Source organism: Mytilus trossulus, unplaced genomic scaffold (genome assembly GCF_036588685.1).
Source record: "Mytilus trossulus isolate FHL-02 unplaced genomic scaffold, PNRI_Mtr1.1.1.hap1 h1tg000158l__unscaffolded, whole genome shotgun sequence".
In the NCBI taxonomy this organism is placed as follows: domain Eukaryota; kingdom Metazoa; phylum Mollusca; class Bivalvia; order Mytilida; family Mytilidae; genus Mytilus; species Mytilus trossulus.
In genome coordinates, this window is record NW_026963304.1 from 1133425 (window position 1) to 1205513 (window position 72089).

The 72089-nt window shown below is 32.3% G+C and overlaps 2 protein-coding genes across 5 annotated transcripts; both read right to left on the reverse strand.

Moving 5' to 3' along the window:
• Positions 1-8013: 8013 nt before the first annotated feature.
• Positions 8014-29666, reverse strand: LOC134700494 (uncharacterized). Of its 4 annotated transcripts, XM_063561881.1 has the most exons (10): positions 29549-29666; positions 27512-27653; positions 21315-21393; positions 18867-18927; positions 14730-14892; positions 12904-13191; positions 12123-12189; positions 11768-11838; positions 9586-9663; positions 8014-8875 (listed from the first exon to the last, which is right to left on the reverse strand). In XM_063561881.1, the coding sequence occupies exons 4-10, from the start codon at positions 18900-18902 to the stop codon at positions 8553-8555; spliced, it is 1026 nt and encodes a 341-aa protein (XP_063417951.1). In that variant the 5' UTR covers positions 18903-18927; positions 21315-21393; positions 27512-27653; positions 29549-29666; the 3' UTR covers positions 8014-8552. The 4 variants fall into 4 exon arrangements, with proteins under 4 accessions (XP_063417951.1, XP_063417954.1, XP_063417953.1 ...); XM_063561884.1 differs by lacking the exon at positions 21315-21393; XM_063561883.1 differs by lacking the exons at positions 27512-27653; positions 29549-29666 and adding an exon at positions 23497-23592.
• A 19685-nt stretch (positions 29667-49351) lies between these two features.
• On the reverse strand, positions 49352-50683 carry LOC134700554 (uncharacterized). The gene has a single exon (XM_063561934.1). It carries the CDS (start codon positions 50681-50683, stop codon positions 49352-49354), a length of 1332 nt encoding a protein of 443 aa, XP_063418004.1.
• Positions 50684-72089: the final 21406 nt, after the last annotated feature.

Genomic DNA, 72089 nt, shown 5'->3' on the forward strand with positions numbered 1-72089 from the left:
CTTATTTTAATAAATTCATTGTTTTTAGCGGTTTTATTGAATATTTTATACTTGATTTGCATAATCGCATATTCAATTGTTATAAAGATAATTACAAGCCAAACCAATAGTGGGTTCTCTACAAGGCTTCATACAAATGTGTATTACCGTATAAATATCATTCAGAGCAAGAATATAACGATTACCGTATAAATATCTAAATAGCAAAGAACATAGCTACAACCGACCGTACAAGGTCTGTATATATGTATAGCCAGTCAAGGTCGTTAAACACATCATCATAACTGTAACCGTATAAAATTAAGATCTATCGAAACTAACGAACTCATATGAACATAACAAAATCAGAGTCCTATCTTTTGATAAGTTGGTATAATAGTCTATTACATTTATTCTAGATGTTCTTTTACACACATCTGTTAATATTAAAGTCAATAGACAACTTTCGAGTGCGTTAATTCCGTCAAAATTTTCGGTTTCAGAGAACATCATTCGTGTGTTTATGGACGTCGTTCAATTTAGAATAATGAACCACAATCTAGTGTATCCTGCAGATCGAGTGACGAACACGAAGACTCTTGATGACCTTTAATAGAAACAACTCGAAAGAGAACTGTTAATTATATGGCTATTTTGTTCTGTCGATTTTATAAATAATTATCTCTGGCAGACTTCATGTAGTGGGATATATTATGGACATAATCGTGCAAATCATGATACAAGCATGAAATTTGGTATAAAGGTGGACCAAAAGAAGAAATATCAGCTGCTGGCCATCAAGATGGCCACCTCGTATTTTACAAATGGCGTCATATCTAATTGGCTACATTTCGTAAATCCTTTGAAAGCTGTGTTATTGGTAAAAGCCAATGTAAATTTTGATACAACGTAAATAACATTTCCTAAAGTACGAGGAAACAATATATAAATGACGAAAAAGTGACTTCCGGTTCCAAAATGGCGGCAAAAATGTGGACAATTTTCATTTATTTTTATTTTTCTTCTAATTAACAAGATATATCACTTACTTTGTTAAGTTTAAATACCTAGTTTGGTTAAAAAGAAACGTTGCTTATCTTGAATTATCTGACAGTTGCCAACACAAAAACATGTACAAGGAAGGCCAGATCGGTACAATGTAGCATTCACAGTTACCAACACAGCTGGATCTCTTGCATCCTTATTTCAAAAGAGTGTGCAACGGCAGCCAAAGAAGTTCGTTTTGGTTTCCAACTGAATTTTTTTTTTATCCATACCCAGTGTTCATTATTTTGTACGTGTACCTGTCGAATGCATAAATCTCATAATTCCTGTTGACCCCACCTTGATATGCTTGTCTTTTTATGTGCTTCGGAAGAGAACCTTTGGTAGGCATAACAGCAGCATACTGCATCCTCGCAAAAAATGCTGACACATGTTCACATCCACATAATGCATGGAAGGAAGGAATAGCAGCTACACGAGGACCAAACGCATTTGATATTTCATGTAAAGGAAGCCATCATAAGTCGTTATTCCATCAAACACCTATCCGCAATGTGTTCACACCTTATAATCCTGTGAGTGTTATAATTCCCTACTACTACATCTGTGTCAGTACTACTTGATATTAATGTTATCAACCGTTTATTATGGACACACATTCGTGTATCTGCTTCTTCATGGTTACAAGGGGAAAGCTGGGAACTATTCGTATTGAAATTGCAAAAAATATTTTCACCTTGGGAAACATATTATATAATAAGCATTTATATTCGTTTCTAAAAAAACAACGCTGTTGGCAAAATATTTTAACAATTCTGTGTTGTTGTCATCGTCACAGAGAAAACTATTCCAAACCTTTGACGTTCTACCAGAACCAAACTATTCCCGTCTAGCACCAGCACCTTGCCTTTTCTCGTCCCAGCTTTTAAATTATTCATTTTAACATCAAATACAATGTCTTCTGTTCGATATTTTTTCGTGCAAGTTTTTTTTTAAATAAGGCAGTGTGATATCATTTGCATAATCATCAAATATTTTTGCAAGTGGTGGCCCTGGAATAACTATTTCTGCACATCAACGATAACTGTGTCAGTGTTTGGATTAGTTGATGGCAAATCGCAAAATGTTTCAAGTATACATGATTCCTGAGATTTAATACCATTGTTTAAGTAACATCCTTAGACAAAGACAGAGGAACAATTGGTTGCCATGGATAAAGAAATCTTCCAAGTCAAACAGTCTGCTTTGATAAGAAATAAAAAGTCTAGATAAGAGATTGCAATTCTTTTTACAAAGCAGATTCTCCTTCGTTTTGCATTTGCTTCAAAAGATCTTCGTATTGTTTGGACCCACTATCTTGGAGTTTATATACATATCTTACCTGCTTCCGAGTTATCAATTTCATTAAAAGAGTCAATTTAGAAAAAAAATTTTGACTGTCATAGAAATGGATTTCCTAACAAATCCATCACTTTAGAAAGCCTTTGACGTTTTTCTAAGAAATCCTTTGTGTTTTCGTAGAGTCTTCATGATGTCGTTCATCTGTTCTAGAATGACTTAAACAAATAGATCTTTCAAGTTCATCAACCAGTCTACTGACTCCTGGTCCAGCTACCATCCATCGTTTCAAATGGATCTTCTGTTTAACCTATGGCAACAACATCGCCCTTCACAATTGCATTATTCTGTTTGTGTGCCTGATCAATTGGGATATTAGAAAACAACTTGTTGGTCATACGTACAGTGAAACCTCTATTTGTAAATTACATCGCCACATGTGAATGATGTTCGTCAAGAAAAGCCATAAAATTCTCTCGGAGATAGTTCGGTTATTATCGAACATAATTAACGATGAGTTTATTTACTAGATGAAGACTAAAATAATACGATATCATGCTTTAATAAATAATATGGACTATTTTAGAGTACGATATCAGATTCATAAAATGAGCGTACTTCCGAAAGCATAAAAAGTTCTTAATTCATAATCGAACCCTAGAAATTAAACTGTTGTCGAGATGTCTCTCTTTCCTTACACCAGCTGTCTATCAAATTATCGAACATCACAGAATCATGAGATATATTTTCTGCTGTTAGGCTTTCAAAAGCCGGCATAAATGATTAATACAATAGTTATCAAAAGTACCAGGATTATAATATTATACGCCAGACCCGCGTTTCGTCTACCTGAGACTCATCAGTGACGCTCAGATCAAAATAGTTAAAAAGCCAAATAAATACAAAGTTAAAGGGCATTGAGGATCCAAAATTCCAAAAAAGTTGTGCCAAATACGGCTAAGGTAATCTACTCCTGATGATATGGATTTTAATGAGGACTTAACCAGCGCATAGGCCAAACGAGAAGAAGGTGAACTGAACATTATTTTCATAATGGTTAAATGCAATCTAAAAAACGTAGAATTGCAAAGTTGAAAAACTGTTGAATAATCGACCGAAGATTGCATTCCAATACAGATAAGGTGTGAATCGTGTGTGATCTTTTCACGATGAATATTTTGTTGTTCCTGTGGAAGAAAGGTCAAACAATATTGTCTGTGTATACAAATTACGAGTGTCTTTTTAAAGAATTATGCATACATGACCAGTCGGGCAATCCCTCACACAAAACATATAATTTTTCTTATTTCCATTAACAATCCATCCTTTTCTGATTGGGTTCCATTTCTATATTCTTCTGACCAAGACATTAAAGAAACAATAGACACGTCTTCTACCGCTTCAATTTAGACTAATACCTCGAATTAGGGGTAAGTAGTTATCAAAGGTACCAGGATTATAATTTAATACGCCAGATGCGCATTTCGTCTACATAAGACTCATCAGTGACGCTCAGATCAAAACAGTTAAAAACCCAAATAAATACAAAGTTAAAGGGCATTGAGGATCCAAAATTCCAAAAAAGTTGTGCCAAATACGGCTAAGGTAATTTACTCCTGGGGTAAGAAAATCCTTAGTTTTTCGAAAAATTCAAAGTTTTGTAAACAGAAAATTTATAAAAATGACCATATAGTTGATATTCATGTCAACACCGTAGTGCTGACTACTGGGCTGGTGATACCCTCGGGGACGAAACGTCCACCAGCAGTGGCATCTACCCAGTGATGTAAATAGTTATCAAAAGTACCCGGATTATAATATTATACGCCAGACGCGTACAAAACACATGCAGTTATCTGATGTACGTGTCTATTTTGTCAAATGTGTTGACGTCTTTTTATTATATTTAGGTGTTACGGATAGAAAAATTAATCACCGCCTTTATTAATTATATTTAATTTTGTACGATTAATTACGTTTGAAGTTGGATTCATAACAAACTTGATATATATATATTACAGTTAATTGCTATTAATAAGTATTGCAATATGCATTTTGGTTTTTTCAGTATTTAGTTCTAATATAATCTTAAAGCAATCCTAGTTCTATCTCACTTTTGAATTATAGTTTACATGTGTGACGTCATGCTGTTTCTAAATTTCATAAATTCAAATGTGGCGTAACGTTTGTCCCTTTTCGCCATCGTATGTGACATCATTTTTTTTAATTGTGTTGACGCCTGGACTGATTCGGGTGTGTCTATGCTGTATTGAACTTAGCATCATGTATTCGGGTTTAGTTTTCTGTAATAAGTTAATACTTCAGTTTCATTATGTATATATCTTTCATATTCATTTGTTAAAATTTACTGTTTGCAATAGCATGAATCGTTCTATATAAAAATGGTGTTCTTATCCCGGGCATAAAAACAATGCCGTATTTGACAAAACCTTTTCAACTTTTGATCTTCAGTGCTGTACAACTTTGTACGTTTTTCACTTTTGATCTTTTATATCTGGGCGGTATGTATTCGGGTTTAGCTTTCTGTATGTAGTTAATACTTCAGTTTCATTATGTATATCTCTTTCATATTCATTTGATAAAATTTACTGTTTGCAATAGCATGAATTGTTCTATATAATAAGAATGTTCTTATCCCGGGCATACAAACAATGCCGTATTTGGCAAAACCGTTTCAACTTTTGATCTTCAGTGCTGTACAAATTTGTACTTTTTTCACTTTCAAACTTTTATATCTGGGCGTCACTGTTGAGTCTTGTGTGGACAAGACGCGTTTTTTGGCGTATTGAATTTTAAACCTGATGCCTTTTGTTATCTATTAATCATGTTTTTCTTTGTCTAATGTGTTCTTTTTATTTGTATTGTAGTCCTGTAATAATTTGTTGTCATTTCAATTTTATATTTAACTTTGCCATTAAAGTGCGAGGTTTGGCATGCCATTAAACCAGGTTCAACCCACCACTTTGATTCCCCTTTAAAAGTGTCCTGTACCAAGTCAGGAAGATGGCCATTGTTAAAATATTGTTCGTTTCTGTGTGTATTGCATTTTAACGTTGAGTCGTTTGTGTTTTCTCTTATTTTTGAGATATTGAGATAAGACGTGGCACGGTACTTGTCTATCCCAAATTCAAGTATTTGGTTTTGATGTTATATTTGTTATTCTCGTGGTGTTTTGTCTGTTGCTTGGTCCGTTTCTGTGTGTGTTGCGTTTCGGTGTTGTGTCGTTGTTCTCCTCTTATAATTAATGCGTTTCCCTCGGATTTAGTTTGTTACCCCGATTTTGTTTTTTGTCCATGAGTTTATGAGTTTTGAACAGCGGTATACTACGGTTCCCTTTATCTAGTCCTAGGTACAAGTGAACGTACATGAACATGAACAGATTGTGCCGTTCTCTATGATGCAATAATGGCTTCAGTGAGGGCACTTGTCCATCCGCTATCACGCAATATATCACCCAGAATTAGAAAATAAGCCATTTCAATGTACAATCCACCCATATATGACTATTAACTTATCTTCGCCGTACAAAGCTGGCTATTTCTTCTGAATTTGAATAGCCAATACTAAAAGTGGTTGATCTGTAGCTATATTTTATGTTTGTCCGTGATTTAGAAAGGTAAACATTTTTCACCTCTTATCCATCGAATGCTTGATCATTGCAACTGAATTAAAGTGTTTATAAACAGTGGCATAATAAAAGTTACACTTACTTGCACAAAAGAGCCTTGACTTTTATAGGAATGAAATGAGAACCAAAATATGTTTACGAAATTAAATACTCGTCTGTGAGATGAACTTCGATTTACACCAGTGTGCGCCCTGGTAGAACGTGGAAGTCGTTCTGAAATATGTTTATAAATAGTTTTCGCATGCACAAAATTGATAAACTCATGTATTTCATAACCTTTAAAAATGTTATCAAATCAATGTATAACATCATTTAAAATCCAAAAGCACTAAATATATAGTAAATTGTTCAAATATTTATGTGTGAATTTTGATATATTTTCGAACATGCGCAAACCCTGAAGAATCAAATATCGTTTTTTGTGTATACAGTCACTTGTTGGGAATGTAGCCATCAAACTTGATAATAAGTTTACCAAAAGAAGGTAACAGAAAAAGTTTTCTTGAAAAATAAGTATTTTCGAACTGGAAAAAACAGCAGTTTTTAAAAAGGCCGTGGCCATCTTGAAATATTTATGTTTTTTTTTTATGGTCAGCAGTTTTTTTCTTAAAAAGTATATCATTTTCTTGCTTCGTGCTAATTTTCATGCCTGTATCATCATTTGCACAATACCCTCGATTTTGCTTGCTAATATTTCCCACTGGTAAAAATAAGACGATTTATATCGTTTGATCTTTGATAAATTTAAGTTTGTAATCGTGTAAAGTATGTTGGCTTTTTTTTAGTGTCCGATTTAAAAAAAATACTTTATTTTTCACTTCCGGAAGTACTGCTACACATTTTAAACTTTTTTTCATGTTTCATTTTTTTTACCGACACGAATGAGCTTATTGTTTGTCATCATCGACGAGAACATAAAATACAATAGAAAGTGACAAATTAACTTTATATTATATAACTACAAGGTGTTATTGACTTTCGGTCAATTATTAAGACCAAACAGGGATTATCTCAAGTTTTCATGTAGTTTAGAGCAAAAATTATGGCCTGCGTTACGTAATAATTAACCCTGATTTAAATGCAATCTACAGAGTTTACACTTCTTTAATTCGTGTTTTAATGACAATACAAGTGTTACTGTACAATTTTCTATCTTTCTTTATTTTAAAAATTTAGGCAGTAACAACTCTCCGTTTATTAGGCTGAAATAAAAACCGTTTACTCATTTACTCATTTCGATGACAAAAACGAGATTTCTTTGACATAACCCTGGTTCTTCAATTTGTCGCTTATACACTTAGTAGTGACGTTAAAGTCTTGAGTAGCAGCGGAAAGCTCTCGAATATCGAATGAGTTTGGAAATGTGTATGTATATATGTATCCTAGCCTGTTGAAACTGGTATATTGATACTGCCGGGGGAAAGGGGGGGGGGGGTATTCGTCTCGTTTGTCATAGAATTTTGTACAAAGTTGACGGCTGATGTCTAATTCGAGGTATCAGTCTAAAACAAAGCGGAAGAAGCCGTGTCTATTGTGTCTTTAAAGTCTTGATCATGATAATATAAAAAATGGAACCCAATCAGAAAGGAATGGATTGTTAACGGAAAGAGCATAATCAATATATTTGAATGTGAAATTAAATGATCTAACTTGATTGAACGTCTTGTTTTGGTAAGTGTCTGTAAGATTTGACCTAAAGGAAAATAAGAAGAGGTCGGCAAGGAGAGACGCACAGTTGGTTCCGCTGTGTAGCATGCTTCACCTGTTTGTACACTATACAGATACAATGCCATATGATATATCAAAGTACCGTTGTTGCGTATGCTTCCATTTTATATTTGAAAGAATTGTGGATTATTGTTTTAGATTAATTTCTAGTTTTGCATAATATAGTGTTGTGTATTGCGTTGAAATAGATAAAAAAAAAAGAAAAAAAATTATTTCAGAGATATAAAAATATCCAGGAGTTCAAAAGAGTTTTTTGGACAAATGACTGACCACTTCATTGATGAGTTTATCCCGACACACATGTCGATAGATGGACTGGTATTAAATAATGGAACCGGTTAAACACCGCCCAGTCAAGTTATACCGAAAATTCCTCACATATCAGGAGAAACTGGAACTTTTCCCGTAGTCGTTTTATGTCTATGGTACACAAGAGTAAGCGGTAAAACAATTTTGTTTTTTTGCACCTCAACATCAGTATTTATTTTGGTTAATTAAGAGAAACAATATGAAAAAAACAGTTAGTTCATTGTAGAAAACAATTAAGACAGGTTAAAATAGAAAAAAATTATGTAAGCAGATAAACTGCACCTTACAACCAGCATGAATTTATAAGATGACAATACGAAAGCTCGAAATCAAGGCTTCAAATAAGGTAAAGTTACTTTAAGTCAGTCGACGGTTTTGCGGGCGTGTTCTAGTTTTGTGTATAGCAATGAATTACACAAATAATCCTAAGTATCGAAGGAACAACATGTTTATCAGAAATTGAGTTTTGTCTCAATAATTTTTAAAAGTTTCGTTCACACATGGTCATACATGATTTGATCATCGTTCATATTAATGCTCTATGTTAAGTGTTCCTTTGACAATTTTGAAATGCTATCCTATCGTCATCTGTTACAACTGTGTTTTCTATTCCATAAACGAGGTCATCATATTCCGAATATCTTTTTAGAAATGTTAGAAATTTGATATAACCGTTTTCGTCTCCAGATAAAAGTTCTCCCATTAAGATCCTATTCTTTTCTTTTTGTAATCGTTCAATTTCTATCGAATCGCCTTCCGTTTCATTCAACAAATTATCAGATACATCTTGATCTACCAATAATTGTACTGTTGTGTTGTTATCTGTTAAACGATCGCCATATAAAACATCATTCCACTCTAACAATCCTACAAATATTTACAATGTTATTTTATCAAATTCCTTACAAGTTCAGTATCAAATGAAATAAAAGTACTACAAAAAACATGAAATAATATGAATACATGACCCAAATTAATGCAGTTACAAAAAAATGTAAATAAATCGAGAAAAATTGAAAGATCATTTCTCCTCATTTTGTAACACTCGTACAGACTCAAAATACTTAACAAGTTTAAAAGTTTAAAAAAAGATATACAATGCTTAGAGCGATTTAAATAAACTTCATTTATAAAAGTCAATTATATCCGATGTCATTGCAAACGAAGTAATGATCTATGATTTTTGTGTTAGGGTTATAGAGCGTTGACAAGGCAATTGTCTCTTGCAACAGCCAATCAACATATCCTCCTTCTTTTTAAATATATCGAAGCTGTTTAATGGAAGGGTCATTACATAGTGAGAACACGCGTTACGTTTGAGCAGAAATGAAAAAGCCATCCAATGGAGCAGATGGTATGGTATTGCTTACACATAGAAAGATTACAACTGGAAAGTTAAAAACATCAGCTTTGTGATTGATTTTATTTTAAATTACCTGATAACGTAGTGAGAAAGAAATCATATGGATTAAGTATGATCAGGGTAGTTTTTTGCTTGTGATTTTAGATCTGTTCACCTGTTTATCAATAGCATAACATTTTATTGTTATCGAACATTATATTGAAAATATACATACCAATTACCGCTAAAACAGTGATCATAACAATTATTAATGCTTTGCTGAAGTAAACATATGTTAATCTATATGTTCTGCCTGTAACGAGAAAGATTTCTGCTCATATGTTTTCAATACACGATCGCGATACTGTTTTTCTGTACCAGAAATAACCTAATATATATATATATATATATATATATATATATGTGTAGGACTCTAAAGTGCGATGGTACTCTTAAGTGCGATGGTCACGCTAAAGTGCGATGATCTACGCTCAAGTACGATGATGTTTCGCGCTGAAGTGCGATGATTGTTTGTTTTCTTAAGTGCGATTGAACAAAAGAGACAGGTTCAAGGACACTAATGTTCATATTTTGTGTGTTTAATATGTATGTATATATGTTTATTGTGTTTATTGTATTAATATATGTTGGTCACAAACTGTAAAGTTTATATGACAATAAAATATTTGATTTGATTTGATTTGATTTGTTAAAAACAAGTCTTTTTGCAAAATCTAGTTTGCTATGATAAACCATATAATGCGATAGGCTTTTACTTTACCGGTAGTCTTATGTGACTGTTTCTAAATTTAGAAGACTGACCTAGTAATAATTGCTAAAAGTATTGATTAGGTGTCACAAAATACTATATTTCCTTTAAATGATTTTTTTTATAGCTCGGTCGTATTGGATTGATTGTTGGTTGCTGTTCAGTGGCAAATGTTTCATGCATGTTCAGGACGAGGGACGTATTGGATGTAGCTTGCCGTTTACACAGCCTATTAATGTAAAAACATACCCTTAAAGTTGTCAGTTGCAAATACAAAATTCAGTCATTGTCGGGATAAATACAATTTTTTTGAACAAGCTTTAATTTGAATGCGAGATGAAGGGGTTGTAGGTTGAACTTCCCCCTTTTCGTAGCGGGTATTAATACATGTTATATCTTACTTTACAATGTACACATGATGTGTTTATGGACAATTTATGATTTACGCTTGAACACGTGTACCTTTATTTTACTTACGTTTATACTCCTCAATAAAATCGACAATATTTTAACGTAAACGTAAACATTTATATCTGATCTGTTCGCTTCAATTATTTATTTCATCTTACGGCATGTTCATTTTTTGGTTTGTATAAACGACTGTTAACGTCATTATCCAACTACGTTTCGTACGTCTATACTTTCGCGGACCATCGCATTTTAGCGTATGAAGGCATCGGACGTTAGCGTGGACCATCGCACTTTAGCGTGACTATCGTACTTTAGCGTCCCCAACACACTTTAGTGTCCTACATATATAACGATATATGCGCTAACATTTGGTCATATCATCAATGTACATGAACACATATATAATATCATGCTTGTATTAGAGACAAGAATCCAATGTCTGGGAAACTTTTGACAACACAACTGTCAGTTCACTTATAATGTTTCCGTAGCTTTGTAATGAATTTGGCCTTTTAACATTAAAACTTTTGATTCGAGCATCAATGATAGGTCTTGTATGGTTGACGTACCATTCATCCGGTGTTATCAATAATATTTGTATATACCTACTATCTCTGTGTATTTTATATTGAAATGATTACAGGATATATCAGATAATGTATTTCTGGCTTTCATCTGTCATTAGTCAGGAATCTGTCGTTTGTTGATGTGGTTCATAAGTGTTTCTCGTGGCTCGGTTTTTAAATACTAGTATATTAGACCGTTGGTATTTCCGTTTAAATGGTTTCACATTAGTAATTTAATGGGATCTTCATAGCTTGCTGTTCGGTGTAAGCCAATGCTCGTTGTTCTTTGACCTATATAATTTTTTATTTCTATAGATTGTGACTTGGATGGCGAATTGGCACATTGACACTCATACCACATCTTCTATATCTATTAAACTAAGTATGTTGGACACAGGTGAGAACAACTGACCAGCTCTCCTTTTTTTTTAAATTATTGGTCGATCTATGACTGAACATTGGTCTTTCGAATTCTAATCAAAATATTTCCGATTATTAAATTTCCCTACTATCAATGATAACAACATCTATGGATCATGTTAGTTTTGTTTGATACAAAGCATGCAACATTGAGTAGTATAACCCTACTATGAAATTCTTTTTTTTCTTGTTAAATTTTATTAGAATATTTATTGTAATTTGCCAAGGACATACATGAGATACTTACTTACCTTCATAATAACTACTTCTACCGTCGGTAAATCTGTCTACTGATGTTGAGGACTCATTCTTTTGTGTTGACCTGTGGAAAGTTATTTTCGAAAAATTCACCAATCTTAATAGAAAATAAATGTAAAAACTTTAACTGATTATACAGAAAACAACAAACCTAACTTAATAATTGTGGTTTGCATGTCTTGGCCTTTTCATAGCCAACAACACTTTTTTGGTTTTGACTGTTTAAAGGAATTGAAAAACTATTCTTGTGGTGTAAAAAAAAATCCATTCATTAAAAGTAGTAAGCATGCAACTGTAATATTGAATGGTTTTACTGATTTTTTTTTATCATATAATCAATAAACTTACGGTCTGATAACAATTTTTGGACAAGATACATTCCGAACAGCAGAACCAATAAAAGGACATAGTGTATCTGTAAGTGCAAAAAACAATGAAAGAATCTAATAGGATTGAAAAGCATTATGAAAATAACGTAATATATAATACACATTTTGAATATGACATTATCATAAGTCAAATCGAAGTAGAAAAACTTACGTTTATTGCTGATACATGGAATAGAGGGATTGTGTGCCTTGACATTTAGGTTTAAAACCTTCTTTACACTTACATTTCGTAGCAGATACACTAATAATGTGGATAAATTATGTAAGTTGAATTAACTAAGAAATGCGATAAAAGTAAAATAACAAAAAAATGAACCCCGAGGAAAAATTAAGTCCCACAATCAAATGACAAAATCAAAAGCTCAAACACATCAAACAGATACAAATTGACAACTGACATATTTCTGACAGGAATTTTCGTATGTCGAAAATGATTGTTAAACGTAACTAATTTAGATTTTACAACTTAATTGAATTCATAGTTTAAATTCGGATTTTAAGAGGAAAAAGTCCGTTTGATTTGCAATGATAGAATCTGAATCCAAATTGAAGATTCGTGTTATCATCCCTTATTATCAATACAGATGTTTCAGTAGTATAAAGAACTAATGGATCAAACTGACCTCCATAGTTAAAAGATAATTACAGAGGAAGACTGCCACTGCCACAAATTATCTTGTAACTATGGAGGTCAAAGTCTGAGAGTATATATTAACGTGAAGTTGAATATGAACATTTACCTTTATCATTACATGAAAGTTTGTGACAGGAGCAATCTTCTTGTGATGGTATACAATAGCAGTTGTGTTTTGGCGTGGTGACAAATATGTACCCTTGTGAAGAATCGCATCCACAAGTTGCATCATTTCTCATACTTCCTTCACGGTGGACGATTTGACCCTTTTCATTACAAAATGACTTTTGATACACACACTTATTGTTACCATCAGTTGAGAATGGGAAAGGCTGATATCGGTTGTAGCTGCATCCTGCTTTGTTGAAATATGGTTCAAAAATAAGTTTGCTGCCTATATTTGAAATAACAGTAATTTGATATAGATTACTTGCATTATAAAAAAGAATACAGTAACAAATAGAAAAACGTGCTTTGATTGCAAGATGACAAATCAAAAAAAAAGACACAGATATAAACAACAATAGGTCACCGTTCTGTCTTCAGGAATAACCAAAAGAAAAACAGTACATTAAGCAATGTGAAAAACAACAAAACTACGTTCTTTGAATATGAAATGTCACTACGGCCACAAACAACGAACGTGTTGTTAGTATTTATATATATATTCCGTATCAACTTTACAATAATAATACATGATGGTCTTGATGTTTAGATTCTGCGTACTGACGTTGTTTATTATCTTAACAACATGTTATATTGTATTTTCATTTGTCTTTTTTCTATTACTAATATTACTTTTTCTGTTGAATTGTTTTCTATGATATCCATTTAACTTGGCTCGGTACTTGTACATCCCGTCAATGTGTTTGTGTTTTCTTTCAATTTTGCTAGTGTGTTTTGTATATGCGACTTTTTGATTTTTGTTGGTTCTTAAAACATGACTCTGTACTTTTAAAGATCCTGTCACTATCCTATCAGTATGTTATTGTTCTATAATATGTCATTATGTTATAATTCTATTAGAAATTAGAAAATACGTTGAACCACAAACGTCAAAATTCATCTATTTAGTGAAATGAACCATTTGTGGATTCTCAGAAATTCTATAGAACTTTTTGATTAATTGCAATCTCGGTCTATTTCTGAAATTGATTTTACATAATTTGGATTTTTTAACCCTGCAAGCTAATATTGCCCAAGTGACTTTAAAAATTGTTTGTTTAAATATTGAACGACAAAAATATGTGACGTATAAATGTTTTTGATGTCAGACACGCGAAATGGTTTCTTTTAATTGTAAAACGATGCTGGCTGCTGTACCCATATTTTGACTATTTTATTGATCATGTCTGTTTAGTTTACGCATCATTGTGAATATAACGGAATTTTATATACAAAGTGAGAGGTTTAGCGCTATAAAACCAGGTTTAATCCACCATTTCCTACAATTGAAAATGCCTGTACCAAGTCAGAAATATGACAGTTGTTGTCCATTCTTTTTTTAAGTGATTTGTCATTTGATTTTGCCATGTGATTAGGGACTTTCCGATTTGCTTTTCCTCTGAGTGAGTATTTTTGTGATTTTACTTTTTCCATGTGATTAGGGACTTTCCGATTTGATTTTTCTCTGAGTGAGTTATTTTGTGATTTTACTTTTTCCATGTGACTAAGAGGATGAAAGAGCCGGTTGTTAAACAGTAAAACATTGCCAACATTGTAAAACATTGTTGGAGAGAGTCCATTGTTGGAGATGCTAATACACCTTTACGAGGGTAAGTTTCTTTTTCGACATTGAGTTTTAATATCACTTGGTAGATTTCGTCTATCGCTTTCTCATGATTATATAAAAGGCTCGTATTTGACTTTTTTTTCTTAAATAGAGACTATATGAAGAGGTAATAGCTGGTTAATAAATAATAACAGTTTTACCTGAGCTGCTGTAATCGAGTCCATCACAGGTCTCTCGATACGAATTCTCTGGTGAACGTAATAAACATACATAGCTCTGACCACAATAAAATTTTCTTGCTCTCAGACGCCAATGTCCTGGAGCTGGACATTTTAGTTCATATACCAATGTAACAACAACGAGCTTTAAAATATCAAGAGTTATTACGAACATAACTGTTTCATTGTGATCATATCTGTTATCAATATATCAAATTATATGATAAATTAATGTCAACATAATAAGTATTAAAAAATCTCTCCTAACTACCATTGATTATCAAATTGTAATATTAACAAATGTTCTCTTTTCTTTTGTCTCATTAAAGCTATGGGTATGGAACTATTTTTTCTAAAATAATTAGCATAAATGTTCATAGAGACCGTTCATACACACTAAACGTGTTAAATTTAAATGTATAGTATTACAATGTATTGATTTCATTTGACACTTAAGGATGTTCGCTTGTCATGTTTTGGGTTTTTTTGTCAGATTTTCGGAATCTTCTTGTTTTATCCATTTGAATTCCTTAAAAAAAATTGCCCTTGGCCCCCCATTTTTAGCTCACCTGGCCCAAAGGGCAAAGTGATCTTTTCCCATGACCTTGCGTCCGTCGTCCGTCGTCGTTAACTTTTACAAAAATATTATCCGCTGAAACTACTGTGCTAAATTAATCCAAACTTGGCCACAATCATTATTGAAGTTTCTAGTTTAAAAAATGTGTCCGGTGACCCGGCCAACCAACCAAGATGGCCGCCATAGCTGAAAATAGAACAAAGTGGTAAAAAGCAGTTTTTGGCTTATAACTCAAAATTCAATGCCTTAAGAGCAAATCTGACAGTGGTAAAATTGTTTATCAGGTCAAGATCTATCTGCCCTGAAATTTTTCAGATGAATTGGACAACCCCTTGTTAGGTTGCTGCCCCTAAATTTGTAATTTTAAGGAAATTTTGCTGTTTTTGGTTATTATCTTGAATAATATTATAGATAAAGATAAAATGTAAACAGAAATAATGTTCAGCAAAGTGATATTTACAAATAAGTCAACATGACCGAAATGGTGAGTTGACCCCTTTAGGAGTTATTGTCCTTTATAGTCAATGTTAAACCATTTTTCGTAAATCTTAGTAATCTTTTATAAAAATCTTCTTCTCTGAAACTACTGGGCCAAATAATCCAAACTTAGCCACAATCATCTTTAGGGTATGTAGTTTACAAAATGTGTCCGATGACCCTGCCATCCAATCAAGATGGCTGCAATGGCTAAAAATAGAACATAGGTGTAAAATGCATTTTTTGGCTTATAACTCAAAAACCAAAGCCTTTAGAGCAAATCTGATGAGGGGTAACATTGTGAATTAGGTCAAGATATATCTGCCTTGAAATTTTTAGAAGATCGGACTACCAGTTGTTGGGTTGCTGCCCCAGAATTGGTAATTGTAAGGATATTTGGCGGTTTTTGGTTAATATCTTGAATAATTGTAGATAGAGATAAACTGTAAACAGCAATAATGTTCAGCAAAGTAAGATTTACAAATAAGTCAACATGACCGAAATGGTCAATAGACCCATAATGAGTTATTGTCCTTTATAGTCAACTTTTAACAATTTTCATAAAATTTGTAAATTTTTACTAACATTTTCAACTGAAACTACTGGTCCAAGTTTATTCAGATAGAGATAATTGTAAGCAGCAAGAATGTTCAGTAAAGTAAGATGTACAAACACATCATCATCACCAAAACACAATTTTGTCATGAATCCATCTTCTTCCTTTGTTTAATATTCACATAGACCAAGGTGAGCGACACAGGCTCTTTAGAGCCTCTTGTTTCTTTTATAAATCCTTTACATGTATAATTATAAGTCATCTGTAATAGCTTTATAGAATCGTTGTTATTTTCTAATAGTTTTTTGAGAACGTACACTTGTCAATGATTAAGCTATGAAAAATCAAGATGGAATATATTCCCGCCAAAATTGCAATGGCTAATATCTTGAAAACAGGCACATTGACCTAGATAATTATGTTTTTTGCTATTTCCTTTATTAATCACCTATCAGTTTATACTAGTGTAATGAAAAGCCTGTTAATATACATATGTTACGGCTTGAGCTTGTAATATTAGATGTAAAATGTATGACAGTCAATAAAATTTGATATTGCAATGACAAAAACAAAAACTTTATTCCCAAACATTAAATGTTTATACACAAGTAAATCATTTCGTTTAATATCAATCCCGAAAAGCACGAAGGATATTTTAAAACAAAGTAACCGCATTGAATAGTCACCAGTAAAATATAAAATAAAATAGCTAGTCTGCTATGAAATTGGATATAACTAGTTTTATTAATATGATTGGACATTGTTATTTTATTGGTGAATCAAGTTGATCCAATCTTTATTTGTATATCGAAATATGACCGTTAAAACCAAGAATCGTTCATAAAATTCCTTTACTGCAGTCAGATTATGGAAATTTATGACAGCATATCCATATACTTCTTTATTCCCTTTTTTTTTATTTATTGAAAGCATGTTGTCTTGCAATTTGCAGATATGAGCAACAAAATTATACTTAAACAGGTAATATAGACTGATAGACAGTTTTTGTTTATGGTAAAAATGTCAGTATTCACCTCAGAAGCTAACAAAACCTTTAAATAAACTTATTAAGAAGTTAGATAGTTACGATACTGTTGTCAGGTTAGTTAAGATTGCATATTTTGGCTTTAATTTTGATTCACGTATAAGGTCTTTGCATCGGAAATAAACACATTTATTTAAAAACCAGTTGCTAACATGACACGGGTTGTGTTCATCTCATATATGTTGTGATGGTATGAAACTAAACCTCTAACGGGAGGGATTGTGCCTGATATTCATATGATGAGGACATAAGCTTTAAATCAGTGTAATTGAAGTCTTGAGCTGGCATGTCAGTTCACTGCTAGTAGTCTGTTGTTCAGTATTATTGTCATTGTGTTTAGCTTTTTTTTGTGACATCTTCTGACATCAGACTCGGACTTCACTTGAACTGATTTTTAATGTGCTTTTTGTTATGCATTTACTTTTCTACATTGGTTAGAGGTATAGGGGGGAGTTGAGATATCATAAACATGTTCAACCCCGCCGCATTTTTGCGCCTGTCCCAAGTAAGGTGCACCTGGCCTTTGTTAGTTTTGTATTATTTTAATTTGAGTTTCTTGTGTTCAATTTGAAGTTTAGTATTGCATTCATCATCACTAAACTAATATATATATATTTGTTTCGGGGCCAGCTGAAGGACGCCTCCGGGTGCGGGAATTTCTCGATGCATTGAAGACCTGTTGGTGACCTTCGGCTGTTGTCTGTTCTGTGGTCGGGTTGTTGTCTCTTTGACGCATTCCCTCTTTCCATTCTCAATTTAATTTCAATATTAATATAAAAGTTTGTGGTATGATTGTCAATGAGATAACTTTTCAACACAGATAGCTTAGCCCCAGGCCACATAGAACATCCCGAATTCAAGGCCAATACAGAAATAATCTTCAGGGGAGGATACAGCCCTTTTAAAAAGTGGGTTTCCAACCCAGGAGACTTGGGGCACGGTTACAACTATATGTCCCTATTCAAATGCATTGATCGTCCTAAAACAGGGTTCTAATTCCAAGCGGTAAAGGAGGAGGGAAGAGATCTCATAAACATGCTTAACCCCGTTGCATTTTTGCGCCTGTCCTAAGTAGGAGCCTCTGACCTTTGCATGTCTTGTATTATTTTTACTTAAGTTTCGTGTAAATAATTGGAGTTTAGTGTGGCGTTCACTGACCCTCGTCTAGGTTTATTAGTATCTTGAACATTATCAACAATGGCTTCGTCAAACACATTTCTAAGTTGGCATTGTTTTACTGTTAAACAAACGGCTCGATCATCCTCTCAGTCACGTAGAAATACTTACAACACGTTTGGTGACCTTCTACTGTTGTCTGTTACATGGTCGGGTTGTTGTCTCTTTGACACATTCCCCATTTATATTCTCAATTATATTTACACATTTTAATGAAATAATTTGGACGTAGTAAGTGTAGGAATCAGTGTGGTTCTTCACAAAGTAAGGACACAGAAATGTTCTTACCTGACAAAACCAACATAGGAAAAGTGTTTTCATCATAGAGAGTGTAAAGAGTCAAGTCAATCTACAAAAAAAAATCGTATGCATGTTTTACTTTAGGATTCCTTGTCATGATTATATATACACTGCTTTTAACTATCAATCGCATTGGATTTTATTTTATTCCGATAACATAAATTAATATGTTCTTCAGATGTAATGCTCATAGATATAGGAAGAAGTGACATGAGTGTTAATGAGTCAACTCTCTTTCCAAGTCACAATTTATAAAAGTTAACCATTATAGGTCAAAGTACGGTCTTCAACATGGAGATTTGGCTCACACCGTACAGCAAGCTATAAAGGGCCCCATAAACTTAATAGTGAAAAAAACATTTAAAGAGGAAAAACAACGGTTTAGTCTGTATAAAAAGCAAAAAACGAGAAAAACTTATGAACCACATAAACAAAAGATAACTACGGAACATCAGATTGGACAGGTGCAAACGATTGCAGCGGGATTCAACTTTTGGTGGTTCACACTATACAATATAAATTGTAGTGGCTTAACAAAATCGAAAAACGTAGTAGCACAAATTTACACACAATGCACGTATACATTTGATCTAAGCTACAATGTTTTCAAAAAAGGGAGAAGGTGTGGTTTTATTTCAATTGGGCAGTATTTGAAATTTTCGAGAAATGGAATTTTAACGGCGTCCGATTTCGTACGAGATTTGAAGATGCCGAGGACTTTTTACCGTCAGCACCGAAATTGTTAAAAATATCTCTCAATACGGTCTTAAACTATTCTAACAAAATGTATAGTATTGATTTTTTACATTAAATGTCATGAATCAATTTATGAATATGATTTTTTTTCGTTGAAGCGTCGTCTTCGTCATGCAGGAGTTGTCTCTGTTTGCCTACTTCGTCGAAGTGCCTCATTTTTCTTTACCGCTCCTCTCGATGAAATGTAAATCCTGACGGTGAACAACATGGAAAGCATTGCTGGAAGTGAAATGAAGTTGACTGACCAACTGTGAGCAGAAGCAATTTGAAACAGACGAATAAACAGTCAAGATTTGACTCAAAATAGACCGCACGTTTGGTGGTGATAATCGAGATCGACTTGAAATCGGGTGGAACTTTCACTTTCAGACAGAGCCTCCAGTTTACACGCAGGTAATTTTGCTGAAAGGTCAATATCTAATTGATAGGTGACAGTCATACATTTTTTTTCAATTGTTATCAGTGGCGGATTCAGAACTTTTCCTAAAAAAGGGGGTGCGTTCTAGTCATGCTTCAATGATCCAATTTATAATCAACCAAATTTTTCTCACAAAAGGGGGGCCCAGGCCCCTCTTGGATCCGCATATGGTTATGACAACCTGAATAAGGAGGGGCCAACCGTTTGATTCTAGTTGTTTTAAGGAGATGACGGCAATATCAATACTTTTGCGTCCTATCCCCCTCTTCAATGTGTCCAAAGAGAAAAAAATGGTTGATAATATAAACACAACCGACAACCTCAAGAAAGATGAGTGAAGAAATTAGGGAATTTTATCGACTTGTCATATATTTCTGATAGATTACCCGACCTATTCACATATGTTTAAGCCTGAAGAGGTGACATATTCAAGCAGCATGTCCTTTCACATTGTATATATTTGATATTATAGGAAGTGCCCCAGTATACATATCACCGAAATGCCAACATAGTAAGAGACAATTTATATGTTTAGTCTCTTTTGTCGAAATCTAGTTGAAAGGTTTAATCAACAAAAATAAAACAATAACTTGAGAATCGTTTTATCCGAACACAGAAAAAAAATAGTTACTGCAACGACATTACTTAAACCTCAATTTGATTCTAATTAAACCAAACATACATTTACACCGCGAAGAGAAATAATGATTATCGTAAAAATAATGAATAGCCAAGGGCTTTGTGTTTCTCTTTAGTTATTTTCTGTTTTCTGTATTTATCTGTTTTTCTTGTTTTGTTTTAAGGGCGTTTTCACTTTGGTCTCTTCAATTTCTTTCGTCTCTCGTTTATGGAACGTCAATAACCAATTACAAATAATCAAATCTAATTCCAAAGCTCAAATTACTGTTGTACGAGGGAAATCAAAGGCACCTTACATTAGCTCATGTAGTTTTTATTAAACCAAGTGTGTAATGTTCCTTAATTTCATGCTTAGTTATATAGAGACTAGTTTGTTTTGAATTGTATCATATGCAGAATATTAACAAAGAACACATAAGATTGAATTGAAGGGCCAACACAGTGGTATGTGTGTGTATGTAGACAAAATCATTTCTTTAGGTGATTTTTTTTGGCTAAATCATATCATAACAATATATGAACTAAAACATTGAATGAAGAAATTGAGCAATGATTTTCAAGAGTATACAATACTTCACTTATTGATACAAGATGGACATTTCTCGTTCTTTTACAGTACTTACACTAATACATTATGTATATTTGTTCTGTTGGCTCCTTCGTCTGAGTAAATATACTTACAAACAAACGAACAAAAGGTGTCTGAAATTATCAAATGAAACATATGACTTGCTGTTGTTGTCTGCATCTACACTCCATCGTCATGATCATTGTTATAATATATATATTGAACCACAACGACTATCTTTGATAGACACCATTCTAATGTATCAATCAAATTGCAGGATGCATTTAATCATACGCCTTTTAAAATATAATATGATGTCGCAGGTAAATAAAGGTATCACAACAAATTCAATGTCCAAGTGTTTATTTTAATTTTCCCCTTTTGTCTTTCAATTACTGACACAATTGTTCACTACAGTGCATTATCACAAAACTAACCACACAAATGAGTTGTGAAGAGGAGATATGTACATACATTGTATATCGTTTAATATACTTATTATATTTGAACTTCAACTGATTGGTCCAATAATCTATCTATTATCTGCATGTAAACAATACTATGTGTGCTATCAATATCAATATTATTACTTTTAGGAATTAAAACAACAGGTGATACTTTAAAAATACTTAAATGCCACCTTGAACTCTCACGATTGTTTTAAAAAGTACTTTGTAACAATACATACACATATAGGAAGGTACACGTATAGTGTATTGAATTAACAAGAACTGATAAATTACCAACAGTTGAAATATAATGACACCCTCGTACTTGATTTCAAAGTTTGATGCGGACAAATGTGAAACTACAAAACAGCAACTGATTAACATAAACATGATAAAGCAACTGATTCAAATATAAACACTTACGTTTCAATCAACGTGATCTGTCAAGCCTGATGCGCACAATACAGTCGTCGGTATTTCATTTAAGACATTTTTTCGTGTATTCAAATCAATTCACACTAGGTAAAAAAAACTTTAAAAATTGCACACATTCATTGTAAAATTGATTTGATATATCGTACACACGTTGGGTATTGTTGTCCTTATTCTTTTTTCACATTCAGTTCCAAACCTAAGTTTTAGAAAGCTTATGTTGAAATCATGTAAAAATTGGCTTGTTGATAATAAATTGTCTTTACATTTAGGAAAGACGGAAAACATTTTATTTCGTCAAAAGATTTATAATGTTAATGTAGATGATTTGTCTATTGAATGTGATAGTTTTTAAATTGAGGGTTAATCAAATGTGAAATATTTAGGTATCATTTTGGACAATTTGTATCTGGTGAACAAGTTGTTGATAATATTATTAAGAAAGCTAATCAAAGACTAAAATATTTATATAGATTTAAAGAACATTTGTCTCAGCAATCTAGAAAACATTGTGTACTACATCCATACAATGTCATCTTGATTATGCTTATGCTTGTTAATGAATGCTTATCCAAGAAACTTAAAGACAAGTTTCAGGTTATTCAAAATAAAATTATACGGTTTATATTTTATCTTCCTTAAAGTAAACGAATCACTGTAAATGAATTCGAAAAATTGGGATTATTGAATGTGTGTAACATAGTGAAACAACTTCGTCTGAATCATGTATAATACAAAATAATGACAGACATCAAGTATTATGCAAATTGGGTTAAATACCAAAAGGTGCTTCTTAAAAAAAGTTTAAATGTCATCTTGAACTATGACGACTTTTTTCGTAATCAAAACATTCAAACGAAAGTAGGTACATGTAAAATACACTATATAGTGTATTGAATTCAAAAGAACAAATGATTGTAACAAACAAAACCAAGGAGTAAACAAAGACTCACTAAAAACGAAAGGACATTTACATCAACATCTCCGGAAGGGTAAGCATTTCCTGCACCGTATACGGCAGCGGTCGTGTTATTTCTATGTTCAGTCCGGTAATGATGGAAGGTTTTTATGACTGCGGATGAATATTAGATATGATTTCTGACACACTTTTGTCATAATGGCCATTCAGCTCATGATGGCGACCGTAAAATTTCTTAAGTGATGACCTTAATTATAAGATTTGAAGCGATTTTTTTAAATGAATATGCTGTGTTATGGATCAGTAGTTATCTTTTCATACACAATTAAAAGGTGTTTGCACCTATGTTTTGAGTTTAAAGTGTGATGCCAAAAAATAGAAAACTACAAAACAACCGCTGTTTTACTGAAGCAAATGAATCAAATATTAACACTAACTCTTCCAATATAGTTATCTATCAAGCATGAATTAATCTGTTCGTCGGTATGTGTTTTTCAACACTTACTATTCTACCAGAACGATGCTTTTTAATCTTCTAAGCATGAAGAAAACTGGTCATCAGTGTGTATTTAGCAACACTTACTATTCTACAAGGACGGTATTGTAATCTTCCAATCAAGAAGAAATACGATCGTCTGTTTGTATTTGTCGACATTTTGTTCATGTGTATAAACCGTATCACGCCAGGTAAATGATTTGTATAAAACAAAATTTTGAATGAACAATCGGTTTCTTTCATTTCAAGTTCATTCTGAATGTTTAACATGTCACCGTGGAACTCGAAACTTGTTTTAAGTGTAGCTAAAAACTCTAAAGGCAAAAAAACAAATACGCATATCACATAGAAAATATTGAGAAAGTATGCTAATTACGGATTATGCAATGAATGTGTTTGGGCTAGACAACCTTCATTTGAAGGATTCAACATTTTATAACCAGTAAATCAACAGAAAAAGGTATACGATCTAAAAGGTGTGGTAAAGTTCACAATAAGAGAAAAAAAACACCATAGGACACTATAATTTAACAAAAGAAACGAGGAATGTGTCAACATCGTACTTTATTTGGACGTTTTAACTGTTTTGGATTCGAGCGTCACTGATGAGTTTTTTGTAGACGAAACGCGCGTCTGGCGTATATACAATATTTAGTTCTGGTATCTATGATGAGTTTATTCATAATCAAAAAGTCAACTAAAGAGCAAAAACGTGTCCAAGGTCATCAGTGGGTTAATAATTCAGTATGTTTTTTTTTTTTATTTCAACCGGAAGCAGGTTTCAACTCGCTCTTAAAATAATGTATTATAGTTGTAACATGCCACTACTTTAACTCCAAAACGTACAGAGGATGTTGACTATGAGCCACCATTTTCTACATTTGAAAATGTCTGTATTAAGTTAGAAATATGACCGTGCTCCATTCGTTTGATGTGTTTTATCATTTGAATTTGTCATTTGATTAGGGACTTTCCGTTTTTATATTTTTTTAGCTAACACCAGCTAATTTCTAGAAATGAATATCAGTACATATTGTGTACAACTGTCAACCCTGTCATGATCTGTTAAAGTGGCGAAACAAGAAAATACGGTATTGTTGTTTTGAATTATTGAATCGTTCTCGTATCCGTCAATGTCTTGAAATAAGAATCTATACATTTTATTAGATATCTTCACTTTTCTGTGGAAAGACCTATTGGGTTTTTTCTGATTATTATTATTATTATTAGGTCTTTCCACTGTTTTGTGGAAAGACCTATTTGTTTCCACTGTTTTTTTTTTAATTATTAGGTCTTTCCGCTTTTCTGTGGAAATACCTATTGTTTTTCTTCTGATTATTTTTTTTTTCTTCCGCCTAATTTTGTTCTTGCGATAAACATTTGTTTCGCAATATGTCGCTTAGATATTTGGTATATGATATCGAACAGTTTATGCGCTTTTGAAATTTACCCTGCGTAAACGAATACTTTTCTTTGTAAGAGTTATCTCCCCAAACACTGTTTTCCTTGTGAGCGCAACTCCTTCCCAACCGTAAAATATTATGACAAATTTATTTTACAAAATTGCTCGTTATATCCTTCGCATGATTTGTCCTATTTTGACCGAAGTGATATGAACGCTCCATATCAGAGTTATTTCCCCTTATGCATTTGATATAAGTGATATGCATTTCTATCTTGTAAACCATAAGTGCTAGAGACCAAGGATCTTTTGATTTGAGGTCCTTGGTCCAAAGAAATGAAAATAAGGTCAAGGTCAAAGGTCAAGGTCAAATTCTAAATTTTGATTTTGGCTTATTTTCACTCTTTTTCATTAACTTTATAAGATTTCGACAAATTATTTTTACTAAATTGTTAGTTGCGACATGTCGCAACTTATAAATTTTGATTGGAAGGGTGCGTAGACAATAAATGGGAGTTTTTGCCCCTTTTATATTTAGAATTATACGTAAAGGGATATTACTCATGAACCATACATAATACAGACCTAGGGTCTTTTGATTTGGAATCCTTGGTTTATTACCTTAAAATATAGGTCAAGGTCATAGGTTAATTGGACGTTCTAGATTTTGACCTTTGCTTGAAATTCATATTTATACATCATTAAGCCATAGGAACTGACATTTTCAACTGAATTTTAATATTTTCATATCAGAATAGATACTTATTGGTGGAAAGACCTTCAATTGTTCTTTGACCAATTGGTTTTTAATTATTTTTTTTTTTCTTCTTTCTCCACTATTTTTCTGACGGTGCTTTTGTGGTTCGCAAGATGTCGTTTAGATTTTAAAATACGCATATGATGATATAACTCGTTAACCAAATATAATTAAGACCTAGGGTCTTTTGATTTGAGGTCCTTGGTTTATGACATTGTAATTGAGGTCAAGGTCATAGGTTAATTTGACGTTCTAGATTTTGACCTTTGCTTTTACCTCATATGTATACATGATAAAGCCATGGGACTTTTTGCATTAAGTGCCAAGCAATTTGACATCGAAAAGGGAACCGGGAGTGACTCTGTGTAACCTTGAAGTAGCTATTTTTTGTACTTTTTTTTAATATAAAAGTATACAGAACTATATATTTTTTGTAAACAGTGTCAATTGATGTAACCGAAGTTACATTTTTCAAACCAGTAGTAACAAATTATCACCCTAATTAAAAAAAATATTGTACAGAAAGCATAATTTTTTTAAATCAGCATACTATAAGCTATCATTTGACGCTGCTAATGACTTGTGGAAAGACCTTGTTAATTATTATTATTTGTTTCTTCTTTATGTTCTTCTGCAACTTTTTTCTGACGGTGTTTATTAACTGACCCTGTTAGGCGGAACACTTTTTATTGTAAGAGTTTTCTCCCAAAACACTTTTTTCTGGTGTACAAATCTCCTTCGCAACCGTTTAATATTACGTAAAAATTATTTCACCAATTTGCTCGTTCTATCCTTATGATCTTCACAATAATGTTGAGCGAAGTGATCCGGTCACTCCATATGAGAGTTATATCCCCTTCTGGATTTAAAATAAGTAAAATGTAAATGGAATTGGTAGACATAATTGATAGAGACCTATGGTCATTTGCTTTGAGGTCCTTTGACTGTCGTACAAAGTAAGAGGTTTGGCGCTATAAAACCAGGTTTAATCCACCATTTTCTACATTTGAAAATGCCTTTACCAAGTCAGGAATATGACAGTTGTCCATTCGTTTTTTTATATTTTTTGTCATTTGATTTTGCCATGTGATTAGGGAATTTCCGATTTGATTTCTCCCTATGTTTAGTATTTTTGTGATTTTACCTTTGATTTAAATAAATACTTACTGTCTTGTTACAGATGTCACATGTGGTGCAGGGTCTGCTAACCCTTCCGGAGCGCCTAATCTTGATGGGGTTTGTGTTGCTCAGTCTTTAGTTTTCTATATTGTGCGTTTCGTCTACATAAGACTCATCAGTGACGCTCAGATCAAAATAGTTAAAAAGCCAAACAAATACAAAGTTGAAGAGCATTGAGGACCCAAAATTCCAAAAAGTTGTGCCAAATACGGCTAAGGTAATCTACTCCTGGGGTAAGAAAATCCTTAGTTTTTCGAATAATTCAAAGTTTTGTAAACAGAAAATTTGTATAAATGACCATATAATTGATATTCATGTCAACACCGAAGTGCTGACTACTGGGCTGGTGATACCCTCGGGGACGAAACGTCCACCAGCAGTGGCATACCGACAAATAAAAGAGTACTGTAACACGTTATTAAGACGACAAACAACGTCACTACGCAGAATCTATACTGTTTACAATCGTGTATTAATTGTAAGTTGATATGCAGACGGATATTTATCGACAAGGTCTTGGTACCTTCAAATGAACGTTTTTAGAAATTCGTGTTATCAGTGTAACTCAGCAGATTATATAATATTATGAAGCTTTGTTGTTTGTTATTTGATTCTTACAATTTGAGTGTTTAGTCTTTATATAAACAAACCACTGCTTGGTTTTTTGTTTGGTCTTCGTAAATCATTGGAATCCACATCACATCTCCTTCAAGTAAAATCATCAATTGACTAATTGAGGAACATTCTGCACAATCCATTTCTGCAAAGACAAAGCCTAAGCGCTAGACCATAGTCGTATAAACAAACTTAAAAAAAGAACAACAGAAATGTACTTATGCCAAATTATAAAAATATACTTATTTGAAACAAATAAAATTACATACTTTAAAAAACCAGGGTAATACTGCTGTTTTCCTTATACAGAAGTCAGGGAATGACTTCAATCTGCAAACAATTTCAAACAAAAAGTTATGGCACCTTATTAGTTATTACTGCCTGTTCATATTGGCACACTTTTGCTACATACATATTGCACACATATATATATATATATATCACAATAACAAAACACACACGTTGGGTCTTTGAGATTAAACAGCAAATTAAAACAACAACCAATGAAATTTTTCGTACCAGATTAAAAAATGCAAAACAAATTTTATGAGTAAAACGTTTCTTCACGTTATATTCGACGATTATACCTTTTTAACGCGGTTGGAATCACTCCAAAAATGAACATTCAGACAAATGGTCACGTATTCAATTTCCCCAAAGCTGAGAGGCCAGTTTAAAAAAAAACAACATTACAAACTGTTTATCAGCATAAAAACTAAAGAAAAACAAAAATCATAAGTCCTCATTAGTCGTTTTTTTTCACAATTTCTTAGTGATCTTTCAGGCTATTAACATGAAAGCAAAACTTTTCCGATACCGCGAGGTTTAAAATTTTATTTCATAATTGACGATTATCGAACCTGAATTTGAATCAAATGTCAAATAATGATTTTGAATATTTTCAGAATCAAGACAAGGTTCACATATTACCACGATTGGTTTTTTACATTGAAGATGGTCCTTTTTTCTTTTAGACAGCGGAATACCAAATAAACACTGTACCATGTCAGGAATATGACATTTGTTATCCATTCGTTTGATGTGTTCGCCGCTTTTGTTTGTGCCATTTTATTAGGCACAGTTTCCATTTTGAATTTTCCTTGGAGTTCAATTTTTTTATCTTTTTTTTTTATACTACTGTTGCCTTTATTTATGTAGTAGTAGTTAAAATGCTATGTGGTTTATGGACCAAAAGAAAAAGTTGTCAAAGAACAAATATCGAACACACAAAATAATTACTTGATATCAATTGAAAACCTTGAATTAGAGGTATGTTAAGTGCTATATTAACTGTTTTTCTTCTCATATACACATAAATGGTTATGTAAAGCATCAAGCACCAAATCGGCTATGTTCGTGGTCTTTTTACTTTGCAAGTTGTTGTTACAAAAAAATAAGTTACAATCAGACCATTATTATGACTAATGTCTAAAGTTCAGTTTATAATCACCCATGTCTACGTTTATGAACATGCTAAATTAATGTTCTTTTAATATTATGTCAACAGTATAACAATCTAACAACAACACAGCTACTTTTCCAAAAGTACTATTTCAGTACTAAAATTTAGAGTACTTGAAATCTACTTTTCATATTCATTTTGAAAGTTTGTCTATTCTAAATCTCTTAAAGTTACGATTTTCAAATGGAATATTGTGATCACTTTTGGTATTATTTCTGTACCACAATATTTAGTACAAATCAAGTACTGTAAAATACTAGTACTAAAAAAAAATAGTGCTAAATATAAAAAGTTATTTTCCAAAACTACATATTTTTAGTACAGAAATAGTACCTATGAAAAATTAGCTGTGTATAATTGTTTCAAAAACTGTGTTATTGAGTACTGTACACGTAAAATACACATTTTCATTTATTAAATACCCGTTGGAGAGAAGCCTAAATTTAGAAAATAAACACACATTTAAATTGTGTAAGATAACATTCAATCTCAATATGTTTGTATAAATGAATAGTATATTTTGTAACATGGTAAATGAACTTTAATCGAATTTATTATGTAAAGTTATTTCTACTTACATTTTAATTGACTATGACACTTGAATAACCAGTAGATCTTTAATTCCTGAATTTCTACAGCCAACACTTTATAGAGACATCTTCCAAACTTAAATACATCTGTGTATGTAAATCGGTGTATTCCAGGTAAATGAACTTTAAAAAAAACAAATATTGAGTGAATTATCGTTCTTTGTCTTTCAAGTCCATTCGGAATACGAAATATTTATTGTGTAACCAGCACAAAATTATACATGTAAATATAAAAATAAAAAGTCTAGTATTCTCATTAATTTTTTAAATGATAATGGACCCCCTTTTTTATTTTACTTTTTTTGCAGCGAATCTTTTAAACGATTTAATGGATGATTATACAATTATCTTAAATAGTTTCTTTCATGTTAGTAGAGCATTGCAGATAAATTTCAAGTATCCGGTATTTAGAGATAATTAAATTCGCACTTTCAAATTAACAAATATATTCCCAAAACAAAATTGAAAATTGAAACTCATCAAAGATAAAAAGCTTCTAAATTTGTAATTTTGCGCCTCATCAGTTGCTCGAGTCAAAACGGTCATATGGTGTACGCAAATTCGAAATAGAAGCCGATCAACAAAACAAAAATACTTAGAAGTTGTGTGTTTAATACGGCAAATGCACCTCTTGCATTTGGGATAGAATAACCGAGAGTTTAGATTGATTTAACATTTTATAACCAGTAAACTAGAAGAAAATGTAAACATGTACAAATTACGGGATGTAGAATGGATCCCAGTAAGACAGATATTCACCGAAAAAAATAAGGAAAATAGCATGGAAAAGTGGACTTTGTTATAGAAACAGCATTCCGATCAAATAGCAGAAATTAGCCTTATGAGACCGTGTATATTTACGCCAAACATTTTTCATTTCAAAATGAAAAATAAATTTTGCAAAATACTCTATAAATTCAAAAGTTTGTTGGTTTGATAAATGTATCAAAAAACTGTTGAATTCACTTCTGAAAAATCATTTTCGTAATGAGATTTGAAATTTGTACTTTTTCATGAAATTACAATATTTAATTACACAAGAATAATATAAAAAGTAATGATAAGTTTGTCTTTAAAAGATTTCATCTTATCAACAGTTTGAATAAATTAAAACATTTGAATTTGATTGTTTTGGATAAAAAAAAAATTCAATCTCCTTCCTAAAATCAAAATATTGAAATTGCTTACCTTAAGCATTTTTCAATTTGCCTTAACAAATTGAAAAATGAAAAATGCTCCAACGTGGAGCAATTTTCAATTTGCCTTTAAAAATTGAAAAATGAAAAATGCTCCATCGTGGAGCATTTTTCAATTTGTCTTTCATAATTGAAAAATGAAAAATGCTCCAACATGGAGCATTTTTCAATTTGTCTTTCAAAATTGAAAAATGAAAAATGCCCCATATTGATTGAATTTTCACTTTAGAAAATTTTCAAAGATATTGAAAAATAGACAATCAAATTATGTTTTCATTCATTGTTAACACTTTAGAAAATTTGTTTTTATGCTTTTAATATAATACACATGTGTGTATGTGGGAACCCGTAAATACACATTTATTACCTAACCCCGAAAAGATAGGAGAACAGCAACGCACCAACACATTTTTATGCCCCAACTACAGTAATAGAGGGGCATTCTGTTTTATGGTCTGTGTGTCCGTTCCTCCGTCCGTCCGTCTGTTCGTTCGGCCGTCTGTCCCGCTTCAGGTTAAAATTTTTGGAGAAGCTGGAGTCCAGTCAACTTGCAACTTAGTAAACTTGTTTATTTTGATATAATCTTTCTAATTTTAATGCCAAATTAGACTTTTGACCCCAATTTCAAGGTCCGCTGAACATAGAAAATGAAAGTGCATGTTTCAAGTTAAAGTTGGTCTAGGTAGTTTTTGATGAAGCTGAAGTCCAATCCAGTTGAAACTTATTTTACATGTTGCTTATGACATGATCTTTCTAATTTTAATGCCAAATTTACCTAATATCACAGTCCATAGATCATGGAAAATAATAATACGAGTGGGGCATCCGTGTACTTTGGACACATTCTTGTTTTTTATGTGTCGCAGGAATATCATACAGTCTTTATTTCCCTTACTATTTTGTTAATAACATTCCGGTTAACTAAATATTCTCTATATATCTATTAATTCAAATAGATATTGGTATGTTGAATTCATTGATAAAGATATTTTATTTTACTCTCAAGTTTAGTATTTTTTCAAAAGTTAATATAAGATATGAGCCATAATGAGTGTTATGATCAAGGTATAACTATTTGAAAGCATATATAAGTTGAGGTTTTTTAAAGGATTATGCAAATCTGATAACAATAACAAAGTGAACTAAGCCCCAACGACAGTTGAAAGAGTTATTCCTAAATGTAAAGTAAAAAAATGTAACAAATTTCGTACTGTCATGCACTAGTTACAGGTTTGGTGACACCCTCGTTGACAACCTAGAAAAGGTGTAAAAGATAAAAACAACACCTAGGAAAGCTGTTCTTTTCCCAATCTCCATGTATAAAGATGATGAATATGCCATATTCCTTTCTAAATAAGGCTTATTTTGGATGTCATTTTTTTTACTAGATGCAATGATTTTTTTCACTATTTTTGATTACATTTATGTACTAAGCTTTTCAGATACCAACAATGCTTTAACATTTGGCATCCATCGTTTTAGCTGTTCAGAATTATTCATGCTACATTTTGGTCCCGCAAACAGGGTGTTAATTTTTTTACTCTGTTTTTACTGAAATACATTATTTTGGGAAGACTAATCAGGAATGAAGTCGATTAAGATACGACTGTCTTTAGGAGACAAGTTTTGAAAACTTAGGTGTATTATTGTTCCTGTGGTCTTTTTTTCTATAGTATGGTTTATTTGGTAAATTTATATAGTCAAACTATGTATATGTTTGATGTTGTCAAGACTGATATTGCTAATTACTTTGTTCATTTTGAGACAGATTTTCTATTATTTAGAATGAATGTGAGGTGGCATCTCAGTTAAAAATGAACTTCAAATGTGAAGCTAGTTTACGTTTCTGTAGATATAAGAAGATGTGGCATGAATACCAATGAGACAGCTTGTCTTCTAAGTCACAATTCAAAAAAAGATAAAAAGCATTATAGGTCAAGTTACGGTCTCTACACAGAGTCCTGGTCCACACCAAACAGTAAACTATAAAGTGTCCCGAAAATGACTAGTGCAAAAACTTTTCAAACGGGAAAAACAACGGTATAATCCATATACAGAACGAGAAGCACTTACGAATCACATCAACAAATGATATTCATTAACATTAGAAGATAATAAAACCTTTAAACTGACTGGGATATAGTTACGATACTGTTGTCAGGTCATTAAAGGTTGCATATCGATTCACTTATAGGGTCTTTACATCGGAATTAAACAGATTTATATAAAAAAATGTTGTTCGCATGCCACGGGTTATGTTCTTCTCTTAAATACTTGATTGTATAATACTTAACCCCTAACGGGAGTTGACTGAAATTCCTATGATGAAGACGTAATCGTTCAATCAGTTTAATTGAGGCTTGGAGCTGGCATGTCAGTTAAATGCTAGTAGTCTGTTGTTATTTATGTATTATTGTTATTTTATTAATTCTCTTTTTTTTTCTGACATCGGACCCGGAATTATATTGATCTGATATTTACTGTGCCACTTCCACTTGTATTTTTGTCCATCTGATGAGTTATTTTAAAGCCTTTTCCAACTGATTTTTGTTGTTCGTTCTTATGTTGTACTGTTATACCACTCTCCCAGGTTAGAGGGGTTGGACCCCGCTAACATGTTTATCCTGCCACATCATTTATGTATGTGCCTGTCCCAAGTCAGGAGCCTGTTATTCAGTAGTTGTCGTTTCTTTATGTGTTACATACTTGTTTTTCGTTCATTTTTTTACTTAAATAAGGCCGTTAAATTCCTCGTCTGAATTGTTTTACATTGTCTTATCGGGGCCTTTTATAGCTGACTATGCGGTATGGGCTTTGCTCATTGTTTTAGGCTGTACGGTGAGCTGTAGTGTTGATGTCTGTGTCATTTTGGTCTACTGTGGATGTTTGTTTCATTGGCAATAATACCACATCTTCTTTTTGATATTTCCTCATTGTTATGCATATTGTGGCATTTAGGTCCTCCGTAAACCCCCTTCTGGTCATTGCGAATCAAAATATAGCTATAGTGTCACGGTCATTTTTTTATATATTTTTTTCACTATTCACCGCTTCAATTTGAATAATGAAACATAAATCATTTCATTATTCATTACTCATTTTTTAATATTGAATAGTGAATAATGAACTATTTCATTATTCATTATTGAATAATGAATATTGAACTATAAATAATGGACGTACTTTAGCCCGGTCCGTGCGCTCTCCGTGTATTCATTTACTCAATTCGTGAATGGCGTGCTTTGTAACTGAACTGACGAATACTAGACTAAATGTTTGTTTTATTCATAATTTCATAAAAACTAGAGGCTCTAAAGAGCCTGTGTCGCTCACCTTGGTCTATGTGAATATTAAACAATGGACACAGATGGATTCATGACAAAATTGTGTTTTGGTGATGGTGATGTGTTTGTAGACCTTACTTTACTAAACATTCTTGCTGCTTACAATTATCTCTATCTATAACAGTACTTTCTGTGGAAAATGTTATTGAAAATCTTCAAATTTTAAGAAAATTGTTAAAAATTGACTATGAAGGGCAATAACTCCTTAGGGGGTCAATTGACTATTTTGGTCATACTGACTTATTTTTAGTTCTTACTTTGCTGTACATTATTGTTGTTTACAGTTTATCTTTATCTATAATAATATTCAAGATAATAACAAAAAAACAGCAAAATTTCCTCAAAATTACCAATTCAGGGGCAGCAACCTAACAACCGATTATCCGATTCATCTGAAAATTCCAGGGCAGATAGATCGTGACCTGATCAACAATTTTACTTCCTGTCAGATTTGCTCTTAATGCTTTGGTTTTTGAGTTATAAGCCAAAAACTGCATTTTACCCCCATGTTCTATTTTTAGCCATGGCGGCCATCTTGGTTTGTTGGCCAAGTTACCGGACACATTTTTTTTTATCTAGATACCCCAATGATGATTATGGCTAAGTTTGGTTAAATTTGGCCCAGTAGTTTCAGAGGAGAAGATTTTTCTTAAAGATTACTAAGATTTATGAAAAATGGTTAAAAATTGACTATAAAGGGCAATAACTCCTAAAGTGGTCAACTGACCATTTTGGTTATGTTGACTTATTTGTAGATCTTACTTTGCTGAACATTATTGCTGTTTACAGTTTATCTCTATCTATAATAATATTCAAGATAATAACCAAAAACAGCAAAATTTCCTTAAAATTACCATTTCAGGGACATCAACCCAATAACGAAATGTCCGATTCATCTGAAAATTTCAGGGCAGATACATCGTGACCTGATCAACAATTTTACTTCCTGTCAGATTTGCTCTAAATGCTTTGGTTTTTGAGTTATAAGCCAAAAACTGCATTTTAACCCTATGTTCTATTTTTAGCCATGGTGGCCATCTTGGTTGGTTGGCCGGGTCATCGGACACATTTTTTAAACTAGATACCCCAATGATGATTATGGCCAAGTTTGATTAAATTTGGCACAGTAGTTTCAGAGGAGAAGATTTTTCTAAAAGATTACTAAGATTTACGAAAAATGGTTAAAAATTGACTATAAAGGGCAATAACTCCTAAAGTGGTCAACTGACCATTTCAATCATATGACTTATTTGTAGATCTTACTTTGCTGAACATTATTGCTGTTTACAGTTTATCTCTATCTATAATAATATTCAAGATAATAACCAAAAACAGCAAAATTTCCTTAAAATTACTAATTCAGGGGCAGCAACCCAACAACGGGTTATCCGATTCATCTGAAAATTTCAGGGCAGATAGATCTTCACCTGTTTAACAATTCTACCCCTGTTAGATTTGCTCTAAATGCTTTGGTTTTTGAGTTATAAGCCAAAAACTGCATTTTACCTCTATGTTCTATTTTTAGCCATGGCGGCCATCTTGGATGGTTGGCCGGGCCACCGGACAAATTTTTTAAACTAGATACCCCAATGATGATTGTGGCCAAGATTGGTTTAATTTGGCCCAGTAGTTTCAGAGGAGAAGATTTTTGTAAAAGTTAACGACGACGACGGACGACGACGGACGACGACGGACGCCGGACGCCAAGTGATGAGAAAAGCTCACTTGGCCTTTTAGGCCAGGTGAGCTAAAAAAGATGTGGTATGGTTGCCATAGAAACATTTTCCCCACCAGACATTAAATGATGCTGAAGTAAGCAAGTATGATTAAGAGAACAGTCTTCAACATTGAGAAAAGCCAATACCTCACAACAAGCTACTAATGATTCCAAAATGAAAAATTTAAAACATTCAATTCATTCGATAAAAATTAATTTTACGGCTCATATATAGAACTCTTAGTGATTAAACTCGTTTTAGGTGCACAACCATCATCTTAACATTGAACAGTGATAAACAGCATACTATAAAACTTCTTATAAAATCAGTTTAAAAGACTTAACTCATTAATTTAAAAAAAAAAAAAGAGCTGCGCTATAAGCCCATGATACTCCTCTTGTCTTTATGCTTGAAATGATTTTTTTCAACGAATAGATTTCCTTGGCCATTTCCGAAATTATTTCAGAAGAAAAATTTCACAACTGTACAATACCAAAACAGAAATTATATAAAAAAACCAAAAGGGTACTTAGTTTTATAACTGAAAAACATGAAAGGTAGCTTACATGTTAGTCAATACGTAAGATATAAACAATTCACTAAAGTTTCATAAAATTTTGTAAAAGTGGTTAGCCTAAAACTGGACAAAAACCCTTTTTTAAGCTAAAATTCATGACACGGACACGTAAAATCTGAAATTTATAAAAATCGAAAGGGAGCAAAGTTTCATAAAAGTTGGTGGAAGCGGGTTTTTTTTCATTAATGATCTGAAGTGTGGACGACGGACGGACGGACAACGGTTCACAATAATATGGCCCATTTTAGACGGGCGTATAAAAACCAAGAAACAAGTTATGAAAAATGCTAAAGACATAGTACAGATGCAAGCGTGCTGGAAGTTTGTGATAGTTAGTTCATAGCGAATAACAACCGTAAAACCATCAAATGTCCGAGCCTACAAAATCAGTCAGTAGAATTGCAATGGATTTTGACAAAAATAAAATACTATAATTTTATTATCGACACCTGTTAGGATAATAAATCAATTATGTATCAAATATATCGACAGTTAATTTTTTATCATTTTTTTCTGTAAGTTAGTATTCTTAGCAGACTCTCTATTAAAACTATGTCTTTATAATTCTCTTCATACCTTTTTTTCTATATTACATCGAAACACGACGATTTGATATATACTGATATGAACGGAAAAAGATGTCGCTTACAAGGCAGCGAAATAGCAACCAAACTAAACACGTAACCGAAAGTCTCTTTGGAAGCACTTATATTGTATACAACAGGTTGACAGGGGTATATATTCATATATTTTGTCAACTTCCGAATCGTTTGAAAAGTATGATAAGACATATTATACCTTAAGGCTAAGCAACTAATAAGTTATTTTTGAAAGTCACACTGGAAGTACATTTGCTTGCACTAACTACTAATAAAAAGTTTAGTATTATAAAAGAATACAAAAGAAGATGATGGTAGCCTTAGTTCGTTTTGCATATATCATTTTCTTATTTACGCCACATTATTTATGTATGTGCCTGTCCCAAGACAGGAGCCTGTAATTCAGTGGTTGTCGTTTGTTTATGTGTTCCATATTTGTTTTTCGTTCATTTTTTTACTTAAATAAGGCCGTTAGTTTCCTCGTCTGAATTGTTTTACGTTGTCTTATCGGGGCATTTTATAGCTGACTATGCGGTATGGACTTCGCTCATTGTTGAAGGCCGTACGGTGACCTATAGTTGTTAATGTTTGTGTCATTTTGGTCTTTTGTGGATAGTTGTCTCATTGGCAATTATACCACATCTTATTTTTTATAAGTTTATTTTATCCTACATTGAACTTTTGATGTCGTCCTTTTCTTCTTGGACTTGAGGAAGCGTCGACCATGTGTATTTTACGCTGTCATCATTGCAGTAATTAAATCACTATGTTTTTACGTTGGTGACTCCCCCCTTTTTGTGGGGAAAAATTTGCTTGATTATATAGGGAATCACTGAAGCATGACTAGAGCGCCCCTTTTTAGGTCAGTCAGTTTCCCCGCCCTTTAAATGCAAAGTTTTTGGATCCGCCACCGCTGCTGTCGTAAATGATGGTAGCGTGGATTTACTGTCGTTAATGCTTTAACAACTCTAGCCTCAGGCTCGTTGATTCCTTTGCTTGATAAATGGCCTGTCATCATTTTCCGATCTCGTATGTGGGTCCAACTTGAAAATAACACACACTATATCTACTACATACGTTTGTGTCGATCTGTGTCTAATTGGGTTTGTTTGGTTTTTTTTTATTATTATTATTTCAAAAGAAGATTGTAACTGACTGAGACCATATTTTGTGTCGACATATTTGTCCGACAATACTCGTTTTGCTTTCACATATTAAAGATGTAAAATGATATTGAATAAAAAGTAATAGACTGTACATAAAACAGAACCTCGTTGGAACTGTTTTATGTCTGTTGAAATGCTATTCACATAATTATGACATATTCTTTGCTACATTTGTTTTCCCGGTAATAATTATTATAAGATATAAGAAGTCATTCATCCTTCGAAGTATACATTCACCATGAATACATGTATGCAAGTTAATTTCATATTTTTCTTTATAAGATGATATAAAAAATATATAAAAAAAGAATATGAGGTATGATTGCCAACGAGACAACTATCCACAAAAAAAACCAAAATGATACAGACATTAACACGTCACCGTACGGCCTTCAACAATGAGCAAAGCCCATACCGCATTGTCAGCTATAAAAGACCCCGATAAGACAATGTAAAACAATTCAAACGAGAAAACTAACGGCCTCATTTATGTAAAAAAAAATGAACGAAAAACAAATATGTAACACATAAACAAACGACAACCAATTTACAGGCTCCTGACTTCGGACAAGCACATACATAAATAATGTGGCGGTGTTAAACATGTTAGCGGGATCCCAACCCTCCCCCTTACATTGGAGAGTGGTATAACAGTACAACATTAGAACGAAACGATGCTTATTTGATACTCTGCGACAGAGAATTGTGATATTATAATCTTGATTGTGATATAACAAGTTTGTATTAAACAGATTAAAAATAAGGAAATGCTGTACAATGCAGAAAATACAAATGTGAAATCAAATAGCCTACTAATCAGAATAATATAACATCTACATCCATCCATCCCAACCCACTCCTCCCGCGAACCTGAAATGGACAATATCTAATATCCTTATATATTCCCTTCTTTTCTAACATGTTTGACACATTCAGCCACGACATGGTTTAAATTAAATGCTCCTCCGTCTACTCCGCATCGCCTATTAATTTCATTTTCAGAACAAAAACGGCTTATTGTTTGTGCTTGATTCCTAAAGAATTCAAGTGTTTAGAAATGTCTTGGTGTGTTCTTCCGTCAAGTATCATTTGTTGATATATTTTTGAGTTTGACTGTCCCTTTTAAATCTTTCGTCCCTCTTTTGTTGAATCAAACATCGATGGTCTAAAATTTCTTCCATTCTTACAACATGTACATGTATGAAAACAAGTGACTTCTTCATTTCGAGAGAACGAAATTAAAGATTTCAACCCCGACAGTTCAAAGAAAAAAATTACAAAGAAAACAAAAGTCAGATAGATACATGTAGACAGATTGATATATACAATGAATGACATATTGATAGTTCGAAAGATAGATGTAAACATGTAGCTACAAAGACAGCTAGTAAGATATGAAGATAAAAAGAAAGAATGTTTTTTTTGTGGTCATTATCGTACTTGTCATTGCACCATTCGTGTTCGGTATTTGATGATATCACACATAGTTCACACACATACACACACCTTAAAAAGATCTTCAAAATATATATTGCTCTTTAAACTAGAAAAAAGAAATTGGAAATAGACAAACATTTAAAATGCCTATATTAAAAAAAAATACATTTCAATCTGATTATAACATATTCAAATAATGAACATTTTTCAAATTTGAATATTGCATAGTAAAATGAAAAATAAAAAATTGGAGCATTTTTCATTTTTCAATATCGGACGTCAAATTGAAAAATGCTCCACGTTGGAGCATTTTTCATTTTTCATTATTTGAAGTCAAATTGAAAAATGCTCCATGCTAGAGCATTTTTTCATTTTTCAATATTGTAAGTCAAATTGAAAAATGCTCCACGTTAGATCATTTTCCATTTTTCAATATTGTTAACTAAATTGAAAAATGCTAAAGGTCATATCTTTGTTAAATCAAAAATATAATGTCATGAAAATAACAAATTTCAAATCTCATAGAGAAAATGGTTTTTCGAAAGTGATGTCTATAGATTTTTGTGACATTTTTCAAACCAACTATCTTTAAAATTTGCAGAGCAATTTGAAAATTTATTTTTCATTTTGAAATGAAAAATGTTTGGCGTAAATGTACACGGACGCTTATGCCACCAAATTGGTCTATAATGTAGCTAAAAAATGCTGCACTTGTAGGCGGAATTCAGCTGGCCATCAAACAATAATGTAAAATAGTTCAGGGAAATAAACGCCACACTTAAATCTGAAACATACTCTATTAAGGGATTTCATCGGAGTTCTGTGTTTTTGTTATTTTACTTTATACATAGAATTTTAACAACTAGAGATAAATAAATGATAGTTTTAGTTAGCCGTAAAAGACCCTAACGCATGACAAAATGATAATTTGAAATAATTCGAACGAGAAATAAACTGCATGAATAATTATTAAGGAAAAGTCAAAAAGCAAAAAAAAAAAAAACCAATTCGCTTTTTGACATTATGATATTAACAAATATATTTCCAACAAAAAATTGAAAATTGCAACTCATCAAAGATATCAAGCTTCTACATTTGTAATTTTGCGCCGCATAAACAAAACAAAAATACGGAGAAGTTGTGTTTAAGACGTCAAATGCGACTCGTGCATTCGGTTCAAAAAACGAAACTTTTGATTTATTCACCGTTTTATAACTAGTAAATTAGCAGGAAATATATACATGTACAAACTCTGTGGTGAAATTTGGATCCCAGTAAGACAAATATTCACTAAACAACAAAGGAAAATAGAAAACAGAATGAAAAAGGGGAACGCGTCTTAGACACAACATCCCGATAAAATAGCAGAAATCAGCATTGAGCCACCAAATGGGTCTGCAATGCAGATATAAAATCCTGCACTTAGAAGTGGACTTTAGCTGGATGCACGGAAATGGACGCCACAGTTTACTCGGAAACATTCTCTGATTAGGGATTTTTTTCCGTTTTAAATTTTCCTCGGAGATCGGTGTATTTGTTATTTTACTTTATAAAAAGAATGCTATCAACTAGCTATTGACGTTGATGATAGATTTAGTATGACATAAAAGACCCGAACGCATGTCAAAATAATAATTTGAAATAATTTAACTTAATAAGCAATGATACTGTCCCTCATATTCCCTTTCTAAATATTAGGTGAACGGCTGTCTTTGGAGGGCGCAGTACACTGCAATTGGTTAAGTGATCCTGGTGGTGGAAATGACTGATAGTCACCAAAGTTTACTTGACAACGGGAATTAAAGTCTTATGAAAGTCTGTAGATTTAATAGAAGGAAATTTAATTTGTTGGTTTCAAAGCGACATTTTTTTCAAAGTACACTGTTCACACATCTGAATGAAAAGTCTGATAATTTCTCTGATGATATTTTTTTGACATCATATGTTTTGTGAATGCCTTCACCACATGGTGTATGTATGAGACGGTCAAAAGTCAGGAGCCTGTAATCAGTTGTTGTCATTTGTTGCTGCGTTACATATTTGTTTTTCGTTCATTTTGATTTTGTACATATATAAAAACATGATATATGGCCGTTAGTGTGGTCGTTTAAATTGTTTAACATTTGTCATTTCGGCGCCTTTTATAGCTGATTATACGCGGTTTAGGCTTTACTCATATTACATGTATTAGAGGTAGGTCACAGGCCTCGACAATAACGCTTGTCCGATTGTCCGGTACCAGAGGTAAAAAAAGTCGGACAAGTATAAAATTGAGAAAGGAAATGGTGAATATGTCAAAGCGACAACCACCCGACCATAGAACAAACAACAGCCGAAGGCAACCAATGGGTCTTCAATGTAGCGAGAATTCCCGCACCCGTAGGTGTCCTTCAGCTGGCCCCTAAAACATGCATAATAGTACAGTGATAATGGACGTCATACTAAACTCCGAATTATCCACATGAAACTAAAATTTGAAATCATACAAGATAATAAGCTTGTCCGATGGAACAAGTAGAATCATTCTGCAGAAAACAAATTTTAATCCAACTTTGATGAACAAAGTATAATTATTAACAAAACAACAAGAAAAGAAGATTTGTTTGACATCTTTCCTTTTTAAACTGAAACTAATTGAAACATTTTATTTCTCAAGACCCCTCAGACTTGCAATCGATAATTTAAAACTGGTTCTTTGTCAAGTACTTATAACAGGTAAAAAGCACACTTTTCTCGGAAACCAGTCTTACCGATCCCATTCAACCATGCGCTTTTTAGAGATGTTAGATAAGGTAAGACAGTGTGTCACCAGCTCGGCTCCAAGGTTAATAGACAGTTGGGCACCGTAGGAGACATATTTCATAGACATGATTTATAGACAGTTTGGCAAGGCAGTAGACATTTCTGGACCAAGACAAATCAGAACCTCTTTTTTCTACCTAATTTTGTTGCTTTATAATAGTTAATACCAATGTACATACTGTATTTTTTTAAATAAGAATGAGGAAATTATTTACCATAAAAATCATCAAATAATGTTTGATCTTTATGTAGAAAAAACAATACTTGCAATGCAGTGACCTATAGTTGTTAATTTCTGTGTCATTTGGTCTTTTGTCTCATTGACAATCATACCTCATATTCTTTTTACTGATTGCATTTGAATAATTTTTTTTCAACTTTAAAAACTAGAGGCTCTAAAGAGCCTGTTTCGCTCACCTTGGTCTATGTGAATATTAAACAAAGGAAGCAGATGGATTCATGACAAAATTGTGTTTTGGTGATAGTGATGTGTTTGTACATCTTAATTTACTAAACAGTCTTGCTTCTTAAAATTATCTCTATCTATAATGAACCTGGCCCAATAGTTTCAATTGAAAATGTTAATAGAAATTTACAAATTTTATGAAAATTGTTAAAAATTTACTATAAAGGACAATAACTCCTTAGGGGGGTCAATTGACCATTTCGGTCATTTTGACTTATTTGTAAATCTTACTTTGCTGAACATTATTGCTGTTTACAGTTTATCTCTATCTATAAGAGACTTCTCTACTTCTTTTCCATTTTTTTTTGTAATAAACATGTAATGTATCCAATTTTCAAGTTCCAGTTTCAATACAACCTTCAAAAATGCTGAATTTGTAAAGATAGAGCAAAATTTATACTACAGCCCATACTGCGGCCAATGTATATTTGATATATACAGTTGGGCATTGACTGTTTTTAAAAGAATGGTGTAAAATACTATGTTTAATAAATATGAATTGTTTTCTGTGTTTGCTTTGAGTAGTATTGCAAGTACATCTAGAAACTAAAGTCTTGGTGTACTCTTAGTTAGTTTTTTTCCTTATATGGAAGTTTTTGGTTAAATACCATGAAAAGACCACAGAAAGACTTTTCAAAGGCTTTTTTAAGCAGTTTCATACCAAATAAAACAACAATTATGTTTCATTATACTAAATCTGTGTTTTAATTACTTGTAAATTTCACAAAATGTCATTGACAATCACTCTGCAGAAATTCCTGTTACCCGGACATCAGGATGGGTTCTTCGCCAAAACTAGACAGCTAGAACTGAAGTAGAAAAAAGTGCCAAATATGAAAAAATAAGATTAGGTATGACAAAAATTTACATTTGGGAGATTGAAGTAACAATTCAGAGCATTTAAAAGCAATAATTTAACTTAAATAAAAAATCCAATTACAAACATTTTAACACTTGTTTCATAGATGAAGGACCTGTAATCATGAAAACTTGTCTAGTATATTCTTTAAACAAAGAAACGCAAAGCGTTATGTAAATATAAATGAATACCTTCATGCGGTCAGATTATTCGAGTGTTAAAATACTAGAAAAGTGCTTATTTACCACTTGTTCTATAACTTAACATGGGGAACACAGCTAAAAAAAACACTCCGTCAAAGTGAGGTAATCCATTTTTTTCATATGATTTTATACATTATGAGAAGAAATATGTGTAAAATGTGATGTAAATGGGGAGAATATTCATGCCTTTCATTGATATCACAACTCTCAAGTGTAATTTCTATTGTTTCTTACAATCTAGACACAGAACTGATTTTTAAAATATACTTCATGCTTCTCTCACTGTACACTGAGTGCATCCTGGATAGCCGCAGTTAAAGATAGAAATTTGAGTAAAAAACAGCTTTAAATGGTTCCAAAATCCTTCCTTTACATAAACATTTACAGGAAATGAGTTCTGTGATTATTGTGTGGCCTTGGACAAGTACAGTGAAAAAGTGCATATTTTCCTATAGGGGTAAATTCAGTAAAAAATCTCCCATTGACTTTAATGCTAATCTATGTGTGGAAATAAATTTATACCTGATTTACCTTTAGAAATTAAAATCTTTCATATATCATTCATGAAAGTACAAATGTAGCCCTATCTTTTGCAACAATAAAAACATAGGGTCATGCGGCATTTTTGGACATTCACATGGCCTTGTTTACAAACAATGTAGATTCGCACTGAATTCCCATACTGACCCCTATTACTTTTCAACCCTGAAAAATCACGCCTCACATTTTTTAAACCAGATCCCCAAACGATGATTGTGGCCAAGTTTGGTTTAATTTGGCCCAGTAGTTTCAGAGGAGAAGATTTTTGTAAAAGTTAACGACGCAGGACGACGACGGACGACGGACGACGGACGCAAAGTGATGGGAAAAGCTCAATTGGCCCTTTGGGCCAGGTGAGCTAAAAAAGGACAAAAATCCAATGAGTGTACATTTAGAGGCCAACCTCATGTGCAAAGTATGAAGAGACTTTAGCATTGATAAAAACTAGAACCTAAGTCCTGTGACACAACTAAATTCAGTTGTTCATGGCTCATATCTTTTAAAAGAGGGACGAAAGATACCAAAGGGACAGTCAAACTCATAAATCTAAAACAAACTGACAACGCCAAGGCTAAAAATGAAAAAGAAAAACAGAAAAAACAATAGTACACACGACACAACATAGAAAACTAAAGAATAAACAACACGAACCCCACCAAAAACTAGGGGTTATAAAAGTATTTCAAAGGATATAAATCAAATTCAGTTCATTTTTTTTTAATTCATTTTGTTCCTTGAATCAACTTGAAATGCAAAAAGGTTAATATTAAGATTATTTTTGAACAAGTAACAATTTCATTCGAACAAGTAAGTTTTGGTATGTAAGTTTACAAAAAAATTATTGTAGAGGCCTGGGTCATTTAAAGACGAATCAACCGTATCGTTTACGTAGACGTATCCGCATCTGCAGATTTATCAAAAAACAGTATGTGATCTCCCTCTATTTAAAGGACGTGAGGGTACCTCTAGTTGGTAATTTCTGTGACATGTGGTCCCTTGTGAAGAGTTGTCACATTGACAATTATAACACGTCTTTTTTATTTACATTTTGAACCTTTCGAAATTCTTTAATTCTTCTTTCAGGTACATTGTTTATGTCTTATCATTGAATACCCCATATTTCAGCCAATATTTTCATCCCATGAACTTGAATTAAAGATACTAATGATACTAGAAGGACTGTTCCATAGATATAGGAAGATGTATTATGATTGCCAATGAGACAACTCTCCATCCAAATAACAAGTTATAAAAGTAAACCATTATAGGCGAAGGTACAACCTTCAACACGGAGCTTTGGCTCACACCGAACAGCAAATAAACACGGCCCCCTATTGATTTCGTCAACTTCGGCAATATCCTTCATCATAAATTAGTTCAATCGAAAATACCTTCTTGTTTCAAAGACCAGTCTGTACCAATCATTCTTATACCTATACCAAACCTATTGCAACTAAAATTTTCAATTACAAACACGTTTTGCAGAATCTCAATATTGACGACTTCAAGTCTAAACCTCCTGGTTGCACTTGTGCTAGTTCCCAATTCACATATAATCCGGCTGGCCACGTTATCACCGGTGACCTCAACATTGTTAATAACACTTCTCTACGACATGTGTTATCGAAAGGTCTAAAAAATATCGTGAGCCTAAATCCATCAATTGAAAATACAACTTTTAATTGTTGATTGATTCAGTCAAAGATTATATCAGGCAATGGGCTAAGCGCGAGAAGGAAGAAGTAGACACTCGTTCCAAATGGATTAAGGCAGTGAGGTCGTTGATACAAACCAGAATTAAGAAACTGAATGGGTCTATCATTGTCCATGCTACGTCAGTCGTTAACGACCCAAATGTTGAAAAACACTTATCCTACCTTCATAACAAAAAAAGTTGTTGTCCCCGCAGATAAAACCCAAAACAACATCGTTTTTGTGTTTGTAAAATTTATTACATTTACTGCTTGATAAACGAATTAGGTTTTGCCAATTCACTTGGAAACGCAACATATACCCTCATAACACTTACCAAAGAGGAAATCCTGGATAATCATAGGACTTTGGATTTCAACCAAAGATGAAAAACTGGATCTACCATCACTGTATTGAATACCAAAACTACATAAGTGTCCTCACAAACAACGGAACCTCTTTCTAAATTATAAAGATCTATTTTATACGGAATCAAAGACGGGCTTAAAAGTTATTGTGCAACTGCCTATTCTAGAGGTGACGTGAGTCAAATGTGGATACTTAAAAATTCCAAAGATCTTTTAGAGTACATACAATCTAACTCTCTTTCATCTTGTGATAGTATTAAAACATTTGACTAATCTACACTTTGCACAAATATTCCACATTCTAAAGTGAAAGAGAAATTAAAAGAATTGGTATTGCTTTGTTTAAAAAAAAAGAAAGGAATGGCCAACGTAGATACAAGTATCTTGTCTTAGGGAGGGATAAATCATCTTCTTGCCAACTTGTTTCTTTATTATTATGAGCCTGACTTCATACAGGAACTTAGAAAGAGAGATAAGAAGTGAGCAATATCCTTTGACTCTACTTTCCGCTATACAGGTGATGTTCTCTCACTAAATAAATCAAAATTTGGTGACTATATTGAACGCATCTATTCCTTTGAACTAGTTGTTGGTGGAGTTCGTGTTGTTTATTTTAACGTTTTCTATGTTATGTCATGTGTACTATTTGTCTGTTTTTTCTTTTTCATTTTTAGCCATGGCATTGTCAGTTTATTTTCGATTTATGAGTTTGACTCTCCCTCTGGTATCTTTCGTCTATCTTTTAAAATGACCTGTACCAAGTCAGGAAAATGCATTCGTTATCTTGTAGTTCTTTTTTATGTATTTTGCATTGTCGTTTGTTTTTGTAACAACTCTGGGTTTCTGTTGTTTCCTTGTTTTCCTCTTACAGTGCATGTTTCCCTCGATTTTAGTTAAATTGTATCCCGGATTTGTTTTCTGTTATTCGACTTATAACTATTGAACAGCGGTTTATTACTGGTGTCGTTAGTTTTGTATGTAAGTATCTGTTCAATGAGAAGACAGACAGATTTTAAATGTTTTATTGTATTCATTTACTATCAATTGTAGATTGATACACCACAAAAACACCAAGCTTACTTAGCATTGCTTTAAATCACAGTGATTACAAACACTTTGCTAAAAAATAACGCGTTACCATATATGTCATACACAAAGTAGACCCTATCAATACAAGACGAGGTTATTTGGTTTTTTTTTTCAGCCAATCCCCGATTTCAAAGTGAACGAACTTTAGAGTTCAAAAATTAATTTAATAAAAAGTATAAACCCTGCAAAAAAAATGTTATTAAAACTATTGAAGATACCAAGTACTGCGTCATTGAACCGATCAAAGTATGAAATATTGTCCCTTCTCCTGGTATAAACAACCCATCAATGTAGACATAAAACCAATACTGTACCAAATATCCAAGTATTATATTTAATACTTGTACCAAATATCCAAATATAATCAATATTTGTACCAAATATCCAAATATATATAAACACTCTGAATATACACGCCATATAAGGCCTATAATAAATACCAAAGACTTTGTAAAGTGGATAGTCGCACGACAACGCCGATGCTGAACCCAAAGAACGGGAAGCTATATATATAACTATTATAGTATTAAAATTGTTTATAGTCCAAAATGCAATTAATAAAACAAAAAGAAATTTATTAAATTCCCAAATTCTGGGAAACGATCATACGTTCTGATAAATCGTCTTTAACATAGCCATCCTTTGAAGTGTCCGACTTCCAACGTCCATGACGTTTAAAAAGTCTGTCTGAAACTCCAAATCTCGCTGCGGCTGTAGCACCCCCAGATCGTAAACTATGTAATCCGTATGATTTTATATCGGGAACAAATGGTGAAAAAGCATCAATGAAAATTTCCCTCATCCTTGTATAGCTTAAAGGCTTATTCGTTGAACGAAAAACAAATTTTCCTTTCACTTGCGACAAATTTCTGAATAAATACAGATTTGAATCGGATTGAATGCCACTCCATTGCATATATAATTCCAAATTACGAACTGGACACAACGTTGTCCCGGTCTTCGCAATAATCAGCCAGTTTCCATCTCTGTAAATATCCGTCTTGCTTTTTTCAATGAAAATTGAAATGTGTGATGATTTGAAATTAATATCAAAATAACGCAAATTTAGCAATTCTGATACACGCATAAATCCTGCATATCCCAATATACATGCACAAATGGTACGTTGTGAAAAAAGATTTTCTACACAAAATAACTTATCATACATAGCCTGCAATAACTCAGGAGTTATCGGCTCTTTCTTCTTAATTTGTGAGCCTAATTTCCTTTTAGCGCCTTCAAAAACACATTTAACTAATTGAGAATCTGTAGGAGAATCTGCACCAATAATCGAATGCGCCCACTTTATACTATAAAATGCATCACACACGGGGCTAGCCGTGGCAGAAAATTGCACTAAAGAAGCTAAATATAAAGCCAAATATAACGGTTTTGTCGGTAAAATATCAACATCAGAAATGTGGTTGATTTCCGCCCACTTTTTCCATCTCAAAAAACCATAGTAGTATTTCTTTACTGTGTTGTCCGATTTACTTTGCGCTAACAAATCGGGAATAATTGCTAAATAACTGTCAAGATCATTTGGTAACTCTGTAATATCGTTTCTGAATACCTGGAAAAACATATTTAATAACATAATTTTAAATAAATATGTGGTTCCTTCAAATTTTTGATATAGTTCATCAATATAATACATAATACAGTACACCAATAAAATAAAATATATGTAATAAAACTGTCAACCATTACATAAATAACTACCACCAAGTTAATACTAATTGTTAATTAATATCTCCCTGAAATCCATTCTAAGAGCCAACACCTTAAATGGTAAATCAATATTACCAAAAACTGATTTATTCCCTCTACCAGGTAAAAAGTTAGCTTTGTTAGTAGGTAGGTAATAGAAACCCAACACCTGATCAATAAATCTATCACCTTTGGGACACAAAAACGGCCAGTAATTCGCCGATCTCCACAAAGGTAAAATAACAGTACCATATGCATTGCACTGCTGCATGTACATAAGGACTTTCAATAATAGGCAAACTGGGGGAACATACCACCCATTTATACCTTGCCAATTGACAGTGAACGCATCAATACCCATTGAATGTACATTCCAATACCTGGAGTAAAATACAGGTAATCGATGGTTATGATCACTGGCAAACCAATCAATTTCATGAGGTCCCCACAGGGAATCCAAATATTCAAAAACGTGTACTGCAACACCCCAGTCATCAGCGTCTATGATACGACTAATATAGTCTGCAATTTCATTCTCAGCCCTGGGTATCCATTCAACCTCTAGGGACACGTTGAACTTTAAACAAGTCACAAAAATATCATATGCAATATCTTGCAAATAAGGCTTCATACTGCCTTTATGAACAATTGAAACAACGTTTTGGTTATCCGTAAACCATTTAATGCGTTTATCTCTCATAAAATCTATCAAAGAATGAAATACACATTTAACAGCCGTAAGTTCTTTCCAAGTAGAACTATGATGTACATCGTTTTCATGCCACATACCATGAGCAATATTCTTAGGATTTTCTACTGTAAATCCACCATATCCAGTGCCACTAGCATCACTATAAACAATAGTGTGACACGAAAAATCGGATACAAAATGTTTAAAATTAATACATTTAATATTTTTCTTCCAGAATATAAGCTGCTCTTTACTTTGAACCGAAAGTTCAATATAAGATTTCCAAGAACAAGCTGACATTACATCAATACTAAGATATTTAGTCATAATATAAGCCACATTTCCTATGACATACGACATGGATATAATCTGGCCAATAACAGAAGCTACAGTTCTCACATAAACTTTACCTAAATTTCTTAAAGATTGTTCAACTTGTATTATGGTATCAAACAATTTTGACAGTCTATCAACTGGTATGCTCAGAATAGCTTTGTCTGTATCAATAAAATAGCCTAAATATATCAATGTTTTACTGGGAGACCACATGGATTTTTCAACCTTGGGTACAAACCCACTATCAATAAGATCTTGTTTAACTTGTGCGGCAATATCTGTACACGAATTAATATCAGAATGGGTGCCAAATCCATCATCTAAATACATAAGAATTTGTTTACCCTCTCCTCTCCATTTTTTAATTAGCGGCCTGGTGACTTTAGTAAATATATAACAGGCAGAACTCAATCCAAAAGGTAGGACGAGAAATTTAAAATATTTTGTACTTTCACCATATGTCCAAGAAAACCCAAGGTAATCAGTATGCGGCTCGTATATGTCTAAATGGTGATAAGCTGAATGTATATCAAACTTAAAACAATAAAAATCTTGTTTGATAAATTGCTTAGCTACACGGATATCTTAAAATTTCACAGATGTCTTCCACAGATGTAAATTTACGTGACGTAGATCTAAAATTAAACGTTTTTTGCCATTGTTTTGAACAGAAACAGTTAATGGATTAACGACTAATGGTTTATCATTAGTACATTCAATAATAAGTCCTCTTATCAAAAGATCATCAATAGCTTCTAAAACAAAATCACTGTGTTATAGCAGAACGATTGTTTTGTAAACAAACGGAAGGCGGTGTAGTATAAAAAGGTATTTTATACCCGTGTAAAATAGTATCAATAATGAAATCCTAACAACCAATGCTATACCAAAAATCAATATGTCTCTTTAATCTACCTTTGACGATAATTTTAGCCTGACCTTGTTCATATTCAAAATAATCATGTGTAAGATAGTGTGCACTCGATTGACTATCACTAGAAATATTTAAATACTCATCTTTTATGAAATCATTCCGTTTTTGGCTTGCCGACTGCTTTAGGATTGAATGGGCATCTATTCCTCCAGTGTTGGTTAGATCCACAACCATAGCAGGCTCCTTGTTGAACTCTAGGCTGACTTCCGCTCGTGCTGGGCATGTTTGAATATAACGGGAATCCGGAATACCAACCGGACTGAGGTTCCCGAAAGGGCTGCTGTTGGAATTTTGCTGGAATATTAGGTACATTCTGAGCAGAATTATTAACATAATTAGTAGAAGATTTAACCTTTTTTGACGCCTTGAATTTGCGCTTTTTAATAGCTCTATTTTCTGCTTTGGTGATTTTGTTTTCATCCTCGGTATCACTTGCAACCGGATTTGTCTCATACTGCCTAACAGTATCCCAACCACCCTCACTGCTATCAGCAATCTTAATAAATTTGTTACGTTTTTTAAGCTTGTCAATAACATCAACAACAGTTTCACGTGCGTAGTCTGATTTACAATGTTCAATAGCCCAAATTACTTGATTAAGGTCTTCAACAAATTCAGAATTAAGTGTATGCTGCACTTTATTACCCTCATATTTCCAGTGATATTCATTATCAACTTTGAGTTTTTTAACCTGCGACGCGACAGCTAAAGTGGACCCCTGAACCTCATTTTTTAAATCAATGAACTCCTGACGGAGTTTAGAGTTAATGTCACCTTGTTGTTTAACAGCTCTGAAAATGTCCTGTAATGAAACATCAGGAGATTCTTCAAGTGGTGTTGGATTCTCTGGATCCATGGCTAAGTTCAAGATGAAAATTTACCAAGAAAAAAGCGAACTGTTCAGATTGACGGTGTCGTGCTGAATGATTACACGGGCAATAAAATACCGCGAAAATAATTTTGAAGCGGGAAACCTAAACGCCCCCTATGTTACATTGATGAAAACACCCAGGAGAAATTAATTTCACTCTAATGCACTGCCCGTTTAAACGAATGAAATTACAATTATTTTAATTGTCCCATTTTATTTAAAACTTCTCCAACACCGATGTTTGAATAAAATTTCAAGGATTTACAAACACATGATACAAAGATATCATATATTCATAATATGGGGTTAAGGCTGTTAGCCCATTATGTGCGAAACGGGTTTGATTATTGATAAGAATTGGTAAATGTTGGGAACGATATGGTACTTATGATTACGAATTGACAGAAAGACAAAATGGTCAGTGTACAAAAATGAATTGTTACGCCGTACAAATAAGCTTGCAGTTAAACATATTGATGGGATTAGAACTAGTTGATACTTATAATTTGGCATTTAGGAACAATCGTATTTTATTATGATTCATGATGACCTCCTTATACTTAATCCTTTATGTTTATCGGAGAATCAGAATTTGTTTGGTAGTTTAATATAATATGTGCTTTGTTTGTTCGCTAGTTACTATTTGTGCATCTAACTGATCTGATTTCCCCTTTCATATTAATTTTTACTTCTGATTATAATTGGTTTAATTTTCCCAGCTAATTCTTTATGCATGCTATATGGCTTTCCCAAAGTGGTCAGCAATATATGTTATTCTTTTATTTTTTTTACAAAATAGCATACTGATCTGAACGACAAATATACTAAATCAATATCAGAATGCTTAAGCTATACACTATAGTCAGTACCTAGTGATGGTTTCCGCAATTCTGAATGATGGCATAATTCCTATTGTAAAATTCTCTTTATAGACATCAAGTCGGAGTTCAAATTATTTTTTATAATCAAACCCTGTAAACCACCTTGTCCCAATGTGAGATTGAAACATTATCTACAAGAAATAATCCACAATGGTACTCAACATAAAAAAAAAGCATACGCTATATATGTATTACCTAAGGGTAGCATACATCATGTACATGTCCTTGCCGAACTCTTCTTATTTTTATATGAATCGGAAAAGCCAGTTAATTCAACTTCACATTTAGATATATTGATAATGTTCCAAATAACAATCCAAACTTCTCTGTTTGATGCCCATTTCTATATATCCCCATTTGGTTGAAGTATTTACAATGGTTTAATAAGGTCTCATTAAATAAGTAGCATGCATGGTGCATTGTTTAAAGAGGGTCACAGATAGCTTCAATTGAATGAAAAAATTATCCGGAATTGATTAATAGCGTTGAGGTGTATTCCGTCATTGTGTCTTTATGCTACATTTTTTTTTGTGTATTCTTGTTTTTTATTGTTACTAATGTATTTCGTCTTTTTGCCTTTTGTTGCTTCTCTGCTACCTATTTTTTTGTTTTATAGTATTTACGATTATTACACAATGTTGACTGCTGTTCCCCTATCCATTCGTTTGATGTGCTTGACTTTTTGAGTTTGCATTTTATCAGGGACTTACTGTTTTTAATTTTACTCGATCAGTATTTTTGTAATTTTACATGTGTATCAGGATATGCGTACCCTTCTGGAGGATATGTGATCCCCCAGTTTTTATTTTATCATCTTTCGTTTTCTATGTTTAGTAATCTATTGTTTTTTGTTAATTTCTTTGACAGCTATGGCGTTGTCAGTTTATTTTCGACTTATGAAATTGAATGTGTCTGTGGTATCTTTCACCTCTGTTTTTACAGGAAAATGACCAACTATAACAAAACACTACATTTAATTATTGTTTTATTTGATCAAATCTTAATTGTATAAAAGTCATATGATATATTCTTTACTTTACTGCAACAGTTTTAAGTTCGATGTAGTAAATATTGACATGTATTTTTAGAACTTTATTGGTAAATATAGCAATACTCATACATATTATTGATATTACATGCTTGATAAAACATCCTTGAGATTTAAGTATAGTTAAACAATATATCAATCAAGACAAATCCTTAAATACAAACATCTCATAAACATAAAAACATATTGGTTAAGGCTTAGTTTTCATGGTGTATGTTTACTAGATAGAACAATATACATGATATACACACATAAATATGTGTTGAAAGTGTCCTGTTTATTAATGTTAAAATCCACTTACAAAGCTATATAAAAAATTATATTGATTAGGGGACATTTCAGAATCCTCTGGTTTATCCATGAAGTGCCATTAAAAACTTAAACATGTAACCCGCACTGCTCTTTTTATAATGCTATAAATTATGGTTTAGAAATCTATTTATTTCAATCTTAGCACATATGTTATCATCAGCTCAGTAGTCAGTATTTCGGCACTGACCTGATTTAACAAACTTAACTAAAATTGTCCGTTTATAAATTTATAAATTATTTTGAAAAACTAAGGTTTTAACTTCCTCAGGCAAAGTTAGCTTTAGATGAATTTGGTTATTCATTTTAGGTCTTTTTGACATATAGCTCTTCAACGGTTTCGGTACTTATATATCTTCGGATTTCAAGTGTTTACCTTTGAGCGTTCCTGATGAAGGTAAATCCAGAAAAGCGCTTCGGACGTAAGAAATTACTAATATGTTGTTTTCAATTTTTTATAGTTTGTGAAAGAAAAAAAAGGTGCCTATATTAAATCTATGGAGAATGATTTTCTGCAAACAATTGACCACTTTCGAGTTTGGCCTTCACCGAAAACAAAATCAGTCATACACGCCTTTATGAAATCATTTACCATATAGAGGAGATCGCCTGTATCCCTGCGCTATAAATGTTCATCGAGCGTCTTAATGATCGTGATTGTTGAGGATAAACTACAATAGCCTTTCCTTTTCACGAATGTGACCTACCAAATTAGACTATTTACCAGAATTGTAATTAAATAAGCAGCACGACGGGTACCTAATGTTGAGCAGGATATGCTTATCCTTCAGGAGCACTTGAGACCATCCCCAGTTTTTGGTAGGGTTCGTGTTGCTTAGTCTTTAATTTTCTATGTTGTGTTTTCTGTACTATTATTTGTCTGTCTGTCTTTTTATTTTTAGCCATGTTTATTTTCTATCAATGAGTTTGACTCTCGCTCTTGTATCTTTCGTCCCTCTTTTATAAACTAGAAATAATCTTTGTTCTGTAGGTACCTAATCCCAATTTCCTAATTACAGCAGTGTTGATTATAAATTATGATAATTCAATTTGCCGAATGATTCGTGCAATATAGCATTATAGGTTTCCAACCATTAGCTTAACATGGGAACGGATGTAACGATGCCCCTAAACGCACGAATAACGTTCACGAAAAACAAATTTGTCAGCAAATGCATCGAACTCGATTGTTGTCTTTTCAATAGTTATTCAATAGCTCAAAAGCAAGCACACATACCTTTCTTTTTCGTTGATTTTTATGTAATTTCATGTTTATACTTAATCAGTCTATAACCATCTTTTTAAAAGCTAGTTAATTTGAAAAGAGCAGCCACCATCATTAAAGCGTTATTTTCTAATCAATAAGGGATACTAATTACTGAACGGCAATACTGATAATCATCCTCATAAAATTAAACCTCAATTCGAAAAAATAATCTATTATAAAAGCTTTACATGGACAGGTCACATAAAAATTTTCACTTTCAATCCATTCCTTATTTTTTTTTTTAAATAATTCAAAATGTCGAAAATATATCTTATACAGTTCAGTTTTCATTGGACAGAAACAACATATCGAGTTAATTTCAAACAAATTCTAGACCATTGGGAAAGGCAAAAAAAATAGTATTTATCATGACATCATTCTGTCAATATATATAATGAAAAAATATGAATTATAGGAAAACTAATCCTAGAAATCAAATAATCAACGAGTGACCGAACAAAACATATATTCAACCTTGCGCATAGTGCATGTGTTTTTTTAATCAGGGTTGTTCGATCACGACGTGACTATTTTAGTTATACCGTTTTGTGTATTTATGTAATTAAAGAAAAACAATGAAAGGAGTTATATCTTTTTCTTATCATTCACAATTTGTTTTGATCAGACGTCTTGACAACGCCTATTGCTGTATGACGTCAGAGGAGTGAAATAATCACTTTTATTTCACATGTGAAATTATCAGTCTTTTTTTAACTGGGTAAACAAGTCTTTCAATTTAACAAAAATGAATAAAGAATTATTTGAGCTGTTCATCAATAATTTTAATCAAGAACAGATGCCATCCTGTCTAAAAGAGGTTTAACCCTAAATTGATCATTAACAGATATTTTCCCTGACAAACCGTATGTAATGTATTACCCTACCAAATGACTCGAGAATCTTCATAAAATGCTGAAAAAATCATACTGAAGTATAAAATCAAAAAACTAAACGTCGAAGGAACCAACATTGAAATGCCATGCACAATTAAACGACTTGTGAATCAAAAATATTATGCATTGAAAAACTCCTACAAATACATAGTACGGACTAAACAGTACAGCTACTCAAGTATTCACATTTTAACTTAAATACAATAGACAAAAAACGTATAATAATCAAATGTACCGAGCAATACAATTGTTCTCAAAGTTGCATTTAATGAAATGAACAATTTCATGATTTAAGAAACAGCTATACATAGGTCAAACGGAAGTAATGTATGCACTCTTTAATTGTAAGAAACTAATTTTGAAAAACGTTGACACTGTTTTGTACAAAATAATTGGCTTTGATCACACATTTATCAAAGCTAAAATCAAAGGGATACCCTTGTAATTTCTATTTTCATTTGTTAATAATAATGTTGAGGATAAAAATCACATAAGAACTGAATATCCCTGAACTCCTATAAATATAACATCATACCTGTCAACCTTTTTTATCAATGCAGTTCATGACCTGCATTGAAAAAAAAAGAAATCTCAGGTCATAACGCAGACAAACATCATTTCAATTTCAGTATTAAGGGGACATTTCTTTTTATCTAAATCTAACACTTTCCAGATAGTTCTCTGAGGTGTATTATTTTTCATTCCATGCCTCACTGTACCTTCTCTCCTAGAATCATTCATTGTATTATATCAATTAAGAAGCTAAAGTACCTTAGTGTTTTTTAGCTCACCTTTCCTAAAAGGAAATGTGAGCTTTTCTTATCACTTGGCGTCCGTCGTCGTCGTCGTTAACAATTTTTCAAACATCTTCTCCTCTGAAACTTAGCATGATTGTTCCTTAGATTATGTTTGTGCTTCGATTTTTGATCTGTCAAAAAACATGGCCGCCGTTACTTAAAATAGAACATAGGGTTCAAATGCACTTATATCTCAAAAACGAAAGCATTTAGAGCAAATCTGACGTTGGGTAAATTCTTCATTAGGTCAATATCTATCAGCCCTGAAATTTTCAGATGAATCAAACAACCCATTGTTGGGTTGCTGCCACTTAATTGGTAATTTTAAGGAAATTTTGCAGTTTTTGGTCATTATCTTGAATATTATTATAGATAAAGATAAACTGTAAACAGCAAAAATGATCAGCAAAGTAAGATCTACAAATAAGTTAATATGATTAAAATTGTCAATTGACCCCTTAAGGGGTTATTGTCCTTTAATGACAATTTTTCACAATTTGTTCATCATATTTGCTAACTTTAAAAAAATCTTCTCCTCTAAAACTACTCAACCAAATTCAACCAAACTTAACTGAATGATCAGTAGGATGTATAAAATAAAGTTTATGTTTTATTTTCTATTTCGTCTAAAAACATGGCCGTCATGGCTAAAAATAGAACACAGGGTAAAATGCAGTTTTTGGCTTATATCTCAAAAACTCCAGCATTTAGAGCAAATAAGACAAGAAGTTAAAGTATCTATTAGGTCAAGGGCTACCTGTCCTGAAATTTTCAGCCGAATTGGGTAACTTTTTTTTCAGGTATAATGTCCCTGAATTGATGATTTTAAAGAAATTTTGCAGTTTTTGGTTATTATCTTGAATATTATATCGATACAGACAAACTGTTAATAGCAAAAATGTTAAGCAAAGTAAGATCTACAAATAAGTCAATTGACCAAAATTGTCAATTGACCCCTTAAGGAGTTATTGCCCTTTAAAGACTTTTTTCATCATGTTGACTTACTTTAAAAAATCTTCTCTTTTGAAACTCTCTGTATCAATTTCAGCCAAACTTAGGCTAAATGAGTTTCAGAGTATCTAGTATAAATTTTATATTTTATTTCCTTGTATGTCTAGAAACATAGCTCCTATGGCTAAAATAGAACATAGGAGAAAATGATTTTTTTTGGCTTTTGAAGAAAATAGGACGATTCAAAGAACATTTAAATAAATTGAAAAGCCAAAATAATCATTGATGAGAGATTTAACCAAAAAAATTAAGGTGAGCGATTCAGGCTCTTGAGAGCCTCTTGTTTTAATCTCTATCCAAATATTCAGCGTTTATATACAATATATATATATTACATAATATACTAAAGTATTCACAAACCAGTGGTAAAAAGTATGACAAAGACATCAACACAATAATAAAAAAAATAAATGCAATGATAACTTTAGTCGCTTGCGCAAAAATGTTTCATGCATGCACTTTAAAAGTTTTCCAAACCATTTCTCATAAATTTTACTCAACACAAATATTCAGTTGTTATACACTGTTTATTTGAATAGTTAAATAAAATTGACATTACTATTTACATTTTTAAGTAAATTCCTTAAAACATCTCACTATACATAACTTGACTAAAGTGCATGCGTCTCAGTATTTATCATTAAGTGCAACCTCTACTTAACTGTGAGGGTTTCCAAACCCCTTATCAACCCAAAGGATTCTTGTTATTACAATAATAAAGCATGTAAAGAAAGTAGAGATGAATAAAATACAAATCATTTAAACAACTTGTTCTTTTTCTTAACAAACAGGTGTCTATCTTTTCTTTGTACTTTCCTTTCACTATTGTTGTACATCTACTTGTCGTTGTGTTTTAACATGTTGATTATTGCTAAGTAATTCTTTTGTAGACGTATTTTATAATCTGGAACATCTTGTAGTTCTAAAATAATGCAATAAATTTGTAATAAATAAAATATTGAGTAACATGTCTTCTTACTGTCTTTCCATTCACTACTTTACCAATAGCTTCCAGGATAAACCAATACAGTGATTAAATCATCAATTTTTAAGAGGAACATTTCTGCTTTAAAGCCAATTTTATTTTATTTAACAGCATCTGTCTGTAGAACTATGATACTCCGAAAGGAGGGTAATACACCTTACCTAACAATGACTTCATGGTTCAGCTAGCAAGTAAGCTAACCAAAGATATTACCTTTAGCTACACACTCATTGAAATCGGCTGTACATTTGTAATAGTATTTATCTGATAATGCATATCGAAAATAGTTTCTTTTAATAAATAATATTTTAAAACCATTTACAAATGTCATGTTATATAGTTCAATGGATATTGTAAAGTAATACGCCATCAAAGAAAGTATTTAGTAGGTTCAATCCTAATTTTCATTTCATTTTTGATATTCCCGATTATTTTTGTGGTTTATAAAGATGCAAATCAATAAAACAAAATCATCAACCAAAATATATTGATGTTAGTTAAAGAGTTGTATTCAACAATTCATTTGTGCTCTCGTTTTATTCATTGTCTTGACCCACCTGGGATTTTTTTTTATGATTATGGCTACAAGTCGATCAGTCAACCAATCTTTCCTACTATCTTATAGTGGAAAAACGCAATAGTAAGATGTCTTTGTGAACAACATTTGTTGCTAGAAAAATAACCAAACAGTTGAGACCATACAAATGAAAAGGGTGAAACTAGTATCATTCTTGATGCAGTAGCACCTATTATTAATTAGTGCACATGATTCCCTTTTAATGTTGTACATTTGTTGTCCATAAAATAGGGAAACAGTAAGACCTTCAAAGTTGTTAATTTCACTTTTTACAGTGTAAATATGTCTCAGAAATTGCATTGAACCATGAACAAATAGTGTACACATACAAAACGTCAAGCTGATTAAATTTTTTTAAATGAAAAATACCAAATTTTGTAAAATATTTCTTTATTGCAGGATTTAACTATATTGCCCCATCTTTTAGCAATGAAATGAGCGTAACAAACAAAAAGCTGTGGGTACCTTTACTATATTTTGCTATTCACAATTTGTTAAATATCCTTTTGATACAACTGGCATATATTTAAGATCAAGGACATAATGAGATTCTTTAAGTATTATGAAATTACGTCACGTTTTCATTTTAGTCAAAATGCTTGTTGTTCGGTGTGAGCAAAGGCTCTGTGTTGAAGGCCGTACCTTGATCTATAATGGTTTACTTTTATTAATTGTTATTTGAATGGAGAGTTGTCTCGTTGGCACTCATACCACATCTTCCTATACCTACTTACAAACAATTATTTATACAAATAAATAACTATCCCAACAATGTCAAAATGTTAAATATAGGCTTACGATGTTTTTTATAATATTGCATATTCTTACAAGAAAACAAAATAAAGACAACTTATGGATCAAAATAATAATAGGCAATTTTTTTATACTGATTTCATCAGCTGGAATAACTACTCTCTCCATCGTAAGTGGCTTGATATCTTTGTTGAAAGAATAAGTTGGAATGACAAAATCTGCTATCATGGCAACAAAGTGCTAACAGTATTACCAATTTTATTTCAACTGATAGGGCGCAGCTTATGCTTTAATTTAAATAAAGACAGACCATTCGAAGATATGTGTGATAAGGATGATGGCCGTTATAATTATGATTGATTTCTAATCACCTATCAGTGACAACGAACGGATATACAAATGACTGGATACTTCATTGATGAGTTTATCCTGACACACCTGTATATATATGGACTTGTCTTCAATAAACGAACCTGTTAAATCCGCCCAGTCAAGTGAAATAATTCAAGTACTAGGAATGACATACAGGTTGATAAACGCAGTGATGGACTTTCGAATCATGATATGGTATGCAAGTTATTGTGTATGGTATAATATTACAGTTTCTAGGTTTATAACAGCTATTTCTAATATTAATAAAAGGATCAAATGCACACAAGGCATCTCTATGCTATTTTTTAGGAAGACAAATACACATATTACCTGTTTTAGTTGGTGGTGGCACTGTGCTTTGTGAATTAGACTTCAATTTTTGTGCTAGACATTTGTATCTTCTATTTTGCATTAGAATATCCATACAAACAGATTTATTAGGCTCTCCCCTTTTGATCACTATATCTAGCATGGTGTTTTCTTGATCATCATTTTGTTCAATGCTTCGTCTGTCCTCCACTGATATCACTAACTGTGTCATCATTTGATCCAAAATATTACTGAAGTCTAATTTGGTATCTACAATCGTATAAAATAACACTTTAAAAATGAATATTATATGCAATAGACAAATTAAAAAAAAAATGTGGTCACAGGTGTTAATGAGACAGATATTCATCGACTAAATGACAATGCAGGTCATTGCAATGCCTTATTTGCCGGTAATTAACAAAATGGGATGCTTTTAAACTCACTTATATCAGAAGATATGAAACAATTCAAAAAAGACAGAATACAAAGTCTTGGTTCCTACTTAATTGAACATAATCGATAGAAAACCAAATGAAGTATGACATCAATAGAATTATAATTGTATTTGTCATATTCATTAATTATTTGTTTACAAGACTTTGGACAAGATGGAGAACATAATAATAAGATTAACCTCCGGAGGAATATATTGATTGAGTGTATTTGATAAATCCTTTTGAAGTTTTGGGCCCTCAAGGCATTCAACCTGTGTTGCTTATTTAACATTTCAACTGTATTCATTCGAGTGTGCCTGGTAAATTGTGTGCGTTCATTTTAATTGATGACTCCGTTTTCCTTGATGAGTTATTTTGCATGTTTTTCGGACTTAAGAAAGACAGATAAAGAATGTAACAATTGTTTAAAGAGGGTTGTGTGAGCTCAACCCAACACTGAAAAGGGACATGGTATTAACAAACAGCAAAAATAAAAACGGTAAAATTCAATCGGAAATTGCTTATCACCAATTGTCAGTAAGAACAAAAAAATGAGAATATTCAATGTAATTGTATAAGTTTAGTTGTGTATAATATTTGCATTAATGAATAATCAAATAAATGTTTCAACTTCCCTTTTTTATTAAGTGTATATAATTGTCTTTGACATAACATGAACAGCATGCTTACATGATTTGTATAACAAAGAAGACTGCTATTGAGATAACAATCCAGCAGAGACTTTGATGAAAGCAACATTTCACATTTGGGAGTCCACAAAAAATACTTTGATTTGAGTAAAAGGGCAAATATTCCCCGTATTCAAATTTCATATCATATAAACTTTTGATGAAGTTGGTACATGATATTTATATATTTACTGAGGCAAGCGATCAAGGATGAATATCTTATCTATGGGGTTGATATAAAAAAAAAAGAAGATGTGGTATGATTACCGCATAGTCAGCTATTAAAAGCCCCGAAATGACAATGTAAAAAAATTCAAACGAGAATATTTACTTTTAATATAAAAAGAATGAATGACACATTCAATATAAACTGATATCAACAGTCAAAACTTGTTTTATTATATAACTTATTTACCCATCTCTAATTTCTAGTATTGTCTATAATCTACTTCTTCTTTTGTACTAAATAAAATATCTGCTTTGGCAATTGCTTAACTTTTAAACTCTGGTTGAAATATTTGAAAACAGATTTTTTTAAATTAATAACATAAATAAAATAACAATGACAAAGTTACATCAGTGTGTAGAAAGATTATTTTGTAGATTTATTAGAAAGGAAAAACTATATTACATAACAAGATCGTAAAAGAGGGACGAAAGATACAAGAGGGACGGTTAAACTCATAAATGGAAAATAAACTAACAACGCCATGGCTAAAAATGAAAAAGACAAACAAACAATAGTACACATGACACAACATAGAAAACTAAAGAATCTAAAGCAACACAAACCCCATCAAAAACTAGGGGTGATCTCAGTTTCTCCGAAAGGGTAAGCAGATCCTGCTCAACATGTGGCACCCGTCGTGTGTTGCTTATGTGATAACAAATCCGATAAATAGTCTCATTCGGTAGGTCACATTCATGAAAGGGAAGGGGATTGTAGTTACAAAGTAAGGAACATATCCGATATCATTTGTGAAACGGTTATTCCATAAATAACTGTCAACCAACTCGTGATGGATTCCGTAAAATTTACGAAGGGATGATTTCAACTTCACCATTTTGAATTCTTGGTTTAATAGCTTGCTTTTGAGCAGCAACCCACCATCAATACATACCTGATAAGAAATGCAAGCACAGGAATATCATATCAATTGGGAGATATATACCCCGTAAGCAGGTATGTTGCTACTTAGAAATGGAAAGTACACAATAGGAAAGCTGAAATCATCTCTTTTGTCGTAAAGTTTTGTTTTCAACCGACCCTCATTGTCAATTTCTAGATGTAAGTCAAGATATGAGTTATTTGTAATGTAATATTATGTTCTTCTTTGATATGTATGTATCTACTGTATTCGATAGATTCTTAAATGTTTTGTTATAGAGAACTGTACTAATTTAACTTTAGATATAAATGCTAATAAATGAATGACGTTATGTATCATACATTGTCATGTTATTTTCTAAATGTGGTTGAAACTGAGTTTAGTATTAAATCTATTAGGTAGTTTGTGCCTCGGTGACACAAAATGTTACACAAATACATATCAGCTTAAATGTAACCTTACCTGCTGCACTAGTGTCAAACTGTATTTGTTTCTGTAGAATAAAAGAAGGATACATTCTAGAGTTTGAGATAGGAGTGCACATGCTAAAATGTATTGCCTGCTTTACTGGCTATTAATGTTTTGTTGATATTCCTACAAGTACCACATTAACTTTACATGATTCAAGAAAAAGAGGTCAAGGTCATATAGATTAAGCCTGAAATACATATACATCAAATGTAATCCTTCCTTACCCTAAATATAATTGACCTATTGCTTATAGTATAAAAGAAACATACCAAACCATTCCAACTTTATATTGACCAATAATCTATGAAAATGAGGCCAAGGTCCAAAAAAACCCTGTCAGAAAGATATGTTCACCTTAAAATTCTTCCATATACTTAAAATAGTTGACATATTACTTATAGTATCTAATAAGCAAGCCTACCAATGAGACTTTATATTGCTCAATAGACCATACAAATGCAGTGAAGATTATACCTGTCAGACAGATATATATATATATAAATAACAATAATTACATACGCCAAATGCAGTTGACCTATTGCTTGTAATGTAAGAAAAACAGACCAAAACACAAAACTTAACATTGAATAATGAACCTTGAAAATGATCAATGTAAAATAAAACGTGCAGCCTGACATTGTACGACACTTCCATACATCAAATATATAGATGATCATAGATGGCTAATTGCTTGTGATTTAAGACAAATAGATCAAAACACAAAAACTTGATTATTAAATGAGGTCAAGGTAAAATGCCTTATGTCAGACTGACATATTCATTGTAAAATATTTCCAAACACCAAATATAAGTGACCTGTATTGCATACATAATTATAAAAACAATATAAAATACAAAAAACTTAACTTAAAACAGTGCACAAAACGAAGTAGGGTCCGATGACAACTACCAGTTGAACATGTACAATTTTACTCCTTATATTCACCACATAGTAGAACTATTGCTCATAGTATCTAAGATATATGTAATTGACCACAAACACTTAACCTTGTTCACTGACTCATGACACGAGGTTCAGGTCAAGTGAAAACTGTCTGACAGCCATTATAACCTAGCCATTAGAACCTACGAACGATCAGATGCACATCACTGTTTAAATTTTTTATCACTATCATTGAAACTCCAGGCATTGAAAAAATACTAAAAGTTATCATGAGTTAATTAATCCCTTTGTATTATGTAAATTTAATTGACAGGAATGACAGTGCCTTGTTATTTATTTGGAGCCCGAACCATTCATCTGGACATTTTAAACAAAATTGACAGAGACCACCAGTAACATAAGTGTTAAATTGAAAATTTCAGAACAAAATTAGGGTGGTAGTTAATTTGTTGCACATTGTTTTTCAAGATAATACACACAAATAAATCAAAGTGCTTGTCCTCAAATAGACGAGGTAAAAAACTAGAGGCTCTCAAGAGCCTGTGTCGCTCACCTGTTACTGTATTTACTGATGTTGGCCATCTTGGTTGGTAAGCGGGGTCATTAGACACTTTTAAAAAATAGATACCCTAGTAATGAATGTGGCCAAGTTTGATTAAATTTGGCCCATAGTTTTAGAAAAGAAGATTTTTGTACAAGTTACAAAAATGACGAAAAGTTGTTCAATATTGACTATAATGGACTATAACTCCTTTAGAGGTTCTCTGACAATTTTGGTCTTGTTGACTTATGTGTAAATCTTACTTTGCTGAACATTATTCTCTATCTATAATAGTATTCAAGATAATAACCAAAAACTGCAAAATTTCCTTAAAATTACCGATTTTAGGGCAGCAACCCAACAATGGGTTTTAGGATTCATCTGAAAATTTTGAGGGGATAGATCTTATTCTGATGGACATTTAAATCTTGAAATATTTGCCCTAACTGTCTAAGTTTCAAAGATATAAAGCAAAAACTGCATTTTACCACTATGTTCTAAGTTTAGCCATGCCCGGAATTTTGTTTTGAAGGTGGAGTCATCGGACACATTTTTTAAACTATATACCACAATTATGATTGTGGCCAAGTTAGTTCAAATTTGGCCCAGTAGTTTCAGAGAAGAAGATTTTTGTACAAGTTACAAAAAAAAATGATGAAAAAGTTGATAAAAGTGACTTTAAAAGGCAATAACTCCTTAAGGGGCTGAATGACAATTTTGGTCATTTGATTTATTTGTAGGTCTTATTTTGCTGAACATTATTGATGTTTTCAGTTTATCTCTATCCATAATAGTATTCAAGATAAAAACCAAAAACTGCAAAATTTCCTTAAAATTACCAATTCAGGGGCAGCAACCTGACAACAGGTTGTTCCATTCGTCTGAAAATTTCAGAGCAGATAGATGTTGACCTGTTCACCAATTTAACCCATTCAGATTTGCTCTAAATGCTTTGGTTATAAAGATATAAGCCAAAATATACATTTTACCCCTGTTTTATTTTTAGCCATGGCGGCCATCTTGGATTGATGGCCAGGTTATCGGACCCATTTTTTAAACTATATACCCCAAGGATGATTGTGGCCAAGTTTAGTTAAATTTGGCTAAGTATTTTCAGAGGAGAAGATTTTTGTAAAAGTTTACGAACGCCGGACGCCAAGTGATGAGAAAAGCTCACTTGACCTTTCAGGTCAGGTCAGCTAAAAAGGAAACTCAAAAAAGTCAATCAATGGAGAGAAAAACTAAATTCAGTTATACTTTATATACGTTAACCGGAAATAAATTTGTAAAACAATTTCTTCTAGATACTAGCTCTTGATCAAACACAAGCTTCTGTCCACGTTTGGTACAAATCTAGGATAATTTAAGAAAATTATCAATATGTTTTAAACTTCAACCATAGGGTGAATATAATTTTAGCTAGCAGAAACGCCAATTTGTTAGTAAAATACAGATACATAGGAATTTCGTTTTACAAAATCTACTTCTGGATACTACCTTCTGATCATAAACAAGATTCAGTAAAAAAAATTTAGAAATCCGGCATTGTTTAAGAAAGTGATTAAAACTTAACCACAGGGTGAATATTTGTGCACATGGCCGATCAGGACAACAAAATGTTGGGATCAGTATGGCTACCTTTTGCGACAAATGTCATAGGCTCGACAGAAATAAGAGTAAATTTAAATTAAAAGTACATGATAAGGGACAGATAAAATTTGAAGATTTTCCACACTGCACACTATTATTTGAACTTTCAAAGGTCCTAAGAAAGGAAGATATGCACATTGAAAAGGGATAAATATAAGTTGCAAAACTTGTTTCCCAACCAACTATAAATAAATATGTTGAAACTAAGAAAGGAAGATATAAGATGAACAGTGACATAAAGAATATTGAATTAGATTTAGATTGAAGATTGAATTAACATAAAAATTTGGCTAACAAGAGGAGGAGGTCTTTCGAGAATATGTAAATAAACTCATCATAGATACCAGGAATAAATATTCTATAAACACCAGACGCGCGTTTCGTCTACAAAAGACTCATCAGTGACGCTGTAATCCAAAAAAGATAAAAAGGCCAAATAAAGTACGAAGTACGAAGTTGAAGAGCATTGAGGACAAAAAATCATAAAAGTTTAGCCAAATCCAGCTAAGGTAATCTATGTAAAACACTGTCATTTAATGTCATCCAATCGTAATGGCTTCCTTTTGAATTATACGGTATGCTGATATATTATAGCATGGGATAATAATTAAAAATACTGAAATAATTCAAAAATTGTCAAGTTAAGATTTTAGGTTAAAACACATGAAAAAGAAAAAAAGAAAATCATCACTCTCTCAATAATGAGTCATCTGGTAATTCTTCTGCAAACAAGGAGTTAGATCTTGATATTCTTATTCAAAAGAAGAGGATCATAGAAAAGATTTACGATACTGACCGATGCTAATTGATAACAATACATTGTATTGCCATATTTACCAGGTAAGGAAAAAATAACATATGGCATTAATATTACAGCATGAGTATGTGTCAATTTTGAGAAATAATTCAAATTTTCCAGTGCTGATTGATTTCCAGTAATGTTTTTCCATGAATGACAGTGATGATAGTTAAAAGTTTGCATGACATACGCAGTATAATAGATTAAATACTGCAGCTGTGCTATTTGAGCAGTAAAATTGCATTGACTGTATATTCATATGTGATATACAGTTACTGACCATATATCACCTTGTTTATGACGTTGACAATGTGTTTTCGTAGAGTTTTATTTATGACGTCAATAAAACATACAGGTTCTTGGAAATTTTACATCGTCCACTAAAACTAAAGAAATGATGGCTGTTACCCTGAACACATCATTTAGAACAGTTATAAGAGTTGCAGTATACAAAGAAAAACCTTGCATTGTCTCGAAATATCAATGTTATTTGAACTCGGCTTGAAACAGGTAGAAATGCCCGGCACAGCCCTGCTTTTGTCGATTTCTAAGCCTTGTAGAACTTACCTTGATATTTCGAGAAAATGTCTGGTTGTTCTATATAAATATATATATATATATATATTAAGGTTTTTATCGAATCTGTAAATAAAAGTAGTTAAATCAAAATATTACCTTTTCCATATAGAACGTTGACAATATAGCGTCATTCCCTCTGTAGAAACTTACAATCAAATGTGTCTATTAAGTGTTAAAAATAACTTACCCATGGTGCTTTTTTGTGTTGATTTGACCATTCGTCAATGAACACGTGTTGAATTTGACATGTATCACATTGATATTCTGGTATAGGCTCTTCCAAGAACTTGTTTGATCCAGTCACACACTTTGGATCAGTCAGACCACATTCCCAGGTTTTCTCAAATTTTACATTTGACATCTTGAATCTTGTATGTATGATTGCATTTAGTTCCTCTGTCACAAAGTCGGCAATGTATTTGTACAAATCTTTTTTAATGTCTTTCCCAAATTCCCATACCTGAATCTGAATAACATTTGGACATGTCATTACAAGTAATTTTCTACATTTTTGTGTCTTTTGTAACTCAAAAACAGCAGTGCCTTTGAAAAGAGCAATTTGTCTTTTCTTCTGTCCAATGACAACCCTTTCTGCAATGTTATACTTCCTGCTGAGTGAAGCGATTAAATGATTATTCAGATGTGGTGGTAGAAATGTAAACCTGAAACACAACCACGTTGATCTTTTACATATATCTTTTGGAACATTAAACAATTCATAAATGTCACGCTCAGGTTGTGCTTTTATCATACAAGGTACATAGTAGTAAGGCATTTTTTTGGCACCCTCTGATTTGTTTGAACGTATAATGATATCAAATTTCTCCATCACTTTTAGGATATATTCTTTATGATCATATAAAATGGTTGTCTCTTTTTTAAATATATCTTCTAAAACCTCATTATTTAATTTACCTGTGTGGTAAAATTCATCCCATTTTGTTTGATTTTTAGTAGTAGCTTGAAATTTTTCTGCTGTTACAATACATTTAAAAGCATCAGATAGCCATTGTGTATCCAAAATAATATCATCTGGGAGATCCCTGAAATAAACTAATGCTCTGAGTTCATGGTGAAATTCCAGAAATAATATCAGTTCTTCCTCCCTTAAAGGCTCTAATGTATCAGTTGAAATGGCCTTCATTTTCTGATACGAAATGATCGGTAACTTTTTTTTCTTTTGTTGAAGTTGTTGTTCCAGTTGAATAAATTTTAACGGATAATCTATGTTCCAGGTTCTCATTCCTCTCGCTAAATTTATAATGTTTTGTCGTATCTGCTGAAATTCACGGCGATCATCTTCTTTATTGGAAATAAAGTATTCAAACCTTATATGATCACGTTCATCTGCCGCCAATTCATCAGTGTACTTTAACAGATTTTCTCTACATGCTATCTCAATTCTTTTCTAATTAAAAAAAACATGCAATATGAAAGAATATTCTGCAAATATTGAAACACAGTTGCTGTATCTATATGTTATGAAATTAAACAATTATACATCATCTCATATTATATCTTTTTTATTATGAATTTCTTTTTTTGCAACACGCTAGAACAACATGCATAAACACAGGTAAACAGAATGGAATAGTGACAGCAAGATAGATTAAAATCAAAACAATAATGTAATAATGGTGTAACATAAGGCTAAAGATGAATATTCTATATATAATATCCAAAGAGCTTGTATCGCTCACCTGATATTTGTATTTACAATTGATGCATGAAATAATGCAACTGTTATACTTTTGCTTTAGTTTTAAAGATATGTAAACAAATACATTTTTTTCAATGTATTTATAGCCATGTCTGCCATGTTGGATGGCAGAGAGGGTCATCGGACACATTTTTTTAAACTATGTACCCTAATTCTTATTGTGGCTAAGTTTGGTTATATTTGTCTCAGTTGTTTAGTTACACTTTTGTAAAAGATTACATAAATTTACGAAACATTGTTAAATTTGACGTTAAATGTTATAACATGTAATTCCTTATTGGGTCAATGGACCATTTTGATCATATTGACTTATTTGTAGATCTTTCTTTGCTGAGAATTACTGCTGTTTACAGTTTATCTCCATTTATAGTAATATTCAAGATAATTACCAAAAACTGCAAAATCTCCTTAAAATTACCAATTTATGAGCAGCAATCCAACAAGGGTTTGTCTGATTCGTGTGAAATTTTCCGGACCGATAGATCTTGCCCTGATGAACATATCTATTCTCGTCAAATTTCCTCTATATGATTTAGTTTCAGAGATAAAAGATAACAGGAGTGCATTTTATAGTTCGTTCTTATGTTGTACTGTTATACCACTGTCCCAGGTTAGGGGGAGGGTTGGGATCCCAGTTTTAGCCGAAAAAGGGAGTTTCTATGGTAAATTGCATTGTCAATATTTACAGAAATGCAATCTTTACTAATTTTTGATATTATGTTGATAGTCTTCAAAATAAAGCTTTATTACAAATGTCATGGTTTGTTATTTGGCTTCTTGTTGTGTTTGTGTTATTTTGGATAAAATTATGATTTATTTTAAGAAAGAAAATTGAATGTTTATATAAAAAAAGAAAGATGTGGTGTGATTGCCAATGAGACAACTATCCACAAAAGACCAAAATGACACAAACATTAACAACTATAGGTCACCGTACGGCCTTCAGCCTTGTATTTAGTAAAATTTTAACTAATGTGTTTATTTAATTTTACCTATGCGGTGACATTAGTACTAAAAATGTCACAGTTTGCTCAAAGCACTTTATTTTGAAATATTAATTGTAATTAGCATATGTCACTTTGAAAGTTTAAGACTTTATCATAACATTATAGGATTAGGCTTTGTTAATCAAAGTCTATTTTCACTAATAAGAGTAATATTTACATGTCGAGTCATATTGATTTATATTTGGTTTTAATATAAATAGCGTTGTGAAATTAAGGAAAATCAGTCACCTTTCAGATACCTAACCTTTCACTACTAAAGTCTATAATACTGGATCTGTAAGACTGTCGATCAGTCTACTAGTTGACTTTGTAGTGTTTAGACAAAAAATGTATTTTTGACTCACCTTTTATTTTTGAGAATTTTTAAGATAACAGTCAGTGTTTTGGAGCGTAACCTCACACTACTAATGTCATTATACTGGCCCTATAAGACTGACTACCAGTCTACCAGTTGACTGTGTAGTGTGAGATTAATTTCATCTTTGACTCATAAATTTAACTTTAAAAAATACTTTTGAGAAACTATTTATTTCAAGACTTAATATTTTGAAATTAAGATTAAGTACATTTTATGTTTTAGTAGTTTTGGCTTTTATTTTATATTTTATATTTTACATCATTTTAGGGAGAAATAATTTTACTTTGGATTGGATATTTAGGTTTGATACTTTATATTTCAATTATATTATTATCATTATTCGGATCTGTTACCAACTGATGTGTTTAAAATATCATCATACGTTTAATTGTTACAGTAATTAAACTATGAAAACCTTCCTTGCGTTTTAGCTATGCCTATCAGAACATAAAGTCTAGCAATAGC

Excerpts from the sequence above, each read along its gene's own strand:
- LOC134700554 (XM_063561934.1), bottom strand. The coding sequence starts at position 50,683 with ATGTATTTAGATGATGGATTTGGCACCCATTCTGATATTAATTCGTGT.
- LOC134700494 (XM_063561884.1), bottom strand. The coding sequence starts at position 18,902 with ATGATGAAAACACTTTTCCTATGTTGGTTTTGTCAG. Across the intron at positions 13,192-14,729 it reads ACTCGATTACAGCAGCTCAG|GCAGCAAACTTATTTTTGAA; the intron begins GTAAAACTGTTA and ends TTTCAAATATAG. Across the intron at positions 9,664-11,767 it reads TAGAAGTAGTTATTATGAAG|GCAGAACATATAGATTAACA; the intron begins GTAAGTAAGTAT and ends TTCTCGTTACAG.